Below are 72,089 nucleotides of genomic sequence, written 5' to 3'. Positions count from 1 at the left end.
TTGAAGCGTTGAAAAACCTTTTAATATTAATTCAAAAAGGTAACTTAATGTATATTTTTGCACAATTGATCATTTTTGACTGTTTACCGTGACAGATTTTACGTCAGTAGGTGACATTTACTAGCAACTCGACGGTAAGTAATCCAACTCGACGGTAAATACTCCAACTCGACGGTAAGTAATTCACTTACCGTCGAGTTAAAAAATCTCTTAATTCTAATTTATTTTTTGAAAGAATAAAGAAAACTAACGAATTATTTATTAATATTGAAACTTATGGTACAATTTGTTAAATTATTTAATGAAATCCCACTTGTTTGGGCTGTGGTTTCACTTCTAACAGAAACTCCTGCAGAATCGCATACATTAGTAGTATCCAACATTTTTTCTCTTCAAATACGCGATCAAAGTTGAAAACTTGGAAATATCAATGCCATCATAAAGAAAAACGGTGGATTTAATCATTTAATATTCTGCCCAGAGGCTTCCAGGAGCTTTCAACTGCATATGTCTTTGAACGAAATATGCCAATAGAGTCTTTTCTTCGATTCTTAAATTCTTGCCTTCGCACCATTTTTTAAAACTTTGGTAGGTATTTTGATAACGGATTTTGGATTTTTCGGGAATAATTGCGGAACAGTCTTCTTCCCAAGCCCGTTCAATTTCTTCAAATTCACTTTCGCTCATATTTTAATTTATAATAATCAAAATTGTACTTAAAGTTATTGACAACTAAATAAAAACTCAATTCTCCATTGTTGTTATGCACCCTAGTTACTACCTAACAACTAAAGTATCTATCTTGATAAAATGAATGAAACTAGTCAATATGACGAAAATGTTTAATTTTATAATTTATAATGGTATCAATCGTGCAAAAAACGTTATAAGCATGTCGAACATTAAGGGTAACTGATCTCAGACAATAATTGGAGGCGTCGCTCCGCTTCTCCTCCAAACAATTGTCTTCGATCGGTATAAAACCCCGACCGTTCTCCATACTTAATATACTATTTTTTTTTTCGGCGAGTACTCAAATCTAAGTATTCAACTTTAAATAACGGGAAAATTTTATTTTTCTCTGATTCTGGCCTTGCTTTAGAACTAGAACCTTTAGCCACGTAATTGTATAACTTATCACTAACTCAGGTGTAATGTGTAGTGTGTGTGTTGAGTAAGTGTCTTGTTACTTTGCAAAGTCGACGTCATTGTCTCTGAGGAGACGCTAATTGTATCCGAACGTCTGTGGTCCCTCCGGTGAGTACCGATCCCATTCACATACATAACGGGAAAACTATGCATTTTATAAAATATACTTGACATACACTTATCAAAACACTCAGGAATACCTATCAAATGAGCTACGAAAGAAGTTGATACCATCAAAATTAAGCAAGTTACAATGAAAGTAAGAGGACCTTTTTAAATTTTTTAGGAAATAGTGAAAAATAAAACATACGCCATTTCCACAAAAATTAAAAGTTTTAGTAATCCCTATGAGACTTTCTTTATTTTGGCATCTAATCACCTCAAACATTTTGACCAATTTAGAATGCATATTTTTGAAAAAATATATGATTTAAAAAAACAAAATTTTTCAAATTTTCGTAAGTTGCATTTTTTATAACTCCAAAAATACTCGATACACGAAAAAAATATTACAGAACGAAGTTCGAGTTATTTTGTTAGCAAAAATTTTCCAAAGATAAAATTATTTCCTATATATAGTGCGAAAGGAAGAGGGTGTTCAAAGAAAAAAATCTGTGCTATATGTAATAATGTACCTCTCGCTATTTAAAGAACATCCACGTAGACACCAAATCCTTACTTATTCTCAAGGAAATTCGATCCCAAAACATTACAGCGCCTCCAATAAACAATCTCGTCTCCATTATGTTGCGCTGTGCATATCGCTTATCAAGTCGACAAATAACTCTTATAGGTGTAGATTAGAATTATCTACGTTATATGCCTTTCTGTTTTTAAAGATTTGTTAACCGTTATTTTTGAAGTTATACTTCTTTAGGCACGATTGAGATTGAGGGTGAATTTATATTGATCTGCGCGCATGCGCACACCGACAGTATGGTATTAGTCTTTATACGGGCTCTGATTGGGTGTTGAAATGATCTGTCAATAATTGTTCAATATGGAGGTTATCAGTAAACAAAAATGTTGTATAATATATTAGTTTTTATTGTTGTGAGGACAGAAATAAAATCAAATTTATAATTATAGTGACTTTTTAAATAGTTTTGAAAAGCCACAAGTACGTAATTCTAAATGTTTCAGTTGTATTCCAAAAAAAAATTATCTTCATACCTATTTGGAAAATGTAAAAAAATAATGTACTTACCTAGTACTTGCTATGCTATACCCCTAGTAGGCAATGCTTTAATTTACATAATCTGATTACGAACAAACTTTCTACAAATTTTCATCTAATGTATGGTTTTCTTACTCTATATATTGTTGTATTTTAATTCGACAAAAATCAAACTAATAAAAATTCATATAAACAAAATGTCAAAAAGTTGTTTAGTTTCTGTATATTACCACATGACGTATACGCGAAGGTGGTGCAGTTTGAAATCCCTTCGACTCTCGTACGGCTGGATACACGGGAAGTAGGTTCAAGCCCAATGCAAGTTATATCATTTTTTTGAAGTTATACTTCTTTACCGGCGATAGAGGGTGATTTTTTTATATGTTAAAACCTATCAGCCCGGCGCATGCGCATTATAACTTTGTTCTGATTGGATGTTCAAATGACATGTCAAAAATTATCCGATATGGCAGCTGTGGTTTGGAGGTAAAGGTAAAGGTAAACAAATGTAAAATATATTAGTTTTATTGTTGTGAGGACACAAACAAAAAAGTTTATAATATTGTAGTGACTTTTAAATAGTTTTTAAAAGCAACAGGTACGTAATAATTGTTAATGTATCATGGGTATAAACCTACCTATTTGATCTGCCAAAATACATAGTATGTAATACTTTTATTTATATAATTTGATTGCCATCAAAATTTCTATCAATATTCACCTAATATATTGTTTTTTACTCTATGTTTTGTTGTATTTTTTCAATTCTAAATCATTTCAATTCAAAATTAAAATAATTTGATCAATTTTTGAAATATCAAAATATCACAAGTTTAATCCGTTTAGTTAGTCGATCTTCGTAAATAATGACACATAGTGTCCGTGGCTAAGGGGATAAGGCGAATGAATTCCAATACCAACCGCTCTTATCAGCGCTGGTTCGAGTCCCAATAGAAACTTTCTTTTTTGTTTTTTTTAATACATTTTATGATTGTAAGTATATTTATTATATAATTGTATTTTCAGAAAATACGTATTTGGTTAAAAAAATTTTCGACAATTAATGTTCAGACATCATTTGTGGCTTGTTTAATGTGTTTGTGTGTGTTTTATTCTTTTATTATTTTAATTTTTGGCACTGTTCTAATAAAAATGTTTGAGAAGTAGTAAGTATAAATTAGTTTAATATTTAAACAAAATATAAATAAAAAGTATATTAATTTCGTTTAAATCATATAATAGAAGTATAACTTCTTACGTGCGTACAAAGTACACACACATTCTTTTTTATTTATTTTTATAGATTTTATGATTTTAAGTATATTATTATATAATTTTTCCAGAAAATACGTATTTAATTAAAATGTTTGGCAACAATTATTGTTCAGATATCATTTGTGGCATTTTTCAATGTGTTTGTGTGTGTTTTATTCTTTTATTTTTTTAATTTTTGGTATTGTTTTAATAAAAATGTTTGGAAAGTAGTAGAGAAACTGTTTAAAGTATATTGATTTCGTGAAATCATATAATAGAAGTATAACTTCTTACGTGCGTACAAAGTACACACATTCTTTTTTTTATTATTAATTTAGTTTTGCTTCAGTTAAAATACATGTTAGAGAGTAAAACCACCAATTTCCTTTGTTACTAAAGATATCAGGGACATTCAAAAAACAAAATGTTCACAAAACATAAGAACACAATACGATTCCGATGTATACTCACATTTGTACCTCAGTACCTCGTCCTACCTACGTTTTTTTTTTGGAAAAATAAACTCAATATCTTAAACTCAACATAAGAAAAACATTAATTTTCTTCCACCCGGTATAAGTACAAAAAAGAAGTTTGATTAAACCTTCGCACAACTGTGTAGATACTAAAGAAAAATCTAAAATATTAAAAAAATATATCGAAATAGGTTAATCTGTTCACGAAAAGGTCAACTATAAAATGAGCATAATTTTCTACATCCTTAACACGTTGGCGGACAGTACGTCAAATGTATAAGCAAGTGTTGTGACATTATATTAATTATGAATTTTGCAAAGTAGAATAGGGAAAATGCAAGGTCTATAGACGTTGTGTCACAGTACATCAATCGAAATTAGACGTCTATAGACGTTCTGTCCGTCAACGTGTTAACTTATGCCTCGCAGTATATCTCCTAAAAGGCAGCCTACGACTCAGAGTAGAGCAACTATGTAAGCAGAGTAGCCTAGAGCAATGAGGAATTTTCCAATGAATTGCGTTAAATTTATCTTGGGTTAATGCAGCCATGCGTATATCAGACAAAGAAAAAATTTACTCCTCTTATAATAATATGTGTATAAACGAAAAATTGTTCAACTCGTTAAAAACTATCTATTTTGTTTCTTATTCGCACCTGCTAGAACTCGTTATGAGGTAGTTTTATAAATATTCATAGTCAATATTATTTCTGTAACGTATAATAGAAACATTTGATTTCATATTTGTATTTTGGCTATGATCAACCAAATGTCTCTTGAAATAAGCAACCAGTAGGTTTGTTTAATTTAATAATTTACTAGATTTTTGAAGTTATACTTCTTTAGGCGCTATTGAGATTGAGGGTGAATTTATATTGATCTGCGCGCATGCTCACACCGACAGTATGGTATTAGTCGTTATACGGGCTCTGATTGGGTGTTGAAATGAAAGTAAATAAATGTATAATATATTAGTTTTATTGTTGTGAGGACAGAAACAAAAAAGTTTATAATTGTAGTGACATTTAAATAGTTTTTAAAAGCAACAGGTACGTAATAATTGTAAATGTATCATAGGTACCTACCTATTTGAACCTACCAAAACACATAGTATGTAATATTTTTATTTACATAATTTGATTACCATCAAAATTTCTATCAATGTTCACCTAATATATTGTTTTCTTATTCTATGTTTTGTTGTATTTTTTCAATTCTAAATCAAAATAATTTAATTTAATTTAAAAATGTCAAAAGCTTAATCCGTTTAGTTAAATCGCACATAATGACACATTGCCTCCGTGGCGAAGCGTTTAAGGCGAATGAACCCCAATATACCAACCGCGCTGATAGCTGGTTCGAATCCCAATAAAAATTTTTATTTTTTTATTTTTTTTATACATTTTATGATTGTAGGTAAGTATATTTATTATATAATTTTATTTTTAGAAAATACGTATTTAGCTAAAAAATTTTCCGACAATTAATGTTCAGAAATCATTTGTGGCATTTTTAATGTGTTTGTGTGTGTTTTATTCTTTTATTAGTTTAATTTTTGGCACTGTTTTAATAAAAACGTTTGAGAAGTAGTAAGTATAAATTAGTTTAATATTTAAATAAAATATAAATAAAAAGTATATTAATTTCGTTTAAATCATATAACAGAAGTATAACTTCTTACGTGCGTAAAAAGTACACACACATTCTTCTTTTGGCATACATATCATACTGGTGACGTCATCCGACAATTAATGTTCATAAATCATTTGTGGCATTTTTAATGTGTTTGTGTGTATTTTATTCTTTTACTATTTTAATTTTTGGCACTGTTTTAATAAAAATGTTTGAGAAATAGTAAGTATAAATTAGTTTAATATTTAAATAAAATATAAATAAAAAGTATATTAATCTCGTTTAAATCATATAATAGAAGTATAAGTTTTTACGTGCGTACAAAGTACACACAAATTCTTTTTTTTTTTCAAAAGTCTCTCTTTTAATTGTCTCTTATACAGGGTGTAACAAAAATACAGGTCATAAATTTATTCACATATTCTGGGACCAAAAATAATTCGATAGAACCTAACTTACCTTAGTACAAATGTGCACATAAAAAAAGTTACAGCCCTTTTAAATTACAAAATGAAAATAGATTTTTTCGAATGTATCGAAAACTATTGGATATTTTTTTATTGAAAATGGACATGTGGCATTCTTATGCCAGTATTATCTTAAGAAAAAATTATAGTGAAATTTGGACACCCCATAAAAACTAAAAACTTTATGGAGTTTTGTTCTTTAACCCCCCCCCCCCCAAATTTTGTGTACGTTCCAATTAAATTATTATTGTAGTACCATTAGTTAAACACAATGTTTTTAAAACTTTTTTGTCTCTTAGTACTTTTTCGAAAAGTCAGTTTTTATCGAGATATTTCGAATATTTGTCAAATCCACCACATATTTGTATATGGTTTACGATTATGGAGACTTGGTAATAATATGAACATTTATTTATGATTTGCATTTTTAGGGATATTTTTAACCATATTAAAAAAGAAGTCACATCTCGATAAAACGTGCCTTTTCGAAAAAATACAAAGAGGCAAAAAAGTTTTAAAAACACTGTGTTTAACTACACAAACATTTGGGGGGTTTAAAAGAACAAAACCCCCATAAATTTTTTATGTAAACATATTGAAAAATAAGCCTCAACTCGATAAAAACTGCCTTATCGAAAAAATAATAAGAGGCAAAAAAGTTTTAATAATATCGAGTTTAACTAATGGTACCACAATAATAATTTAATTGAAACGTACACAAAAGTTTGGGTGGGTTTAAGGGAACAAAATCCCCATCAAATTTTTATGGGGTGCACAAATTTCACTATAATTTTTCTTTAAGATGCTTCTGCCATAATAATGCCACATGTCCATTTTCAATAAAAAATCTCCAACAGTTTTCGATATATTCGAAAAAGTCGATTTTCATTTTGTAAATTCAAAGGGCTGTAACTTTTTTTATGTGCATATTTGTACTAAGGTAAGTTAGGTTCATTCGAACTATTATTGGTCCCAGAATATGTGATTTAATTTATGACCTATATTTTTGTTACACCCTGTATACATTGTTACTTAATTATTATAATACTAATATTGTATAGATACATTTGTAGTAAGATATAATGTTAGACATAATCTACGTTTGTAAAACTTTAATATTATTTTCATCTAACAAATTACTTCAAAGCCAAACAAAGAGCCTAAGTGGTCAATTAGCTTTATTTTGCTACAAATTCAGTGAAATACCGTTGTATATACCAACAGTAGATAAAAAGAAGGCCAATTTCCCGTCTAAAGCGTACCAAGTAATAATTCTTAAGTGTGCCTCTTTTCAGCGTCAGCATCGTTGTTGAAGGAACGATGGCAATGATGGCAAAATGTTGAGTCGAGAAAAGCCTGAAAATTGAAGCTAAAAGCTATGTTAGCCGACATCGAACATCAAAGGATCCGGAATATTGAATAACTTGTTTCCTAATAATAAATTTTGCTTGTGAGTTTCGAAATCAAACTGAGAACCGAACAGAGTAGGAACAGAACAGATCAGAACAGAAGCGCGTGAAGCAGTAATAGCAATCGTATAGGGTGAACAACATAAATTTTTTGTAATAATTATTTTCGTTTGATTTATATGCGACAAATAATCTTTTATTTACTTTAAATATTCTTTACCCCAGTAAGTTTCCATTGCTGGTTCCATTATATAACACAAAGCACAAGCACTATACACGAAAACACCGACGAAACTACCGAATATTGCGATACAAAATATATACCTACTTCACTTGCACGTAAATCACTACTAATCAATTATTGTCTAAATGCGCCATAATCGTTCGTAGCTGATGATTAAGTCTAAAAGTAGTGGATGTTTTTACTTAAACTTTTTAAAAGAAAACATATTTTATAGATAAGGGTATGAATAACCAAATTGACCAGGACATTTAGCACTAAAAACACCGGAATAAATCGATATTTGAATACAGCATCTAGAAACTTACAACTTTTTGCATTATGTTCAAGATTGTGTCAGAAGAAAAGTCTACAATAGAAAAATGCGTGGAAACAAATAATTCCATTTTAAAGTTCATAAAATGATCTCAAAAGTCCATATACATGTCAAAATAAGTATATTAAGGGCCAGATTTTGATACTCGGAGGTTTTTGGGGTCGTTAGACACAATCACGACGTTAGACCGACCCCCGGAGAACCTGGTGACGTGTCAGTGATAAGACACGTCATCTTCTGGGGGTTTAGAGGGTTTTTGGCATTAAATGGATGCAAACATAATATTCGGGGGGTTTTTGGGTTGCTAAAAACAAATATGCCATCAATACCGACCACCGTAGTATCTGGTGTCAGGTGTCACTGCTGAGACACGTCATCTTCTAGAGTTTCGAGAGTTTCCGGCACAAAATGGATGCAAACGGATTACTCGGGAGGTATTTGGGTCTGCTGAAAACGAATTCGCCATCAAAACCGACACCCGGAATACCTGGTGCCTACCGTCATGTCATTTCCTGGAGTTTTGAGAGTTTTAGGTACTCAATTGATACAAACAGATTACGCTGGGGGTTTTGGGGTTACTGAATACTAGTGTTGCCCAAAATCGGTCTTGGTCTTGTTCTTGCGTTTTCGCAAGACCAAGACCAAGACCGCCTAATTTTAGCAATACCAAGACCAAGACTTACCGTGCAATACTTGAGCAAGAACAATACTAAGTCTGCGAGACTCTTGAGTCTTGCAGTTAGAACTGAGGGTCGTTTTAGGGAGTATATAATAAGTTCGGCTATATTCTTAGATACTTTATGAGAAACAAAAAAATTGTAACAGCAATTTTTAAAATTGGACTTTACGAACAATACCATAAACATACATAGCGAATCAAAATATCTATTAAAAGAACACTCGACACAATTGACATGTACTCAGAGGCCATTAGTATAACGTAAAAATTAATTTTTTTAGTACATTCTTTCTCAGCAGCCGACTTTTTGCTCTGAAATTAATTGTCCTGGTTTTGAGAATAGTCGTCTTCTAATCATATTGATATAACACAACATTCCTGCGTTGAGACGCCTACAGTAACATCGAATATCGTATCCAAACTTTTTAAAAATATGTTACCTTAGCACTTATATAAATTAAGATAATAGTTATTTTCCTAACTAGTGCGGAAAGTGATACTTACACGCACGAGACTGCCGTTGAACCCAACGACGCGATAGCGGAGTTCGGGTAAGCAGTCGAGTGCGGGGAAGACACTTTCCGCATGAGTTAGGAACAATATTTTTTCTAGGGCCGTACGTTTGGAAAAAAGCCACAAAAAATAGAGTTATATCAATTTTTATTTAGAAGTGAAAATACACAAATTAATTCTTTGACAACGTTGTCAAAACCAAACTTTCAATATAATGGGTTAGCACGACGACGATATCTATTGGTTTCCATGACGACAATTTAAAACCATTGTAATTGTCCTCTGATCTGACTTTTAAATATTATGTCAAAATAATTTTATTTCATCGAATTATCGCGAATTGCATGTATTATAATGCCATATTACAAGGTATTTTACTTTCCCGCGCACCGTGCGGGAAATTTACTTTCACGCACGCCGTGCTGGAAAGTGCAACATTCGGAAACGAAATGCGTGCGTGAAAGTGGCTCTTTTAGCACGGCCGTAGAAAAATAATTTTTTTCATTATTAGTTTTCTAGGAATCTAACCAGAAATCTTATCAGTATACATTATTATAGTAAGACTATTATGTATTGTTTCTGCTGCACAGCTACTGATGTGTTATGAGGTCACTCGGCTAAACAAAATTTGCCGGAACAGCGCGGCTATTATTTGTAAGTATCATAACCAGACAAAGGTATAGAGATAATGCCGGATATCGTGTAAACATAATACCGAAATATTATTTTAACGATATACACTTCCTCCAAGAAATTAACACACCACCTTAAAAACGGGCCATTTTTAATGTCTCAAATTTCCTAAACGTGTTGTCCAATTTAAGTGATTTTTTTATATTTTGTCTTATTCTTTATAAATATCGCAGTAATAAAAGATATTGTTGTTAGACAGGTCAATTATTGTCAGTGTATACCAGGTGTACCAATCAAACTGTGTTTTTTCTCACTCTGTGAAATATTGTAGCATTATGCTAACTTATTATTCTAGCATGCAATACCATACTGAAATTAAAGCCCAACTATAGCCTCATATTTTCTTAACATTACGTTTTTTTATTCATTCACTTATATTGGATAATACAAAAGTTAGGTACTTCTTTAACTAGCCATGTTTTTCATCAATACAGAAGGTTTTTAAATAAGTATGGTAAACTTTAATGAGTAATTCTGCACGAAAAAGTAATGAGAGTTTGCTTCATAAACGTTTACTTTATAAAAAACGTTTACCAATGTTAGTTAGAACATAGGCAGGGGTATCTTATATCGTTGGTTCAAACCCCACCCGGTGTCAGTTGTTTCGATATTTATTAATTTGGCCTGTCTTAACTATGGCTATGATTTCCAAGCTTAAAATGGACCTCTTTGTTATGTTGTTCTAAGATATGCAATAGGCTAATGGGCAACTGCGAGACTTGCAAGACGCTTGCTGCAAGACCAAGACCAAGACCGGGAGCGCAATACCAAGACCAAGACCAAGACCAGGTGTACTGGCGCAAGACCAAGATCAAGAATGTGTAAGTCTCGTCTTGGTCTTGCATTTGGGCAACACTACTGAATACGAATACGCTATCAGTAGCAACCCCGGAGCACCTGGTGCCCATGCTCACTACTAAGATACGCCATCTTCTGGAGTTTCGAAGGTTTTTGGCGCTGAATGCATGCAAATAGACTACTAGGCAGAGGCAGTTTTTGGGGTCCCTGGATACGAATACGTCATCAACTGACCCTTAACTGTTGAGAGGGTTTCTTTCACCTATTTCACTAAATATATTGAGATATTAGATTCTACCATGGTTTGGTATAGTGCGTTTCTGTCTACACTGTAATAGGGTGGATCTAAAATCCACAAACAAGTAGTGAGTATCAATTCCATACTCATATCTTTTTCCAAAATTTTCTTAGAAGGAATATTTTATGGAGATATGACGTTTCTTTGCGAAACCGATATTAATATTTTTCTATCATGCTTTCACAATATTCTCATAGTCAATCGTAAATAATGTAGGTCAATATTTTATAGGTCACGTTTATAAAAATAGTGTCTCTGTAGTTATCACAAACTGTTTGGTCTCCTTTCTTATGAATAGGTACAATTATTCCTACGGTTCAATCTTCTTGGTACTTTTACCTGCTTTCCAATCAGTTCTACTAGACACTATATTCCTACTTATAGTACAGGTCAGATTTTTTGCGCCATGTTTTAAAAGCTAAGAAGGCATGCTTTCGATCTGAATTTTTACTTATTTCAACGTTATCTCACTTATTATATAATATAGTCTACTCTTAAAATTTTCTGCCCACTTTTCTAGTATACGGTCATATATTTGAATTATTTCTGGTCTGTTTAATCTTCTTGTAGAATTCTCGCATTTCCATTTGTGCGTTATACTTCTCTAGTTATTTCAGTTCGTTTGCTCTATGCTCCTTCTTCTTTATTTTCAGTATAAGTTTTTCTTCTCTAAGCTGCATATACTCTTCTTCTGCTTGTCTCGTTTTTCGTGCTTGGAGTCTTGCATGTACTTGATTTTTTCTTTGTGTTGTTTGTGCACATTCCTCATCGTAACACTCCGACCCTATTTTTTCATGCTCTTGCCTTCCAATCACCTCAGCTTCTACCCATTCCAGTATGGTTCTACACTGCCTCCAATAGTTATCAACCTATTCAACTATATTATTATCTCCCGCACAGTCTCTCCTGATCTTCTCATTGGAGATTCTAGGTTTTACTTTCATTTGGACTAGATAGTGGTTCGGGTCTATGTATGCCACGCCTCTTGCACGCAAGTCTATTATATAGCTGAAACTATTATGTCTATTATGTCGTGCGTCGACCACTACGTGATCGATTTGTTTACTGTATTCCATTTTCCCTTATGGATATCTTTGTGCATAAAGCATGTGCTGGTAACTACCTTATTCATTGAGGAAGCTAGGTTTATCAGGCGAGTTCTGTTGTTGTTGGATTCTTTATGTAAACTGTGACTTCCAATAGTTGGCGCGTATTCCCTCCCATTATCGATCTTTGCATTAACGTCTTATATTAATAACTTTACGCCATTTCTAGGACAGCCTTGTATAATGGCTTCTAGTTGTTCGTAAAATTCTTCCTTTTCTTCGTCCGACTTCTCCTCAGTTGGCGTATTGCATATACATTGATGGCTTCAAAGTGGAAAAAGGCTTAGGATGCGGAATATACTCCAGATCACTCAAGCCAAGTATCAAATGGGTTATGGGCAAAAATGTCAGCGTAGTCCAGGCTGAACTGGGAAAAGGACTTGAGAATGACCAGGAAAATCCTATGCTTGACAGTTGGTTTTTTAACCATTGGTCATTATCAACTAAGCAAACACCTCCACACACTGGGGCTAGTAGACATACCTCTATGCAGGAAGTGTGAATTGGACGACAAACCTGCCGAGTATGTCCTATATATTGCTGGTGTGGGACTGTCAAATCTTTCGAATGATGTATGGCCCTTGCAGAGACAGCGTGACAAACGAATGGAGGCGCAGCTACAATAAAGAGTTAGAGTCTCTATTCGAAAAGGAAAATCTAGTCAGATATAAAATAAAGGCCAATTGACTCAGATGGTCAAGACATGTGATACGCAGTAACGACAATCGCCTTATAAACAATGTGTTCTGGGAAAGGCCAGATGGAAGAAGGTCTGTAGGATGGCCTAGAAAAAGGAGGAAAAATGCAGTCAAAGAAGATCTGGAGAAAATATTAGTGAGACAGTGGGAATTAGTGGTACAGGACCGACAAACATGGAAGACAATAATAAACGTGGCAATGACTCACGAAGAGTTGTAACGCCATTGATGATGATGATCATGTCCTATGTCAATGTCCGGAGTGATCCTCAATACGAGCGTTCGGCGAGCCCTAGCTTACACCTGCCGACATAAGAGAGGTGATCCCTGGTGATTTGTCCACCTTCCTGCAAATGACAGGATGGACAACAGCTCCATGGGAGGATGCACAATGAATCAATTGAAGAACAAAGTGGAAGAAGGAGATATGGGCAATTAAAGTTTTTATTCCTCTACTTTTATCATGATTATTTGGTTTTATTTATATTGCTATAAGCATTCCTTTACATATAATGTTGATAATTTGTTTTTATTTTTAGTATTTTTTCTAAAAATAAATAAAAACTGTACATACCGCCTTCTTCCATTAATTTTAGTTTGTATAAGTATCTTTTACCTGAATGGATGAAGGGGGTATGTGGCATGAAATAATACTCTATAATCAGTTTTACAGAAATTTATGTAATTGAACAAAAATAATCTTCTCTTCTCCTTCATATGCCGTGCTCGATTATTGAGCGTTGGCTATCAAATTGGCTATAGTAATTTTGTAAATGGCAGCTCGGTAAAGGGATGCACAGGATCTGTTAAACCATTCTCACAGGTGTCTAAGCCACGACGGTCTTCTTCGACCTGGCCTTTCTTCTTCGACCTGGCCTTTTTTCTTGGACCTGACCTTTCTTCTTTCGTCTGCCTTGCCTTGTATTATTAAATGGAGTATATTATACAGAGTGAGTTTTATGTATGGAAAGCCTCAATTATATCGGAAACGACTTGCAGAATTTTTTATAGATTTTGGTGACAAAGGGTTTTCTAATGCGACCAATATAATAGTGACAATTACATTGTTGACAGAACTTCCGTTTTTCTGTAAATCTAATGAATTTTCTTATTTAAAATAGAACACCCTGTATATTTTTGCGATTTGAAGTTCTTAAGAAACACTGATTATTTTTGGTGTTATATTCCCTATCTCCAAATGACATAATTTCGTGGTTATTTAGCTAAATTTACTTTAGAAAAAAAAGACAAATTAAAAAATAATTTTTTTGAACCCGGGTACATTATTTTAGGTTCTTCTAATCATTGGAAACAAAAAAGATATTTTGTAATGTTTCCCCAACGTTAACAGTTTCCGCGTTATAAACAATTTAAACCTGAAAAGGACGAAACATGTTTCATACCTCCTTTTTCCATTCAAGAATTATATTTTACATGTTACATACCTCCTTCATCCACCAGAATATCTCTAATTAAGATTTTGAAAGGTACAGTATAAGTGTCATAAACATGACAGTAAAGTTATATACACCTTCATTCACTAAGAAACTCAAAATTTTAGAAAATGTTACATACCTCCTTCTTCCACTTAGGTCTTCAATTATTGTGGCTTAAGTGCTGTGAGTCTTGACTAGTCCTCCCTACTCTACAGATACAGTATTATTCTTTAGGATATCACATACATCTTCAACAAAATTTAATAAATTAGTGTTAGCATATTCAGTACATCTACAATGAGGCATATACTCACTTATTATCATACTTGGTTGAAACTTTATTAAAAAGTCGAAATTGGTTTATGCTTAATGAAAAAAGAGTGTGTACTTTGTACGCACGTAAGAAGTTTTACTTTTACTTCTATTTTTATGATTTCAACGAAAAAATATATTTTAAACATTTTAATTGTATTTTTATTTAAATATTAAACTAATTTTAATACTTGAAATAATACCAACAATTAAAAACAACGTTAATACGACATTTTTTATGAACTGACGCGTCGTCCCCACAATTGCTTTTCTCGTGAGGAATCGTATAAACTCTAAAAAACGAATTTTTTTCACAAAGAATGATACTATATTTTTTTCATGGGCTATAGCCCTTCAACTTTCTGCTGTATTTTCGTCAAATTTTAAAAATCATTAAAAACGGTATGTGCAGGACGCTTCATCATTGGTAAAAGGACCTGGTTAATATCTCTTGTCCTTCACACAAGAGGGGAACCAGCTTCTATAGTGGTTGATATAATTCTGTGGCTTGGTTCTAAAAGGGCCAATGTCAAATTTTTGTTTTTTTGTACAGCTTTCTTTTGAATTTAATATTGACAAAGCAAAAAATTGAAATTGGCCACTTTAACAACAAGTCACATAATGTGGCTTAATGCTAAAAGGACCAGTGTCAATTTCTTGCATTTTGTTAGGTCAATATTAAATTCAAAAGAAAGCTGTACAAAAAAAAACAAAAATTTGACATTGGCCCTTTTAGAACCAAGCCACAGAATTAGACTCTGATATTCTTTGTCGTGTCGAAGCAAGGTGTAAATCGGTGTTGAAATGATTCAAATACGTGTGGGATAATTATTTTATTTAACACAATCACTATTATTTACAAGTACTATACAATATAATTATTATTGGGTTTATTACAACAAACAACAAACAACATACATACATTTGTTATGTACATATAATTGATAGTAAAGTAAACAGCGATTTAAGAGTCGAGTATGTGAATAATAAAGAGTGAGAGAATTAATTCGCGTGAAAAACCGAGAAATGGTAATGAGAAAATGCGAGCTGTAAAGTGAGTATGTAATCATTTGAAAGAAATTCTGAGTAGAGTTAAAAACGCGAGCGTCTAACCATCAGGGTTGCTAACAAGTTACTGAGAGACTAAAACCGACTAAACATAAGGATTCCTCTTTCCTTCGGGTTCAAAAGGCAAAAAGAAGGGGAACTCATTTATCAAAGTCCTATGCGTGTCTAATTTAGGTTTCAGAAATAAACAGAAGCTCTAATTCTCTCCTGTAGCGACAAAAGGCCTTTATTAATTTTAAGAAACATAAATCCGAACAGCGAGACAGTTTAAATCACACATGGTTAAGTTAAAGGTACCTATAGAGATTGTTCTTAATTTCTACCGAGCCCCTGGGAAACAAGATGTATCTTAAAATCGAATGTTTTCATAGTATAAGGCTCCTTGTATCGCTGACTCAAAAAGGGAGGCCACCCAGACGCAGTGTTTTTTCGGAATTAGTTAAATAGCATAGTATAACTAGACCCAAACCCAGACATCCAAAGTGAAAGTTATCCACCAACAAAAAATTGTTCTATATGGTCCACATAATGTTCAGAAAAAAGTCACACCATTTTGAGCGTCGGGTTTGGGGGGAGAGGGGGAAGAAATCGGTAAATTCGTAGTTTTTAAGTTTTTCGTCAATATTTCTAAAACTATGCAGTTTAGCATGAACAACCTTCTATACAAAAATATTCTATATTAAATTTTAAATAAAAAAGGCTCGATGCATAATCCTAAAATGAACGGTTCCAAAGTTACGGAGATAGTATATTATAATTGGTCCAAAAAAGCCTAACCCAGACATTAAAAGTAAAAGTTTTCCTCTAACACACAATTGTTCTATATGGTCCACATATTGCTCAGTCAAAAGTTACACCAATTTGAGCGTCCTGTTTGGGGGGAGGGGAGATGGGGGAGAAATCGGTAAATTAGTAGTTGTTTTAAGTTTTTTGTCAATATTTCTAAAACTATGCTTTAGCGCAAATTATATTCTATACTCAAAATTTCTACATAACATTTAAAAAAAAAGGTCTAATACATAATTGTTATAAAATCGACGGTTCCAGAGTTACGGAGGGTGAAAAGTGGAGGTTTTACATACTTTTTATATTTTTTGGGCAATTTATAATATTATTACTGATAAAAGAAATTCTTTTGTAAATAAAATTTGCTATTTCAGTGGCCGATGGTATGTTAGTGAAAAGCCCTTGAAGAAACGCCAACCTCACCACCCAAAATCATCATCAATTGTCCAAATAATATAAAAAGTATCGAAAACCTCCACTTTTCACCCTCCGTAACTCTGGAACCGTTAATTTTATAACAATTATGTATAGGACCTTTTTTGTTTTAAATTTTATGTAGAACATTCTTGTATAGAACCTTGTTTACGCTAAAGCACAGTTTCAGAACTATTGACGAAAAACGTAAAAAAACTACTATGTAATTTACCGACTTCTCCCCCATCTCCTCTCCAAACCGGATGCTAAAAATGATAAAACTTTTTACTGAACAATATGTGGATCATATAGAACAATTTGGTGTTGGACGAAAACTTTTACTTTGGATGTCTGAGTTAGGCGTTTTTTTGGACCAATTACACAATACTACCTCCGTAACTTTGGAACCGTTCATTTTAGTTAGAAGGATTATGCATTGGAACTTTTTTATTTCATATTTAATGTAGAACATTTTTTTATAGAAGGTGGTTCATGCTAAACCGCATAGTTTTAGAAATATTGACGAAAAACCTAAAAAACTACAAATTTACCGATTTCTCCCCCCTCTACCCTCCCCCAAACCGGACGCTCAAAATGGTGTGACTTTTTTCTGAACATTATGTGGACCATATAGAATAATTTGGTGTTGGAGGATAACTTTCACTTTGGATGTCTGAGTTGTGCCATTATTTGGATCAATTTTATCATAAAATTGGAAACTACATAAGGCAGATGTGTTTGTTTTGAAATAATCAAGGAAGCGACGAATTTTATTAAGATTCTTATATAAGTAGAAATGATAATTATTGTTATGTTAGAACATTTTCTAACAGGTTAAGTCTCGGTAAATAATGTTAGTTTGTCATTTTTGGACGAACTGGAGCGTCTCAGCAATTGCTTTTCCCTTGAGGAGTCGTAGAAAATCTAAAAAACGTCAGATTTTCCACAGAATTTTAATAGAAGTATAACTTCTAACGTGCGTACAAAGTACACACACATTCTTTTTTTCTATATTAATTAAGTCCAAAAATAATATAAAATAATGTAAAAAGTCAGTACAACTATAAACTCACTTTTATCTCAGTTCTCACAACTTGTAAAAGACAACTTAAGAACCATAACCATAATAATAAAAATTACAACAACACATTCTTTAACAACAGCCGCCATATTGGATAATTTTTGACATGTCATTGGAATTGGGTTAGCTCGTTAGTACGTTAGCTCTGATTGGGTATCAGAGCTAACGTATAATGTATCTGCGCGTGGCACCAACAATTTTGTCGAATTCGCGCACATTTACATACACTCCGAATTGCGCCTAAATAAGTATAACTTTTAAAAAGCAATAAACACAACTTTCCTACGACTCACCCTGTAGTCTTGGAAGGAATGCTATCGCGAGCATTACTTCGTTTGAATTGGAAATTCCCTCTTACATACTTGCATCTAATAAACTCGAGAGTTTCCATGTAATTAACTTTCAGCTTCTGTTTGGATCGAAATCATCTACAAGCTTTGCCTATATTGTCTTCTTATTCACTGTGCTTCAAACTTCAAACGTTATTCTTTTGTTCGACGCACTCAAATATTCCATAACATTTACGGCAGGATCATAGGCAGGAATAATTTGTTATAGTTTCGTAAGGAATTTCTATATTATGTACATATATTACATAGACGTTAATATCATTGTTTCGTTTTTAGTAATAAGGAATGTTGAATAAACTTTATTAATACACATTTTTTTAATGTTTATTCAGCAATCTGTTAGTTATAAAAATTCTAACAATAAGCGTCTTTGGGGTTTGAAGGTAAAAAAAAATTGACGTTAGAGAGGTCAGTCCAATGACTGGACCTCTAGTATGGAACAAACATGACATTCCGATAATATGCTACATACAAACATACATTTTACATTTACAGACAAATCATATATCTAAAATAGATACACAATTACGGTGAGGTATAAAACTTATTTATAAATAAGATCCAATGGATTTTTACGTTTTAGTCTGTGAGTTTGTTGACTATTATCAAGCAAGTTTATTGCCAGGGTATTTGGATGGCTTTCTAGGCGTTTTATGTACTGAACACTGCACTGAACTATCACTTCACTGATCATAGGTACTAGATCACAATAAATGTCTTTGTTTGACACGAACCATGGGGCGTCTCTTATAGAGCGTAACACTTTGGATTGTAATCTTTCCATTATGGATATGTTGGATTTTGCTGCTGTATCCCATAGCTGGATCCCATAGGTCCAGGCCGGTTTGAGTATTGTATTGTATACCAACAGTTTGTTACGTATAGACAACTTCGATGTTCTGCCCAGTATCCAATAATGTTTACGAAATTTTAAATTTAACTCTTGGCGCTTTTTCCATATATGTGGTCTCCATGTCAAAGTTTTGTCCAGGTGCATACCAAGGTATTTAACGCTTTCGGCTTGTGGAGTTGCTTTGTTATTTATTTCTATATTAGACGATATTTTACGACATTTTGTATTTTGATTTTGTGATTTTGATTCATTGATCTTTATTCGCCATTTACTTGTCCACTTTTCCATGTTCCTAATATGCCTTTGAAGAGATTCGGTAGCTGTTGCGGGATTTTCATCTGTGACTAACATAGCTGTGTCATCTGTGAATGTTCTAGTCGTTACATTTTCGTTTGTTGGTATGTTGTGTGTAAATATTAGATATAATATAGGACCCAGAACACTATCTTGAGGGACTCCAGATCGTATAGGGTAGATTTTCAATGTATCTGCTTCATGCTTGACACGGTAGTACCTTTCTTCTAAATATAATTTTAGTATAGTAAACATTGAATTAGGAACGTTCATTTTTGTTTTGAAGAGCAACCCTTCATGCCAGACTTTATCAAAAGCCTGACTGACGTCAAGAAAAAGTGCAGAACAGTACTTTTTTCTTCAAAAGTTTTATTTACTATATCAACGACTCTATGAACTTGTTCTATTGTTTAATGCTTCTCTCTGAAACCAAACTGGTGATCCGGAAAAAGATTATTATCAGTTATTATCTTCATTAGCCTGGTCGCTAATAGCTTCACAAATAGTTTAGCTAATACCGGTAAGAGATCAATAGGACGATAAGAGGTATGTTCGTGAGGTGGTTTACCATGTTTATGGATCATTATTATATCAGCAATTTTCCATTGCTTTGGTACAATTTTGAGTCTTATTGCGGCGTTGAATAGTTGTGTTATCATAACTACACCTTTATCTGGTAACTCTTTTAAGACAGTTCCTGTTATAAGGTCGTAGCCTGGAGCTTTTTTGGTTTCTAATCTATATTGAATAGTATTTTTTACCTCTCTTTTTGTTACTGGTTTAATTTGCTCACTTGGCTGTTGGATTGTTGCTAGACTTCATAGATAGTTTCATCTTCTTCAGCACTGACAGAGGGTAGAGGCTGAAAAACTTCTTCAAGATATTTTCCAAATGCCTCTTCTTTTTCTTGATCTGTTCTCGACCATGAGCTATCTGAATTTCTTAATGCTGGTATGTGTTTACTGGGTTGTTTTAATTTCCTGGTGGCCTTCCAAAGTGAATAATCGGTATCTGCTGTTGGTGTTAAATTTTGAAGATTAATTGGTTATAGTTTCGTAAGGCATTTCTATATTATGTACATATATTACATAGACGTTAATATCATTGTTTCGTTTTTAGTAATAAGGAATGTTGAATAAACTTTATTAATACACATAAATACAAATGTATTTAGCACATAATTCAAGCATATAAAAATTTTGTTACAACCATAGGAAAGTACAATATAAACTTCGTAATTTGTTATTGATAAAATTTAAAGCCTATATTTTATATCTATCTATTACAAAATATAATTTCTCTGCAAATTTTGAAAAAACAATGTACACAGAATTTGAAATATATCGCTAAGGGTCGTCACAGGCCTCACCCTACCGAACGTATAAATAGTTTTTAATAACTTTATGCTTCATCTACATAATCTCTTTCTCATAGGCACTTTTCAGTGCGTCACAGTTTTTTGATTCCTTTCTAACGCATTAAGTTGGAAGTGACAGAAAAAACGTACTTTTGTGATTACAGTCATTTCTAACATTTATTCTAGCTGTTGATAGATGGCGCTATAATCGAAAAAAGTGATTAACAAATTATATAATACGACTATAATCTGTACAGTTTATAAGACTATACAAATCAAAGAAAATACCATTTTATAAATGCAATAAACACAATTGATTTGTTTTTATACCAAATTGCAAATAAAAGGGTTATACGGCAATACCCTTTTCATATTTGGCTGATAACGATTCTGACAACTGTCACTGTCAGATTTAACTAAAATGTCATGTCATAAATGTGTATTATCACGGACTTACCTTTTTTGCTCTCACTTGTGACGCACTGAAAAATTCCTGTGAAAAGGACCATACCTACACTTGATATCAATGTGCCACTGTAGTTCCCCTAAATTTTTGTACAGCGTCTGTTCCAAACAAAAAAAGTTATTGCAAAAATTGCAAAAAAAAACAGTCTAGTCTTGACTGTGTATTGTATATACAATGTGGCAAAGCCAAATAGAATAAATTCATTATTTCGTGAATGAGTGATTTTTGAAACAAATTCCGAAATAGGTCAATTTTTATGTTTATATAATGATTTACGTCCAGACGTCATCCGACTGGGCGTGGTGACGCAATCGATGATTTTCTAAATGAAAAACGGAGTCGTGTGCTGGCTCATTTGAAAGGTAATTCAATTCTCTATTTAGTAATATAAACATTAACATAATTATTTATAAGGGGTGTCCAAAAAATTTTTTAATTAAATTAATGGACACAAAAAGCAGAGTGTGCGTAATTTATTTAATAGAAAATACATTTTACTGCATTTTACTATAAACAGAGAAATAAAATGTTTACTTGAAAAATAAACATTGCTTTTCGCTTAAATTAAATGTTTAAACTGCCAATAGGCAGGTAGATGGCAGGTTGAACATTTAATTTAAGCAAAAAGCAATGTTTGTTTGTCAAATAAACCTTTTTTCTGTTTTATGACAGCAATAAAATATGTTTTGAAAAATTACGTACATTTTTCATTTTGTGTCAATTAATTTAAGTAAAAAAATGTTTTTTTGGACACCCTGTATAAATAATTATATTAATGTTTATACTACTGAATAGAGAATTGAATTACCTTTCAAATAAGCTAGCACATTCTTATTAAAAAAATAATAATGTGTGTGTATTTGGTACGCACGTAGTAAGTTATACTTCTATTATGTGATTTCTACGAAATTGATATAATGTACTTTAAACAGTTTATTTATATTTTATTTAAATATTAAACTAATTTTAATACTACTACTTTCCAAAAATTTTTATAAAACAATACCAAAAATTTAAAAAATAAAATAATAAAACGCACACAAACACATTGAAAAATGCCTCAAACAAATGATTTCTGAACAATAATAATTGTTGGCCAAAATTTTAACCAAATACGCATTTTCTGAAAAAAAAAATTATATAACAAATATACTTACAATCATAAAATGTATAAAAAAAATTAACAAATTAAAACTTGCATTTGGATTAGAAACCCGCGCATTTTAGGGCACTTAGATTTGTAACCGAAGCCTCTACTCATTTACCCAATTACACATATCTGTCATGTGAGAAGATAGGGCAACTGAACGTTTTGACTTTTCACTGAATTTGACACTTCAAATTAGTTTGATTTTTGTGGAAGTAAAATATTAAAATACAACAAAACATAGAGTAAAAAAACAATATATTAGATGAAGATTGGTAGAAATTTTGTTGGTAATCAAATTATGTAAAAAAGTATTACCTACTAGGTAGGTACATTTTCAAAATAGGTAAGCACCTATGAAATTTTTTACTTATTTCAATACTGAAACATTTACCTGTTGCTTTTAAAAACTATTTAAAAAGTCACTACAATTATAAACTTGCTTTTGTCTGTGTCCTCACAACAATAAGAACTAATATAGGTACACAACATTTGTTTACCAATAACACTTGACGTATTAATAAAATAACCGACATATTGAACAATTGTTGACAGGTCATTGTAATTACCCAATCAGAGCACGTTTAACGTTTCAGCTGCGTCCAGGACCAAGACTTTTGATGAATTCGCGCACATATAAATTTACTCCCAACGCGCCTAAAGAAGTATAACTTCAAAAGTCATCGATTACGTCATCACGTTCAGAAGGATGACGTTACTAGTTTTTTCTTTAAAATAGAATATCTACTTCTGGGCTACCATTTTTTATTTCGTTGTAAACTAAAAATAAAAGCAAAATGCGAAAAATGTTGCGACTTTTTATAGCTTGTTTATTTCTACCAAATCTTGAATATTGAAATTATATTGAAACAGTAACCGCTTATATTAAATATATTATAGAGGTACGCAATAGATAAAAAGGTTAAAAAAATATTTCATTTCTATTTTTTTCTTCGAAATTGTTCATTTGCTCCTCACAGCAATTTATTGCTATTTTGCGACAAGAGTAATTAATTAAAACTTTTTTCAACACTTGTATCGCATAAGAAACTCATCTTCTATCGCTGTTTTATTTCATTACGACGTTGTTTTAAAATGAATCGTTTTAAAGTTATAGGCATGAAAAATAAAAAAAAAACGATGTTTTAATTTTGAGATATTTAGATTTTTTTCCTACCTATTTGAAAGGGAGGGGAGGTCAATTATTATACAGAAGTTATTACATAACTTTTTCTGCAAAAATCAGAATGCCACCTTCCATCCACCACAAAATAATTTCGCCCTGGTCTATTTGAACTTTTTTGAATGTTTTTTATTTTTGGCTTTTCAATCTCCTTAAAAATTTAAAAAATATTGTGACGTTTAACAGTACAAAGTCGTTTAGGATTTGGTCCCGTTTAAAAATGCCCAATATCAGTTTCCTGAAAGTTACTAATTTAAAAATCGATGGAAAAATCTTTCTTCTTGCTGATGATACCAGTATCACTTAGAGCAACTCAACTATTGCATCTCTTCATGCAACTATAACTTCTGATTAGCTTACGATAAAAACTGGTCTGACTCTAATTTACTCTCTTTTAACGTGGATAAGACAGTAGCATTATCGTATAAAAGTGCCCTTCAACCCCTGCTTGTTAATAACAGCCAGATCTCAACTGTGGATTCTGTAAAATTCCTTGGTATTTTTTAGACAGCAACCTTAAATGGTCCCTTCATATCGATTTGTTAACTAAGAAATTCGCCTCAGCCTGCTATGCTATAAGATCTGTTTCGAAAGAACTCAATTTAGCATCTTCTAAACTAACATATTTTTCCTTGTTCGAGTCTTATCTTCGATATTGTCTTCCTTTTTGGGGTTCTAGTACAGCTGCCCAATTAGATGTTATTTTTAAATTACAAAAAAGAGCAATAAGGTATCTATTTGGCCTCAGAAGAACAACACATTACAGAAGTTACTTCAAAGATCACGGAATTTTAACCCTTCCATCTTTGTATATTTTAGAAGCTGCTTGCTTAATTCGTAAACAAATGCATGTCTTTCCAGCAAGGCCTCATCATGACTACTCCACCAGAAACTCAACTTTTAATGTATATTTACCGATCCCGTCCAAAAAACTATACAACCATTTTCCTTAACAACTCAAATCTGCAACATCTTTCCCCAAGTTCCGTAAAATGACAAAAGCTCATCTATCTAAAAGACCATATTATTCAGTAGAAGAGTTTCTTAACGACTAACTAAGAAATTGCAGTAATGTAAAAGTAACCAATCTTATCTATATTTGGGTGTCACATGCAGCAGCTTAAACTTATTAGTCCCTATGTCTGTAGTTTACTTTGTTGTATGTTCACTTTGCAATTTCTATTAATTGTTGCAATACATCGATTTTGTTTTTTTTTTTTTTACTTTATTAACTTGTATTTTTTTATACTGATGATTTATCAAATTTTAGAAAATTGTATTTGTTATTGTTATTGTTAGTATTTATTTATTTTTTCTGACTTTATATTAAGCTTTGTCCATAAAATTTGTATAATGTTCGGTGATAATAAAGCATATTTCTATTGTATTCTATTCTATACTATTTTAAAGAGCAGGACCCTGATTTTTGACCCTTCGCTTCGTTCTCGATCATTTGCTATCTACAGATACAGATAACGAAGCGAAGGTTCCAAAATATTGATTCTGAGCGACCACTTCTGGTATAGTTTGCTAGTGTCTATTAAAATCAAAAAATCCCCTACATGATCTAATTCACAAGCCCCAGACTTATGAGACTAACAACAAATATTAGACATTAACTCAACTTCAAATTATACTTCACCTTACACGATCAATTGATATTTTAATAACAGATAGGTACTCATATATTTTTTATACTGTCATTATCTTTTTCTTTGACTAAATACGTTCCAAAAATTAACCTTTTGCTCAACAATTACCACAACAATAAAACCAACAGCCAAATCGAATGTAAAATAGAAATTTATGGCCTCAGTATAGAACAAGTAGTGGAAATAAAATACATTGGAATTACACTATCCAGCTACGGAGCCCTGGACAAAGAAGTGAGGAATCAAGTACAGAAAGCAAATAGACTGACAGGATGCCTTAGTAACACTACATGGCGAAACCGACATTATTAATATTGAGATGAAGTCAAGAACGTATAAAAATCCAATGTAAGACAAATAATGACATATGGATCAGAAATAAGGCACGACACATCCACAACACAAATGTTACTTCAAAGAGCAGAGATGAGAGTACTAATTGTAAGAAATACGCTGAGAGATCGAAAGAGGAATGAAGCCATTAGAAGAAAGTATAAGGTACAGTGTATATAGATAGGAATGGAGACAGAATATCTAGAAAAAAAATGGAATAACCACATTAGTCGAATGGGGGAGACTTACGTGGTCAAAATAAAGAGATAAATCACAAATCGGTAGAAGTATCGGTCGACCGCGCAAAAGATGGAGTGACAACCTTCCATAGAGGTCCGACTTAATCCACCAATGAACAAGCAGAATTGCCTATAAAGGGGAAGAAGAAGATTAAGTGATATTTATATATTAGATATTATTTCTGGTCTATTTGAATTTTGTAGTACTTTTGTAAATTATAATTTCATGGAAAAAACATAATAGTAACATTACCCCCTCCCCAGATTCACTTTAAATTTGATTTAAATGTCATCCGAATACAGCGCTTATTAGAGTTTCGTTCAAATAAAATACTAAATATAATTTCAATGACAATTTTGACCAAATTATTTTCCCTTTTTGTGCTGCGGTAAACCGCAAGCACAAACGTGCATAGATATATTACAGATACATATGTGCGAAACATCAAATATTAACAATGTCATCAGGGATATTCATTTCAGTATGTTTCAACATGTATTTCAATGGCTGATTACTTTGTTCGATGCGAATCAAACGGAAAAAAACAGCCAAACACGTAGCATTGTCATTTGTATCAAACACAGGTCCGGTTTGACATCAAAAAATCTGGTAGAATCTCGAAAAAGGTGTGAAATAAAATATATTTTTGTTATTAATGAAGGTTTTTATGTTATTCATACTTAATATATTATTTTTTAGTGCAGTATGAAAAATGAAAGAATACCCATGAACGAACATATAAAACACGCTGTATTTTCCTGTCACCGTGTCACACAAAAAATTGGCCGGCGCAAGTACATGTAATAATTATTGTTACATGTACTTGCACTGGACAATTTTCTTTGTGACACGGTGACAGGAAAATACAGCGTGTTTTATATGTTCGTTCATGGGTATTCTTTCCTTTTTCCGACTGTAGTTAATGTTTATTTAAGAGGATGGGTACGTAATTTCGGCTGCAATGCTATTCAAATGGGGATTCATTTTTTTCGAATCCTGAGAAAACTAATAAGTATTTTTGAAAAATTTAAACGCAGAATGAAAGATTACGTTATTGGCGAGGGCCGAAAGTCCCTGAGAACTTCCATAATGTTTATTTTAATAAGTTACAGGGGTAAAAACTAAGAGAAAATTTAGTGTGATATTTAATTTAAAATATCTCATTCAAAATAAACTTCTTATTTATTCTAAGGGACTTTCGGCCCTCGGTAATAATATAGTCTTTCATTCTGCGTTTAAATATTTCAAAAATATATATTGATTTCTTCAAGATTCGAAAAAAATTAACACAATGTCCGTGGAAATATTTCCAAATCTACCTTTGTCATACAACGCACTCAGTCGAATAGAATATTGTCAGCATACTGTCAGTCAGACGGTGAAAATCAGTGACAATTTTGAATAATTGACATGACATCGGGAATATTTTGAGTTGTTGATTAAATAATATTGATACATAGTGTATTTGATAAATAATTTATTTAAGACGTGAACTTAATAAAAAGTTATTTATTGTGTATTATTTGTGGAAGATACAAGCAGAGAATACATCAGGATAATATATTCTGTGATCCAAGTATTTTGTTGTTAAAGATGTTTAAAATTGTAGGCGTTCCATAATAACAATATATTATTAAAAAATCACTTTAACACTTTTCCTCTTTTCTCGATTGAGTATTAGTTTTTGTTGTACATATAAATTATTTTAATCACTGAATATATAGTTAGTGAAAAAATTATCACTTTTATTAACTGAATTAATAATTTGCAATTATAAAAATAACAGTTATCCAAGAACATTCAAAAGCCATCTCTTTAAATTAATAATGACATTTTCAAGTAGAATGACATTCTAGTAATGTTTACATATCCATACCAGTGTGAATTTTACTACACGTAATTTGCCGTGTAAAGACAGAAAAAGTAGGGATGCCCGTAAAATATTTGCGAATCATGTACCGATGGCCTTAATCGATTGCATGTTCAGCAATCAAGTAGTTGCTCAAATTTTAATTTTTGAATTCAATAAGAGGATTTCGTAATTATTTAAACAAGAAAAAGGATTTCTTCAGATCGTCGGGCTAGTACTTATTTGTTCCATATGCCAAATTCTCATTTTGAGATATTTACATTTAAATATTTTGGTAATATTTACTCGTTTATTTTAAAACTCATGAGAATGACGTTAATTCTAAAAAATATTTAAAATGGTGTGCTGGATTATGACTTAAATTTTTACTGACTCTTTTTAAATTTGAAAAAAAAAATAAAAACCTTTGCTTATGGAACAAAAAGTAAAATTAGTACAGGAATTTACACATTTGTTCCATATGCAATGAAGTAGAAAACTGAATTATTTTATAACGTTTTAAGTAAAATATTTTTCCACCTACCTCTACCGAAAGTATAGTTTTCCGAACCTGATTGTAAGGAGCAAAGTTGTACTTTTCCTCCCTAGGGAGGAAAAGTAAAAGTGACGTCATTCATGAAATATAACTTATTGACGCCCTGTACAATATCTATTTTCTATTACGTAAGTATCTATACATTTTAACGTTTATTTATAAAACACCCAGCATTTTGCAGAATGGTAAAAAACAGTAAATTGTTATTTTAATTTAACAATGTTTACATTAATAATTTGACTTATATTTGACAGTTGACAGTTATATTGTACCTACTTGTTAGTTTTAGTTTTAATAAATTTTGTTGGTTAGTTACATAAATAAATTAAGTAAACATGAAAAATGACTTGTTATTAATTTGAGGAAGGTGGAAAAACCATATGTATAACATGGGAGTAAAGTGCCTTTTCCTCCCTTGAATGATTACTGCCTTCCGCTACGCGTCGGGCAGTAAACTTCATTCTCGGGAGGAAAAGTAGCACTTTCCTCCCTTGTTATACAAATAGCTATTAGTTTGCGTTTCTATATATCTTATGTATCGTTCTACAGTTAGATCACAGTTTATTACATTATTTCTAATCTTATATTACTGCACCTTTAAAAAAATACAAGGGTACATCAAAAAGAAAACTGCTTTTTTTTTCAAAATTTATTAAGAATTAAAACATGTTTATGTGAAACAAAAAGTAAAAGTTTTACATTCTTCGCGGTAGCTGCAGGTCATGTAACTGAAATAAATGAATAGTTATTGTAATGAAAAGAATGAACCTTATATTATTATTACTGCACCTTTTTTTTTCATACAAGGGTACATCAAAAAGGAAACTCCTTTTTGCTTTTAAAATTTATTAATTATCAAAACATGTGTATGTGAAACAAACAGTAAATAAAAGTTTAATATTCTTCGCAGTAGGTACCTACTCATAACGTAATTGAAACAAATAATTGCAGTTGGAAGAAATAAAATTATTTATTTAGTGAAGAAAATATTGTTCTGTACAATATTTTGTCAACCTCAGGTATGTAGGCAAACATAGACTCGATATGATTTATTTTTTTAGCATCGACTGTAGGTTTTTCGGTAATAACCTTTACCATAAAAAAGTTAATAATAATAATATTATGATCGTGTTTGCCCTGTTTTTTTAGCAGAGCCGCGTGTCTAATGTTTATTAAGTCTAATACAAGTAACATTGTCATTATTTTTATTAAAATCACATTTAAAACTAATATGCAAGGGGTCATCTTTTTTATAGTTAATTTGTTTAACTTTAGTAAAAGGCAGGTCTTTAAAACTTAGAGTTTGCCTTACTCTTTGAAAATTTAAAAAACCTTCTTTTTTAGTTGCAGCTTCTTGAGAGGTGCTTTACCGGGGGTATATTTACGAGGTGTCTTAAGAGTGCAACAGGGCTGTATATTTCCCTATGTTTCAAATACTTTTCTATTTTACTGTGAACAGAGTCGATTTCTTGAACTAAACTATGTCCGGGCTCTGAAAATTTTTGTTCAACTGTATTAACGCGAATATTGATATGTACGAAATACTTTATAGCTAACGCCATGTGTGAATTGCGGTTTTAGGGGACACAAAAATCCGACCATAATATAAACTTATTTACATTAGGATTTGTTTCTGAAATTTTGTTTAATAGTTTTATAAGAGCACTGGCAATGTGATTACCATTACGGCCTGAAATGGCTTCATGCCATAGGGGAGCGTTCAAGTATTACGTAACGCAGTTTGGGGGGAGGGGGGTCTTGTAAAAACGTTACGGCGCGTTTCATGGGGGGAGGGGGGTTCGAGCACAAACTAGTTCTAAAACTGATTGCGATTATGGTCTAGGTCTATATAGTATTTGGAAATTGACAAACGTTCAGGGTAGTGGAAGATACCAGTTGCATTAAGAAAAAATGTAACAACTCGTTCTGAAAATGTAGGTAATCATTCATTTGCTAATAATTCGAAGAGAATCCATGCAGAGAGAGGAAAAGCTCATTGGACTATCAGTAAGTGTTTGTAATAGACGAATATATGCTACAAAAAACCTTGCTGACTAACGAAAAATTCAGTTAAAAGCATCATCGTATTAAGAAGAAATATAACCATAAAATATAAATGATAAAACGTACTGAGGAACTTTGTGCTTTATTTGGCTGGATTATATCGTGCAGGAGAGCAAAATTTAGATGTTTAAAAGATGAATAAAACTTAGGAACACTTCTTCCTAAATCTAGAATGCGTGATCATTTAAAACACTTCTCTTCAGTGGCGTCTGGTTAAATTCAATGGAATTGTTAAAACCCATCGTATATATTCATTTTCTTTTCTATCTGATGTCACCAAAAATTGTTTTTAATAAAATGGGATTTAATAAAATGGGATTTAATAAAATCGGATTTGAGATTTTTTGTATCATGTGACAACAGTACATTTACTTCTATATACATAGTTTTATATTGTTGTTTTAGTTTTAATCTTGTTTTTTACTATAGCTTGTTTTGTATTTTTCTATGAGTACTTCGACTTTTAAAGTGATTTTTATGCAGACTGTAGTTGGCATTTCATTAATTAAAACACAGGTATTGTCAGAACGGCACAGCGATGTCAACAATTGTAGCTTGTTTACTCCTTGCGTCAAACACAATTTACTGAATTTAGTCTGCAGGCTGTTTTGTACGATTCCAGAAGTAATATTAAAATGAGATTTTGTGTGTGTGTGTATTCTGCATTTTATGTGGATTAGATTATTAGATGTGTAAAAAACATTTAAAAAATTTACCTAATTCGGGAATAATTTTTTCTTTAAAATTACATTGTATTTAAAATTTGTTTAACAATATTTTCAACAATAAATGAAATTGCTTGATTACAATTTGACCATGTAAGAAGATCACATTAATTTGACCATGTAGGTTTATTTGGGTTAGTATTATTTAAGGATTTGGTATATTTCATGTAAAAGTTTTTTAACCCTTAACCACTGACATGCGGGGACGTAAGTACCATTGGGGCAACCGGGGCAGTGCCCCGGGGCCCCGGCCAAGGGGGGCTGGCAGATATCCCTTTTTGACCGTGCATAGATTTTAACAAGGAAAATAAAAATATGTATTTTAAAAGCCTATCCCAACAAAATATTTTCAAATGACAAAGTTTTAAAAAGATCTTACAGGGACACCCTATACCTCAACATAAAATTTTATTTTTTCACTGGGGAAATTAGTATTTTCAACTAAAATGCAATTGGAACAGAACCCTCAGAAGGGGCCCCTGAGGCCTGAACTAAGCCGGGGCTCCCGAGACCTTAACATAAAAATTTAAATTATTACTTAGGAAATTAGTTATTTCGGAATAAATCCTAAAATGCCATTGGAAGAGCCGGCCCGGGCTAAGCTGGGGCCCCCGAAACCTATCGTAAAGATATAAATCGTTACTTAGGAAATTAGTTATTTTGGCGAAATAAAAACTAAAATGCAACCGGAATACCGATCGCCGGTCCCAGCTACTTTGTCTTAACCAATTTACCCCAGACCACATCTTGGTACGTAAACGGAACCACATGGTACCACATATTGAAAAGAAAGGTAAGGGTAAGATGGAATGAGCACATTGGAATCAGCGCCACCAGCACCACAGCATAATAAATCTAACAGTAGTGACGGTACACGCCTTCGAGAGTGTCAATGCTGAAGATAGCGGATACCGTTTTCTAATATTCTCGTCAAATAGGATTCTGCTCTTATTAGAGCTGTATACAATTACTTCCTGACGGTCTCCTCCTTTTTGACATTTTCCTATCTCCTTCAATTTTTCTTCCAATTTTTCCATATCGAATTTTACCGCATTCTTGAACTTTCTTCCACCTTTTCAATTTTCTGTATTTCCTCAGCAATCTGGTTTACCTCTTCCTACATTTTCTCTAAATAAACCTTCATATCTTCATATTTTTCTATTTGGTTTTGAAGTTTCAAGAAATTTCTTTTTATTGATTCATTATATTAAGTATCTCGTTTTGTTTTACTATCTGTTTACTTTGTTGTTTTTCTTTTAAATTTTTTAAAGCGAATAAAAAATAAGGTGATTTCAAAATTTTTTTTGTTGGTCAACTAAAATAGCAATATGTAGATCGTAGGTACAAGAAAGAATATTATTCAGTCATAGAATGCATTAAAATGCGTTTTCAAGGGGTTAAATATCAAAAAAATTTCCGGACCCCGCCTTCCGCTGGGTGGTAAACCCCCCGGCATGGGTCTTCCAGATGACCTTTGCCCCGGGGCCCCTAACATCGTTGTTACGGGCCTGCTGACTTGCAGTATGCCACGTCGCCGCACCGAAAATATATTTTGTTGTAAAACTTGTTCTGTAAAATATTAATAGAAGACCATCTGTGAGTGTATCTATAGTCCGTTCCACCTTGACTTTACAGTATAGGGAACATAGGCAATGCAGTCCTTATGAGAGTTTTTAGAGCGGTGATGCCGATTTTATCAAAAAGAATTTAAAATCGAACATTAGAGAGATTAAATTAAAACTGTTTTAGAAAGACAATCTACAATTTTAGGATTCTTATGCATTTAATTTTATTTGATATACTATAGTTATTACGCATATGAATCCTAAAATTGTAGATTGCCTTTCTAAAACAGTTTTAATTTAATCTCTCTACTGTTCGATTACAAATTATTTTTGATAAAATCGGCATCACCGCGCTAAAAACTCTCATAAGGACTGTATTGCCTATGTTCCCTATACTGTAAAGTCAAGGTGGGACGGACTATAGGTGTGTATGTTGTGACATGATCACCCGACTGTTTTCAGCTCCTTGCCTATTTATTATAATTTAACAAAAATGGTCTTGTTTACCGAATTTGATTTATCAATTGGGGGGGGGGGGACTTTTTTAACATTTATATTAACCTGCTGCCTAAAATGCTTATTTAGCGGAATTCTTCCGGAATTTTTACGGAATTCTTCCGTAACAATCTTTCTTATTCTGGATCATTGTAATAATGTATAAATAGGGGTTTGGAATTAGTAAGTTAGTTGTAAATTTGAATACGTCGGTGTACTATGATATGTAACGAGCGCGATATATTATTGTAATTGTAATTATGTAGATAAATATTATTGGATTTGGTGTAATAAATCAATTAGATATCGTAGTTTGTAAAATAAAAGATATAAATTCAGTGCCTTTCATTTGTGTTTAGAAGTAGGTTATTAAAAATAAATAAAGTCAACTAAAATTAAACTTAGTGCCTATAAACCTAAACAATAAAATAGTAAAGTCAGTTTTGTAACAATGGTTTAGTCTTTGAGCTACGTTGACGTGAATTTTTCTTGCGGCATAACCTAACGCATGTCAGTGTTTAGGTTTTTATAGCTAAAAGCAGTCCAGTGTATTTTTTCGCTATTAGTATGGCATCAAGTTCATTCAGTTGTTCTATCTAACTACTATCAGCGCTACTTTACTATTTTTTAGTTACCAATACTCAAGTTTTTTTGTAATTCAGTTTAGAAAGAATTTTAAAAGAACCTCCTTCATTTTTTTTAATTATGCACGCGTTCATAATTTTTTTGAAAAAAAAAAAGTTTATTTTACTTGGAGCAGCATTTTATTCTACAGCAGTGTGAAGAATCATTTCGTAAATACATTTTGATGTAAAAAACAAAATACAGTTGATATAAGACAAATTCATATGGAAAACAAAGGAGAATAGGCAACGCTATGACATACCGCATGTCAGAGTCTACGTCCTGAAACATCCACGTCAGTAGTTAAAATAATTTCAGTTAACCGATCTCAGTTGGAGGTGTCCTGAAATAAGAAGTTTAGATCAACCTATGAAGCATTGCGGTCAGTAGACCGCAATGTTTTTTAAAGTCCAGGAGAACAGTGGGAAGAGAGATGGTACTAAAAATACATGGTATTTAGTCACTTACCTCATCAAAATACATAATTAAAAAACAGATGGGCAGCCAAAGAACATCCAATCTTAAATTGATCTAGGTTGATCTATTTACCGAACAACCATCCAGATACAGAAATCTAGTTAAGAATTGAGATGGCTTGTGCAAGTTTTTAAAAATGAGGTTACTCTTCTTTAACGATAGTTTGAAATGTATACTTCGGAAACACATACACATATGTCCCAAAAGTTTGGAATATTGGAATATTTCGTTTTTTTTTATTGATTTTTATATATAAACTTTTATGAATAGTTAAACATAATTTTGTTTCAATTCTTAACAATGCTAAATAAATCTCATAACTAGATAAACGATATGCGAAAAAAAACTATTTATTCTCTTGGAGTGAAAAACTTATTAAGTACAACTTACATTTAAAAATAAATTAGTAAAGAAAAAAATAATTTTTAATAAAACTAATAATTAGTATTTTCTCCATTGGCCTGTATGCATGCCTGTTTGTAGGCGATTTGGCATGCTGCCGATTAACTGGTCGAGCTGGGCTTGCAGAATTCTCTCCCATTCTTCACGAGCAGCATCTTTTAGTTCGCGAAGTGTAATAGGGGGATTGTTTCGCTTTTTGATGCGTGTCCTGAGAATATCCCAAGCATATTCAATAACGTTCATATCGGGGGAATTCGAGAGCCACTGTAATGTAGATATTCCTTCTTCTTCCAGAAAATTTTGTACTGCTGCTGTTCGATGAGGAGTTGCGTTGTCGTGCATAAATACAAATTCATCACCTACTGCCCCTCGGAATAGACGTACGACAGGATTCAAAACTTCCTCGATGTACACAGCACCAGTGACACTTCTCTCCAGAACCAGCAGTGGCGTCCGTGTACCACTCATAATACCACCCCAAACCAAAATACTGCCACCTTCAAACGGGACACGCGGTTGGACTGTTTCTAGTCGGGCTTGTCATCATGGGGCCCTCCAAACCAGTGTTGTTCGCAAATCAGATACCAAGCCAATTTGTGACTCATCAGAAAACATCACGTTATTCCAGTTAATACCATGTTGCACCATTTCTCTGGCCCATTGCAACCTTACTATTTTGTGTTGGTAGGTTAGTTTAGGAACATGTAAGGGCCTTCTACAATACAAATTTACCGCATTTAGTCGGCGTGTTATTGTTTGCCGTGAAATATTCAGTCCTTGTAGCCTATAAATTTCTCTGGATATACCCGTGGATTCCAGCCGATTTCTTCGAGCTATCAATGTTATCTTCCGATCTTGTGCTGCTGTTGTACATCGACTTCTACCACTTCTGGGACGATCCTTAACGTCATTAGTCTCTTGTAATTTTTTTTTTAATTTTAGATACAGCATTCTGAGTAGCATCAACAATATTCGCTATATCACTTTGACTAAAGCCCTGTTGCCACAAAACAATTCCTCTAGAGTTGTCAAAGTGAGATATCACGTTTCTAGGCATTTTTAAACGGCTCAATTCAAAAATTTAAACACAGACTGAAATAATGTGTAAATACGCTAATCAGTTGAATGTGACCAAAATGGGCAAAATGATAGAAAAACGATTCAAATTTTTTATCATTTTCATGTAAAAACGCTCTAAAATGAATACCAACAACAGTTTTGAAACCACCATAGGCGTAGATATATTATTTGTACGTATTCCAAATTCCAAACTTTTGGACATGTGTGTATGTGATTAAATATTATATACGGTCAGTTGTCTTATGTGGTGTTGAAGCATGCACCGTAGAGACTTTTGAAATCGCATATCGGTTGTTATGTATGGTCGAACACTAACAGTACCATTTATGCCTTTGGACAAATGAAGCAGTTCTCAACAGAGAATAAGCAACTTATCAGCTGATTGATAGCGTCAAATCCTAAAAGCTATCTTATCTTGGACATATAATGCGGGAAAAATGGTATAGTATTCTTTTACTAATTCTTCTTTCTTCTTCTAGTGCTTTGTACGACATCATGCCACATTGAATTTTCAATGATTTATCTTAAACTGTCTCCAGCTTTCTTCATCTTTCTGTCTCTCTCACTAAATCTATCCTTTGCAACTCTGAAGAAACAGTATAGTGGAGCTCAAATCTTCTTTGTAATGTGGTCGAAATACCTTTTTGGTGATCTTTCCCAGGCTCTCGATCCTTCCATCATCCCCTGCAATGTCAATATCTCCAGACCATCTCTACAGACCATATGACCAAAGTAAGAGGTGATATTTTGGGTTACAATATTTAGAAGTCTACTTATAACGTGCAGCTGCCTAAGCATAGACTCGTTGGTTCTTCTTGAGGTCCAGCGTATTCGCAACATTCTTGGCCAGCAAAACGTTTCAAAAACATCTATGGTGAAGGGTAATTTGATGGGTAAAATTGACTAATTATAATAAGCAATATCATAGGACATCGATGAGTTGGTAGAAAATACGCCTTGTGGTTTGAGTCGAAGAACTGTTCAGAATAGACCAAGACGGGGAAAGTAATGCCGTGTTAATCATCTACGTCAAGATGACTTGATAAGACAGTTAAGAAAAAGAAGAAGATGAGTAAGTTGGCTTTAATATTAAACAATACCTGTGAGTTTTTTCCATCTTGGCCACATATATAATTCAAAAAGTAATTTGTTGCTAAATTCTGTCGAAATCAAACAGAAAATATTAATTAATTTACTAGGTGATATTTTTAAGATTAAGCCAAACCTGTTTTAATACTTCTAATAATTTAAATTTTGAATTCATACCACGAGTTTTGTTGTATTTTCGAAACTGCATTTCGAGTACATGGAGTTCATTATTATGAAATATTGCTTATTTGACATCAATTTTATTAAACTACGCACGAATCGCGCCAACATCATCGCCCCTCTCGCGTTACACATCATGCATCAAAATTATTGCCTTATTTGTATGATGACTGGCTGGCGACAGTGAAAAATTCTGCGAAATATGTTTGTGAAATACCGAACTGGCCAATTAGGAAGCTCGTTTAATTCTGTGTTTGTTTTGTTTTAGTAAAGAGACGGTTTTATTTGCAAGAACTTTTAATTATATGACATTTATTTAATATAATATAATATCGTCGCCACAATACTATAACTTGATAACTCGAAATTAGTAGTTCTGAGATAAACGGGTTTAAAGATTTTAAAGATATTTGTACTGTTATTGTACCCTCGGAGATCCGTGGAAAAAATTTACACCAAAAAAAAAACAAAATTCAGTTTGGCAACACTGTGTGAATGTTTATAGTAACATATCCTTTTTAAGATAAACACAACTGTAATTTAGTCCAAACAAATTAATATATTTTTATATATATATATACAGGGTGGTGAATCGGAAAACGGGCCATAGGATACTCAATGTAAAATTCTAAACTGTTGAATTTCTGCTTCCCTAATTATGTTACATCAAAAGTCATGAGAAGTTATTTGTAGAGGATTGAAATCTGTATTAGAAACAAAAGTTACAATTGTTCTACGATTTAAACACATTCCAAAATTTTGAAAAATATAATGTATTTACCGCAGTAGGTATGTGTGGGCATGTTAGGCCACACGTTATTATTTAACTGACAGTGAGCACATTATTGACTGAAGAAGATATCTTTATTATTAATACTTCTCCTTAACTAAAGGTATCTTATCAACTTTATTGTGTTTTAAACAGTAATTGATAAAATAAATAAAAAAATTGACAGTTCAAATTGTTAATATAATAAATTTATTGTCAACAAATGCAACCTTATACACATTATGGTATTGCGTGTGGCCTAACTTTGGCGTATTACTCTGAAAAATGTATTATATTTTTACAAAATTTTGAATAATTATTGTTCGTAGATCAATATTAACAGTTGTTTTCAATACAGATTTCAATTCTCTACAAATAGTTTCTTATGACTTTTGATGTAAAATAATTAGGGAAGCAGGAATTCAACAGTTTAGAATTTTACATTGAGTTTCCTATGGCCCGCTTTCCAATTCACCACCCGGTATATATATATATATATATATATATATATATATATATATATATATATATATATATATATATATATATATATATATATATATATCTATATATATATATATATATATATATATATATATATATATATATATATATATATATATATAAAGTAGTTTGGTATTATTGACTGACAATATGTAGATACAAGTTTTTATTGAGGTTGCAGTCAGTGTAAGGGGCAGGATGAGAGAAACTCTTTGTTACAATCGAGCTTTCGCAAAATTTATTTGCTTCGTCAAGATTAGCTAAAATGAGTATATAATTATAAATACAATGAAATTAAAGATAAAAGAACATTGTATAAAAAAGCACAAAAACTTACAACGTGAGGTTAGTTCATTTTTTTAATAATATCTTCATATTTTTATATAATTATGTTTTATGGAAATGTTAAATTAATGAACTAACCTCACGTTGTAAGTTTTTGTGCTTTTTTATACAATGTTCTTTTATCTTTAATTTCATTGTATTTATAATTATATACTCATTTTAGCTAATCTTGACGAAGCAAATAAATTTTGCGAAAGCTCGATTGTAACAAAGAGTTTCTCTCATCCTGCCCCTTACACTGACTGCAACCTCAATAAAAACTTGTATCTATATATATATATATATATATATATATATATATATATATATATATATATATAATAAGCGAGTCTTCTACAGCTGTCGCCGCTTCTCGCATCCTAATTTCCAGCGATTTCTGTCGAAGCAATCTTCAGTTTTTAAGTCTCTGGCGGTCATTGCATCTTCGACATCTTCTCTCCAGGATCGTCTTGGTCTACCTCGTTTTCTTCTTGTGGGTGGAGTCCATTTTTCTATTTTTTTCGGCCATCTATTTTCAGGCATTCTCTGAAGGTGTCCATACCAGTTAAGTCTTTTGGCTTCGATTGTGTCTATTATATCTAGATCGATTTCCATTTGTCTCCTAATATCTTCGTTTCTCACCCTATCAAGTCTAGTGAGTCGGCAACATCGTCTCCAATAGCTCATTTCCATCGCCTTGATTTTTGACTTGTTTCTTACTTGTTTCTTATAATATATTTTTTTACCAACAAAAATGAGATTTTTCAACCAAATAATGTTTCAAATATGATGTGCAAAATAATTTTTAATTGGGTTCTGCTAATGGGCTTGCTCTTTTTGTCGTTAAAGTAAAAAAAAACTTCAAATTTCACTCATTAAATCATTATTGTCCGGTTATCGTCTTAATTATTTTAACAGTGCTAATATCCGTCGAGTAATTCTGAATGATTAATAGGTTGTTAAAACATTTTATCTGTAGCGGCTTCTGGAATATCTTAAAAATATACAATTTCATTGATAAAATGCGCATATCCCACCGATCTTCGCTTCGACCATACCATGATGTTGGTAAATAAGGAATTCACTCTACAGCTCTGAATACTGTTCCTTAACTTTTTGGCTACTGATCTATTTAGGAATACGATGAAAATTTGTTTTCCAATATGGAAAATAACGTGAAAAAGTAAAGTTATCAACTTTTAGCACTACCATAATGTTAACATTTGGTAATGTCGCATGTCGTGCCAAGTTGCATCTAAGTGAACTTTTTAACAAAACTAACATGTTAAGCATTATTTTGGTGAAAACTAGCTCTCCGCCATGGAGGTTCCCAGATCTTCTAACAATTCCCGATTTTTTGCATTAGCATGAACCGAATTAACAGATAGCAATTACGTGGTAGGCTCAATGGTTTCAGATAACTAGAGTTAGCTAGTTGTGGCATTCTGTGTATGTCGTATTCACGATTATTTCTATTAAACAATAACTTGATAACTGATCTTGTCAAGTTTTAGCAGTGCATATTAGGGGTAAAAACATTCCTTCAAAGAGAAATCCCACAAGAGCAAACTGGATTTACCAAAGGTAGAGGTACTAGAGAACACCTGTTAAATATAAGACAGATAATCGAAAAATCTAGGGAATTCAATATTCCACTGTACATATGCTTTATAGATTATCGTAAGGCGTTCGACAGGGTCAAGTGGAGACACTTATGGCAAATACTAAAAGAAGTGGGCGTACCGCAACACCTTATTTCGCTTATAACTGAACTATACGAACACACTACTGGATCGGTTAAAGTGCTTGACACATTTTCAAACGAATTTCATCTAGAACGGGGTGTCAGACAGGGATGTATACTATCTCCACAATTATTCAACATATATGGAGAGCATATTATGAGAAGAGCACTTGAAGGATGGGAAAAAGCATCTCAATAAATGGTCATAAAATAAACAACCTACGTTTCGCAGATGACACAGCCCTTCTTGCAAATAGTCAAGCAGAGCTGATTGATCTCATACGACTGGTTGAAAACGAAAGTCAAATATTTGGTCTGCAATTAAACATACTTACTTAAGCCGTCCTCTTGTACCTTACGGTGTCGAGGTAACAATTAAACATATCAAAGACAAAGATCATGATAGTGGATAGACTACATAACAATCATCCACATATAACCACAATTGATCGGTTTGAGGTTATGAGCTCATACTTATATCTGGGATCATTAATCACAAACACAGGGTCACTACAGGAAGAAATAAAACGTAGATGTGATCTAGCAAAAGTCGCCACAGCAAAAATAACCACGATAGAGTCCGGTCCTGATGGCAAGCAAATATTACAGCTTTATATCGGTCCTGACAAATTTATAAATTCAAGTATTTAAAAGTTGAAATATAATTTAATTTTTACATTGTTTGCAAGATAAAGTTTAAATGTGACAGTGTGTTAAAAAAACCAACGATTCTGTGAGTACAAAATTGCATTATTTATATCTAACCATAAAATCAGAAGTTAAAAGGCAATATTTTATCGATTTCAATCCAAATTATCGATTATCGACAACAACTTTTTGCTGATTCAAGTAATTAGGCTGCCGTCTAATTTTGTTAAGAGGCCAGGTCCGGCTTCAGATCCGCTGTTCCAATGCATGTAAATTTTCAACGGGACGATGGCTGAACCGGAATTAGCTACTACTTCACGAAATACACCGACTACGTCACATATCTCTTACTCTCATGCATTAAACAGTTTTAAACATCCTTCAAAAGACCAAGGTATCATACTTTCAACCATACAAGGAATACAAGTTTTCGAATATGTAAAAGCTGTTGGATCAATAGTACAGCCCAAAAACGTTATTTGGGCATCCAGAATCGCAAACAACCGCATCTGCATCTACCTCTCGTCTAAATATATAGTTGACCAATTTCTTAGCTCCCACAAACATGTAATTATTGACGGCAACCAAATTGAAGTAAGAAGATTAATAACTCCTGCCCAGAGATTAATCATATCAAGTGTATGTCCTACTATACCTAATAGCATAATTGAAGACCATCTAAAAACTATGGGTATAAAATCCGTCTCCAACATGACGTTTCTACGAGTAGGCATGCAAGACCCGGAATACAGCCACGTGCTTAGCTTTAGAAGGCAAATCTTCATAAGTCCTTTAGAAAATGCATCGATTCCTGACTCATTCCTAATTTCATTCGACAATACATCATATAGAATATACATTTCCATAGACGGTTTAAACTGCTCCAGATGCAAGACGGTCGGACATCAAGATTCTGACTGTCCTTCTTTATCATCATTAAGTAGTCCAATTAATCAAACGGAAACTGACCATCAAGTGAACGTACTCAACTCTGCCAATAAAGAATATAGCCAGCCAGAAAAACAACCACGGAAAGAACACGAAGAAGGTACCCAGACATTAAAGGAACCGAAACTTAACATCACAAAAAATCACGAATTAACATCAGCCACAAACGACCAAACCACTTCCTTACAAACAAACAAAGAACTACAGATTTCGTCACAACCACAAATATCCCAAGATTCAGTAATTGAAAGCGATAGAAAAATCTCTGAAGCTATTCATGTTACTAAAAGACAAATTTCCACTTCTCCCGAAATCCTTGAAAATGACCTACCTCCTCCCACTACTGAAAAACAAAAAAATAAAAAGCCTAAAACTCAAGATTCTATTCCAGATATTCTCAATGAAATTAAAGAAAAAATTGAAAATAAAATCCCTTCCTTCACACTTTCTTTTCATGAAATATGTGATTTTCTGTCAAATTCCCTTCACTCAAAACATCCTGAACTTATTGCTAAAAATTATTCAAATGAAAGCGATGAAATCAAAGAAATTCTAAACTTTATATATTCTCAAACACAAAATAAAAGTTTAAAAAACAATATTACCAGATTGAAGAAGAAACTACTTCTAAGCAGTCTTTCTTCTACTGACGAAACTGACTACGAATCAAGTTCTCAAGTAAATAGTTAAAATGGCCAATAATACATTCATATTACAGTGGAACCTCAATGGTTATTTTACCCATATAGAATCCATCAAGCTTCTTATAAACGATTATCTTCCTTTAGTCATATGCATAGAAGAAACCCATTTCAAACATCAAAATGTAACATTAAAAAATTATGTTCCTTTTCTAAGAAACCGAGTTACAAATCATTCAAGCGGCGGAACAGCAATTTTCGTAAGGGATGACATAGAGTCAACCGAAATACAACTGCAAACAAACCTGGAAATAGTTGCAGTGTCAGTCACCCACAAAATGAAAATCAATATTTGCAACGTATACTTACCTCATCCTACTGATTTAGATATAACTGAACTAAGCAATGTTTTAAACCAAATTCCACACCCAAAAATAATATTAGGCGATTTTAACTGTCACAACAGTACCTGGGGAAGTAACAAAACCGACAAATGTGGTAATCTCTTAAACAATCTCATCGACAATTTAAATTTAGTGTTACTGAACACTGGCAAATCTACTAGGTTCAATTCATACAATGGTACATTTTCAGCTATAGATCTCTCTTTATGCAGTCCGTCGCTAGCTACTTTATTATACTGGGACACATTGGGGTATTTATATGATAGTGATCATTTCCCTATCACAATAAACATAGATACTAATGATATATTGACTTTTCCAATTCACCAAACATGGAAAATAAAGTCAGCTGACTGGGATTTGTATCGAACACTTATAGAAGGACAAACAAACAACTTTAATTTAACCAATACCGCAAACGAAAATTTGGAACTATTTAATAATATTATTATTTCTGCAGCAACAATCGCAGTGGGAAAAACAAAATCTAGTAAAAGGCAGCCAGTTCCTTGGTGGAATAACGAAATTGCGCAAGCACTTACTTTGTCTAAACACGCTTTCAACGTTTATAAGAAACATAAAACTAACGATAACCTTATAATTTTTAAAAATCTCAGAGCAAAAAGCAGACAATTGATCAAGAAAGGAAAACGAGACAGTTGGAAAAAGTATGTGGCTTCAATAAATCCTTCCACTCCCATAGGCGACATATGGAACAAAGTACACAGAATAAAAGGAACAAAATACTTCCGAGGCATAGATACGCTATCATACAATAACCAAATGCATTCAAACAAGGTAGCTATTCCAGAAATACTAGCAGATATATATGAACTTAATTCTAGTGATTCCAACTATAGCATATCTTTTTTAGAATATAAAAATCTAATGGAATCGTCAAATATACAAATCACCGAGAGCGACAATCCAATAAACAAACCCATAAGTCTTCAAGAATTAGAATTTTGTTTAAGCGCAAAAAATTCGACGCCAGGACCTGATGATATCCACCCTCTTTTCTTACGAAATCTTCCTCTAAATGCAAAACTAATATTAGTTGATATTTTTAATAATATTTTCATTCAGCACGACTTTCCTGATCTATGGTCGCAAGCAACTATAATTCCAATCCTTAAATATAATAAACCAAAAGACGATCCAAATTCCTATCGTCCAATCTCACTTACTTGCTGTACCTGCAAACTTTTAGAAAAAATCCTTAATTATCGTCTTAAATGGTATCTCGAAAACAATAACCTAATAAGTATCAGACAAAGTGGATTTCGTACGGGTAGATCCACAACAGACAATCTAATAACCCTTGAATCAGCTGTACATGAATCTTTTCTGCACAATCAAAAACTTATTGCCGTATTTTTTGACATAAGAAAAGCTTTTGACACAACATGGAGACATCTTATACTAAAAACACTTCAAGAATGGAATGTCCAAGGGCATATGTTGTCGTTTATTAAAAATTTTCTAGAAACACGAACTTTTCGAGTTAGAGCCAATGGATTCACATCTTCCAGACGAGTACTGCAAAATGGCACTCCACAAGGATCTACTCTAAGTCCTACACTCTTTCTGATTGCAATAAATAGTATTATACATCAAATAAAGCTGCCTGTATTTACTAGCCTATATGCAGACGACTTAGTCATTTATCTAAAAACAAATAATGTAACTCTGGGATCACATATATTGCAAACGGCCTTACATACAATTGAAAACTGGTCGCAAAACACGGGTTTTATATTTTCTGGCGAAAAGACACGTTATTTAATTTTTAGCAAAAGGAAAGACTATCCTAATATTCAATTAACACTTAACGGAGTTATGCTGAAGCAGTCAGAAGAAATAAATTTCTTAGGACTTTCTTTTGAACGTGACTTAAAATGGAAAAACCACGTAACGAATCTGCAACGTTCTTGCCAATCCAGAATTAACCTACTAAAAATGCTGTCAAATACCTCTTGGGGGGCTGATACAACAACTTTACTTAATCTATATAGATCATTAATAAGAAGTAAATTAGATTACGGCTGTTTATGCTACGATACTGCTAACAAAACATCTTTAAAAAAACTTGACTACATTCAAAATACGTGCTTGAGATTGGTTTTAGGTGCCACAAGAACTAGTCCAGTAAGTAGTTTACAAGTTCTGGCTAATGAACTCCCTTTAAGCCAACGAAGGCAACTTCTATCACTGAATTACGTTGCCAGAATTTCAGCAAACAAAAGCAACGTAACCTACTCAACAATATTCTACAGAACAAATATATCTTCTGATCATTACGAAAACATTGCAAGAAATATGCTACCATTTCCTGAGCGAACAAAACGTATTGGTTTTAATTTAGAACAGTTCAGTCTCACTATACCCATTCATGTAAATTTTCCTCCCTGGATGATCAAACCTCCAAAAATAGATATGTCTCTAAAAGATCTCCCTAAACATTCCACACATCCTTTCCTTATCCAGCAAGCTTTTAAAAATTTAATTTCCAAATACCCAACAACTCATCGAATCTTCACTGATGCTTCCAAATGTGATGAAGGACATGCTGCAGCTTATATCTGCGGAAACATCAAGTCTACCGTACGAATCCCAACAAATTGTTGTATATATACCGGAGAACTTACAGCAATTCACCAGGCAATGAAAAAATGTGGTTCTATCCATGAAAGCAAATTTGTGATTATCACCGATTCAATGAGCGCATTACTTGGGATAAAACAGCTATATACAACTCACGCTATTCTTCTCAAAATCAAAGAACAATTATCTTATCTACAGAATCAACAGAAAGATATTCTCTTCATCTGGGTACCTTCCCATATGGGAATAATTGGCAACGAGGAAGTGGACTCTCTAGCAAGCAATGCAACTACCGACCAAAGTATTTCTATCACAGATCAAATACCTTGGACTGATCACAAAGTAAATATCAAAGGTCATGTCCACAGAACGTGGCAAACTACTTGGGATCAGACTAACAACAAACTAAAAGAATGCCTAAGTCAAGTAGGAACTAAGCTCATGTTACCAAGAAATAGAAAAGACCAAGTCATCATCAACCGACTCCGAATAGGACATACGTTACTAACACACAAGCATATCTTCAACAAGGAGGCCGCTCCGATGTGTACCAATTGCAACACGCAACTGACAGTGAAACATATAATTATCGAGTGTCCAGTGTACCAGAAAGAAAGGATCGCGTGTGCTCTTAGTGACAATATTAAAAGTGTACTGACTTCAAACCTAAACTCATTATTAAATTATCTCAAAATGACTAAACAATACACCAGATTGTAAAGCATTTATATATAATAATATGTATCTTACTGTTTATGTATGTCCCCCCGCTAATAACCCTTAGTGGTTGATGCGGGTTTATTTGTGTAAATAAAAAAAAAAAAAAAAAAAACCACAATATGGAAGGACTGTCAAATTTCAAGAGCGTTAAAGATGAGGTTGATCAACTGCTTAATATTCCCAATACTGATTTACGGATGTGAATCTTGGACCCTGAGAAATTCGGAAAGAAGAAAGATAGACGCCACTGAAATGTTGTGTTGAAGACGAATGCTACGAATTCCTTGGACCGACCATAGAACAAATAATTCGATTTTAAGAGAGCTAAAAGTTAGCCAACATCTCTCCAGTAAAGTCCATCTCCAACAATTAAAATACTTTGGACTTGTTATGAGAGCCAACACAGAAAACATGGAAAGACTCATTATACAAGGAAAGGTGGAAGACCGAAGATCACGAGGAAGATCCCCAACAAGATGGATCGATCAGATTACAGGAATATGCAAAAGACCTATGCATGAGTTAAAAGAAATGACCAGAGACAGAGATCTTTGGAGACGGACAATACACGACATCACGTCGTCCACTACACTCCCTCCGGGGGGTCAGGATTGAAGAGAGATTAGGGGTATTTGAGTTTTATCAACTTTCGTCAATCATAAATAAATACTTAACCAGTTTGGAGCGAGTTATCAAATTTTTACACAATATGGAGGCAAACAAAATACATCTTGTTAACTAGTTATCTCAAAAACGTCAAATTTGCAGTTATCAAGTTATAGTACTAAGGCGACGGTATAAAACAATATTATTCTAACCAAATCTCACTATTTTGTGAAATAATGCTCTTTTCAAAACGACTTCCAGAGTGAAAATCGGAACGTCAAATAGCATTTAAAAATGCAATTTTCAGTAGCATCAATTACAAAGTTCAGAACCTTTTTAAACGATAAGTGTCACTATTACAGTGGAACCCCGTTAAGTCTGCCTCCGATAACACGGAAGTCCGGCTAACCCGGACCGATTTTCATGAGACAAACATTTCAACAATAAAAACGTAAAATTGACAACCGAAACTGACTGAAATTTTTACCAAGGAATGAACAATACTGAATATAAATGTACGTAGGTAATTCACATGTAGGTACTGTGCATAACCTATTTCATGTTTTTGCAATCATAATGGAAGGATACCGTATTTTATTAATTTTTGCTATATTCTACGGATAACCCGGATTTTCGATAACCCGGATCGGCCGCGGTCCCGATTAATCCGACTTATCGAGGTTAAACTGTATTATTAATACTAGGGTAGCTATATTTACCTCGCATCTAAGCATACTCAAATATAAATAATCTACAAAATAAAATAGTGCATTCAATGAGGGTATTTGGCTCCGAATTCAATTTTATTTTGGCACCCTTCTCGGGGTGGAAAATTTTTTGGTCAAAATAACCAAAGAAGTGGCTAGGGAACCTATAAGTCTAAGCAAAAACTGTTCTATATTTTTTTTAAACTCAACACTTGTCTTTTTGAGTTATTTGTGGTTTAAAATTTGCCAGTTTCATTGAAAAATGTCACCTTTTCGCGCGGTTGTGTGCGAATAACTCAAAAATTGTGCATCTAACGAAAAAACTATGTTTAACATTTTTGTAGCTTATGAAAAATCAAAGAGATTCGTTTGTTTATAAATCGTCTAGTTATAATACAAACAGAGATACAGTTGAGTCCCTGAATCTTTATCCGTGCGTCATCATTTAAAGCATACGAAATAAGTCGATGATAAGTCGAAAATTTAAATTTACTAAACGCAACAGCAAGTGACAATAAGTAACTCAAGTAACAAATCCTCAAAATTTGAGTCCGATCCATTAATTATTTTAAAAGATATTCTATTTGTTTATCGTAGGGACCTTTTCTTTGCAATAACATAAGACAGAAAATAATTCTACGGATGTCAAATGAAAGTAAAAGGCTTATACTATTAACATGTATTAAACAAAGATAAAAAAATAATTTATTATAGTCAAAAATCCTAATGCCAAATTTTTGAAATTTTGGAGTTTAGAAACATTTAGAATAACTTTAAAAATATTATCCCCAGAAAAATATTTTTATACATTCGAAAAGCAAGTATTTTAACACGAATTTACAAATAAAAATAATTGACCTAGGTCAATTTGGGCCAAAGTTAGCCCTGTGTGTTTTTTTAATTCGCGGCTAATTTGTTTATAATAATTAAGGAACCTCATTGATATCATTTTAAAAAATGGGATTTGTAGTTTTTATAAAAAAATTGTACAAACATTGTACCTTCACGGACCCTCTACGAATTTTCAAAAATGTAGTTCAAATGGTTACTAGGGGGAACCTACAAATCCACAGAGTTCAAATACCGAAAAAGTAGTTTCAAACTAATAAAATTTTCTATTTCTCCGGATCTACTCAATGGATTTTGATCTTTCCTTTTTAATTTATATGTAATTTCTACGTACATTACAAATATGCAATTTAATTAATAAACAGTAATTTGTTTAAGCAATTCTTGAAAAAATAATTTTCTTTAAAAATCTATTTTTTTAACAATAGTATCATTAATTATTACAGAAAAAGGCAAAGTACACTTTAATAAATAACTTATTTTTAATAAATAATTATTTAATGAATTAATATTATATTTATTAAAGTATACCTTAACTTTTCCTATTATTAATAATGATATCTCTCTCTCTCTCTCTCTCTCTCTCTCTCTCTCTCTCTCTCTCTCTCTCTCTCTCTCTCTCTCTCTCTCTCTCTCTCTCTCTCTCTCTCTCTCTTGCCGTTTCCCCATTACTGAGGATCGTGATTTCTTTCAATATTCCTAACAATGTTTCTCCATGGGTCTCTATCTTCAGCTGCTCTAAGAGCTTCGCAGAATGAGTTTCCAGCTGAATGCTTTATTTGGTCAGACCATCTAGTTGGTGATCGTCCTCTTGATCTTCTCCCCGGAACGTTTCCAGAAACAATTATTAATCTCTCCAAACTGTCGTCACCTCTGCGAACCACGTGACCAAAGAATTGCATAATTCGTTGCAGACATATTGTGGACAGCCTTTTTTTTAATATTGAGTTGATTTAGAAAGGAAACGTTTGTCCTATGAGCTGTCCAAGATATGCGCAGAATTCTTCTCCAGCCCCACATCTCAAAGGCATCAATTTTTTGGCGCTCGCATGCGCGAAGTGTCCAAGTCTGCTCCGTATAGAAATATTGAGAATACAAGGGCATTCACCAGTCTCATCTTGATATATTGAGAGATAGATATTAATTATGTCTGTCCAAACTTTAGTTAGGCGACTCATCGCATTTTTGGCCATACCAATACGTCTCCGAACTTCTGCTTTACAGCTACCATCGTTAGTTATACTAGACACGAGATAGCTAAAGGTGTTTAATATCTGGTGTCCATGTAACATGCTAGTCAGTTGAATAGTGTCGAATCTGTCGACCACCATTATTTTTGTCTTAGCTTTATTGATTTTCAGACCAACTTTATTGCTTTCGTACTCAACTCTTCGCAGAAGATCAAACATTTCTTGCTCATTTGCTGCTATAAGTGTAGTGTCATCAGCAAATCTTAAATTGGAGATTTTCCTACCAGCTACTGTTACCCCACCGGCCCATCCTTCTAAAACCATACTCATGACATGTTCACCGTAAATGTTAAATAAGTCAGGTGACAACACGCATCCTTGTCTAACACCTCTCTAGGTCTTGAATTGGTTTGAGAACTTCTGATCTAGTCGTACTCTCGCTATATTAGATTGGTACAGATTTGTAATTAGTGTCACCAGGTGCATTGGTGCGCCCATTTCTATTAAAATTGACCACAGATTTATCCAGCTTACACAATCAAATGCCTTTTGATTGTCAACGAAGCATACAATCATAGGTACTTGAAATTCTCTAGACTTTTCAATGAGTTGTCTCAGGTTTAGGATTTGTTCCCTTGTACCTTTACCCTTTACAAACCCAGCTTGTTCCTGAGGTATTTGGTAATGTAGATAGGTTTTTAATATGTTTTTGATAATCAAAAACAGATTAATAATGATAGTATAATTAAAAAAAGATATATTTTTGGGAAAAAACTAGTTTTTAAAAAATAGTTTAAACAAATTCGACTGTTCTAATCAATAAATATCTACACAAATTTAATATTTGTAATATACAAAAAAAGTTCATACAAATTAAAAAATAAATATCAAAATTCGTGCATTTCTCGTGCATTTGTCGGCTCCCAGCTCCCAGTTCACTTACTACGACCAGTCACCATTTAAACTGCCATTTTTAGAAATTCGAGTAAAATACCAGTTATCGAATAGGTATGTAAAAAGATTTTTTCTACGGACAATATTTTTAAAGTTATTCTAAATTTTTTTAAACTACAAAATTTCAAAAATTTGGCATTAGGATTTGTGATATTATATAATTTTTTTATGTTTTTTTAATACATTTTGATAGTATCACTCTTGTACTTTCATTTGGCATAAAATTGCCTTATCTTCATTATTTTCTGTATTATGTTATTTCAAATAAAGGTCTCCGGGATAAACAAATAGAATAACTTTTAAACTACATAATTAATGGATCGGTCTCAAATTTCGAGGGTTTGTTAAGTACCCTAATATCCAATTTTGGGTAAAACATTAAACTTCTAAGTCAGTTTTAGTAAAATTTGTTAACAAATAACGATTTTCACTTATTTTGCAGTTTGCGAAGCAAACAAATTCACTTTTTAACTTTCAAAAACAGATATTTTCAAAGTTTTCAATGTTATAAAAAATTTAATTTTTTAATTTAATATCAACTATGCTTCGTCTAATTTGCTTACCGTTGCACGTCATCCACGTCATAGCCCGTGACGTCACATGATACCAACATAAAATATTTAGGCGGTAGGTGTGTTCTTTTTTAGAATCATTTTGCCGAGTACACTGGCATTACAGCCACTAGACATATTTTATTATGTACGCGTAAAAATAATATTTAAAAATTTCTTGTAATGTTAACTTAAAGAAATACACAATAATATTTTTCATTTAATTTGTATAAATGGATTATAAAGCGTTTTTACACAGCACAATTGTTCGGAAGACACTGTAACTACTGTAATCGAACGAAGGTGATATTTTGGCATAAATTGGTAACATTTATTTGACAGTTGCAGTGATGCAACCTCATAATTGTTTTTATACTTTACTATACTATACTAAGTATTTGTTTCTTGATATTTATTGTTTTTATTATGTACTTTAACGTAAGATTATAACTTAATTCTTGTTTTCTATTTATAAAGTTTTTATTTATTTATATTGAATATTAACTTGTTTTGCTGCATAATCCACTTCCGCAAAAATTATGTGATGCATTTGATTTAAAATGAATTCAAGAATTTTTTGTAATTGGGCAACAATGTCAACTTAGAATCTCTAACGTAAGTAATGACGTGCAACGGTAAGTAAATTAAACGGACTGTATTTACCTTTTTAATAGACTGCAAAAAATCGAAAAAATCGCGTTTTTGCACTAAATTTTTAATATGTAAAAAACGGTTCCGAACTCAGGCAGAAAACAGGTATGTTTTCATCCCATAGCATGTAATATTCTGATAGCATTATTGTCATACTAAAAACAGATAAAACACTTTGTATCTTTAAGGCCGCATATAAATTGAGCATTGTTCCATCTTAGAAAAATATTTAAGTACAAAATCTGGCAATAACTTTCATGAGCTGCACTTACTCTTTCTCCATTGAATAAACTAGTTTTGAAGTAGTCAGCAGTATTAAGCAGACAGGAAAAGTTTGCGGTCATTGAAAACTACTTTTTGCAAGAGATTTTATGTCACTTTTAGTAGACTTCGGACAGATCTGGAGTGCTTTTATCATAAAACTTCGAAGATAGTGAACGAACGAGAGTTGACTAGATAATTGCAATTTAAAGCAAAGTGCGAGCATAAAAATTGGGCCATTAAAAAATTTGGATGAAAATCAGTAGATCAGAAATTTATGCTTTATAATAATCGTTACCTTATAATAGGAAATCTGAGAAACTCTTTAAACAATAGGTATTTCTTAGTAATAAGAGAGACATTGTTAAAAAAAGTGTTATATTTGATTTTATTACTATACCTTTACAAGAATCGTTGAGTTTCCCAAGTAGCACAATAAAAACATTTTAGTTTTATTTATGGTTTAGAAAGGTTTAATTGTGGTAAACAAGAAGATAATGGTTTCAAAGTTACGTTGTAGATATACTGACAGAACTTTAAAACTGTTAAGCATTTGCCACTAGTTTTAAAGTATCTAATAAGAGTATCAAAAAAGACTAATTAATCTCAATAGATAATTTGTCTTATTGTAGTTTTAAAATGGTTTATTCTCAGTTCACTTTAAAACTAATTAGTTTTATGAAGAACTTCAGTACTGTTTGGTTTTATTAGAATCTAGTTTGTTACCTTTTAGTTTTATTGCAGTTTTAAAGATTCTCCTAATGTGACTAATAATACCTATTATTAAAACTACTTGATCTCAAGACTGTTATGTCAGTAAGACATATGCCCTAAAACTATTTTTTTTTAGTTTTCTTATAGTTGCTTTCTTAAAAACAATTATTAGGCTATATTAAAACCAAACGCTCTTAACTGAGTCAATTTGCTTATCGTAACGACTAAACTATGCTTCTTGTTAGAAACAATAAAACTAAACTCATCCGCTCTTCTTGCATGTCCAAAATGGTCAGCCATTTGTTTTAGAGCGAATCAGTGGTGTAGTGTGTTGTAAAAAGTGGAAGTACAGTTAGTATGGAAGAAATAAATCGCAAGTACTTAAAATATAAACGAATTGGTCATTTTAAAAGAAAAATACAACACACACAGCACTACGACGCCTCGATTTTAAGTTAGATTCACATTAAAACCGAGTGGCATTATTGACAGCAGCATTAAAACTAAACGGTTTTAATTCCTAGGCAACCTTACTTTTATGTAGGATATATGCTCTTGGAAAGGTATAAAATAAAACCAGTTGATCTTAGCAATTCTCTGTCGATAGAACAATTAGTTTTATTTGGATTTCAGCCATATTGCGTTCTGGAGATGTTGAAAGCGATGATAGATTACAATATAAGGCTTACATAAAAATTATAAATAAGCGACTTAAAGACATAAATTCGATTTATTTTAACATTAAAACATTAAAATTGTAGATTTTTCTTTCAAATTAATATTTTCGGCTGAAATTTTTTTATTATTTTTATTTTTTAATCGCCAAAAGTCAGAAATTTTAGGGCGTGTGAGTTATTTAGACCTATTTTTGTTAACATTATCAATAAAGTTGAGTGCGCAAGTGTTTCTCTACCTTGACAGTCCGAAATAACCAAGTTATTTCGGACACTTAACTTTTTATTATTTTATGGTTACAAATACGTATCTCTATCATAACACATGTACAAATTTGTTGGCCTCTATGGAGTATATGGGTTTAAAGAATCATTTAATGTGGTAAATTGTCTTTAAAAGTCTCCATTTAAGAAACCTTTTTAAGTTTGCTATAAAACTGCCTGCACTTAAAGTGTATTTTAACATGGTTAAAAGCACTTTCACAGCGGCTTTAAAACCAGTTGCTTAAGAAAACACAGTTTTAAGCAGGTTTTTATTTTTGGTTTTATTGACCTCTTTCAGAGTGGGTCCTTTAATGCTGAAAACGGTTTTATTGCAACCTTAAGGTTTACTTAAAAACCAAATGGTTTTAATTTTAGTTTTATTCTACAGTTTTAAAGCATCCTTAAAAGACTTAATAAACCCGTCCCGTGCTACTTGGGTTACCCTTGCGCGAAGATTTCTGTGATGATGGTGCTCTCATTTCTTCTTTGTTTTCCTTTTTAAAATAATTTTATATTTCTGTGAAAGCTGCAAATACCTTTTACTCATCAATCAGCCTATATTTGTCCACTGCTGAACGTAGGTCTACCGTGAAATTTTCCACCTCCTTCTATTTTAAGCTTCTTGTATCCAATTTGTGGTGATGCGCCATCATCCCTCCATCTAGTCAGTGGTCGTCCTCTGCTTCGATATGCCTCTTCTCTTGGTCGCCATTCCAGAATCTTTCCATCTATTATTCGTGAATCTGGCAACATATCCAACTCAAGTTCATTAAGGATTTAGCCATGGCTATTCTTTCATCTGCATCCATGACTCGTGTTCTTCTTTTTATTTCTAGATTTGATACGTCTGATGGTAATACCTAACATTGATCTTTCCGTAACGTGTTGTGTAACTCTTATTTTATTTATTGTTTCTTTTGTCTGAGTTAGTGTTTCTGCACCTTATATTAGAACTGGTGAAACACATTCGTATATCTGTGCGTTAGAATTGAAAGGGCGGAAGTCACTTTTACTTTGTTTTGCAGTAGATCAAAATTAGTGCTCTTACACCATACTTTTAAATGCCTTTAAAATCATCAAATTAATGATGTTGCAGCTTTATGATTTTAAAGGAAGTGGTAAAGCGTGCTTTGTATTTTATTTTACAGTAACGTAATCGGCGTTGTTTTGTATTGAAATAATAAATAATTTAGGACTACATCCTTTTTTGTTCTGTGGTACCATTTTAATAAAAAACAGAACAGCCGCCCTTTTTATATGATTTTGTTAGGAAAAGACGAAAAGAACCTTATAATCAGAATTTAACATTATAAAAATAATATAAAACTTAAATTAAAAAGCAGTTAATAATCTTCGGAACAAGAAGAATTGTCTTCGTTAACGGCAACTTTATTTTTTGTTGTTTTTAAAGATTTATAGTAGGAATGGTAAATAGAAGGTACCCATTCTAGCCATTCCATTAGGCGTTTATATTTTGAACTAGGTATCAATTGGAATTGATTTTTCATTATTTATTTGGTCCAATGGCTTTGGTAGGAGACGATCGAGAGAACTTCTCATTTTCCTTTTAAAATTGACAGATTTAAAATTTTCCTGTTATTGTGCTTTCATGTTGTTTTATATATAAAACACAATGCCAGGGTGGTCTCGTTCGACTTTCAAATGCACAATTTTAGAGCACAGAAAGGGTTCATTGTGTGTCATCAGTTTCCAATTCACAAATAAACTTGTCGATTCTTTGCCCATTTTTCCAAAGTTAACAAAGTCACTTGTTTTCAGCTCATAAACAAAAACGCTTTTAAAGAACTGGGCAGGTCCTTATAAACTGGGCCCATTCATGAGGTACAGAAATACTCATAGTACCTAGGCAGTATTTTCTTCTTACTCTCAATTAGTGCATGTATTTTGTGTGTGCCTCGTTGTGTGTATGTCCCAGAACCTGGTTTAACACAATATATTTGCAGCTTTTTCTAGAAGATTGCCACGATAATCGAAAACATTCTTCATGGATTGGCAAATAAGTGCATCAAGGCAAAAATAAGAGCAATACACAATAAGGACATAAAAATCAATAAGTATGAATGAGCTGTTGGTAGGTGAGTACAATAATTGGAACTTGATAATTTCTATTTAGAATTCTATGAAATATAGCTTACTATGAATCAACCAGCTTGTACTCAATAAAAGAAAAAAAAAATAGTTGAAATTTTTATTTTTTTATTATAAATATTCAGATGTTATTCACCTCAACCCCATTTAAACCAAACAAGTGTTAAAATAAATAAAAGAAATTCGTTGTTTTCCTTTAAAATTTATCTTCTCGAGTCCTACGGCCAGGAGATTTAATCTGATGTTTTAATATACCGAAACACTTTTTCGAGATCATCTCCTTCTATCGCAGGCTATGCTCCGGCAAAAGTACCCACAAAAATTCAATTAAATTCATCTTAACATAAAATAAAGCCAGTAACACAAATACAAAATAGAAGCGCAAAAGTAATTAAAATTCCCAAGGAAGAGGTTGAACACTCTTGAATAAAATTAAACGGGAGGATAAATACCGGATTCGAATTAAGTGGGGGGAAGAGGTGAAGGAAGGTAGTACAGGAACGCGTACAGGTTATTGCGGAGGGGCAGGGACGGGAGAGTCAGGTGAAAGTGTGCGTTTGCAAGAGGATCCAAACGAATGAAATATGAGTGTATTTTTTTACAGGGATGAATTAGGCCTAATTTTTGAGTAAACATAAACCAACAGTGTTTTGTATAACAGAAGTAACGTCAGTTAAAAGAAAATAATTCCATTTATTATAATTTTTATATAATTTGTGCCAAGTAAGTTCCTTGATTCAATATCTCACTGCGTAATACGCCTCACTTGTAATTCCGAGAGTACATATTTCCACTCCGTATAGTAATATGGAATAAATGAATGTTTTTGCAAATTGGTATCGGATATCTAACGATAAGGTAGAGTTTATTAGGATTTTTTTCATTTTTTGAAAAGACCTATAAAAATTAATTTTAATAAGTATGTGGGCTATTAGTATTAAATTGAAAGAGACTGTGTGACTTGTACATACTTCTAAGTATTTCTAAGGTTTGATCTATTACTACTAAAACAATGTAAATATGATAATTTTAGTTATGTCTTCTTCAGACCCAGCTTGTGCAGATTATGTTACACACATTGCCACAATGCGTTTAATGTACTCCCAGCGATCAACAAGATAGTTGAAAGAATTATTATCAGCAGACTGCAAGCGGAAACAAACAGATTAGAGATAATCCCAGAAGCTCAATTCGGATTCAGAGCAGAGCACTCGAGCGAGCTACAAGTACTCCGATTAACTGAGTACATAGCAGCTGGATTCAATAACAAACATTACACTGGAGCAGCATTCCTGGACGTAAGCAAAGCTTTCGACAGAGTATGGCATAAGGGCCTCATATACAAAATACGAGGTTTCAGGTACAGCGGGGCGATGACGAGGTTGATCTCTTCATACTTGGGTGGCCGGAGTTTCAGGGTTCGGATATGACAAGTCCTCTCCGAGCTCGAAAACCCGGAGGCTGGAGTGCCACAGGGAGCAGTCCTGTCACCACTGCTGCACACAGTATACACCGCAGACGTACCAAGAACACCAGGTACCCTGATGAGTCTCTATGCCGATGACACAGCGATAGCGGCCAAACACAGAAACGTAGATGTAGCAGTGACCAACCTGCAAACAGCGTTAGAAGACATCGAGGAATGGAGTATAAAGTGGAAGATAGCCATCAACTCCGAAAAGACGCAAGCGGTGCTGTATAAGAAAGGAAGACAACAGCCAGAAGACGGTGCAGAACAACCCCATCGAGTGGAAAGATGAAGCTAAATACCTGGGAGTCATCATGGACAAAGGATTAACCTTCCAAAACATGTAGAAACCACAGTCCAGAAGGCCAACATGGCAAGAACAACACTAAGAGGACTCACAGGCAGGAAAAGTAAATTACGATTAAAAACGGGGATAAAGTTAGTAAACAACATCATATTACCGGTACTAACATACGGATCTCTCGCATGGGGACAATTATGCAAGACACAAAAAGAGGATACAAGCGGTTCACAACAACAGCCTAAGAGAAGTAGCCAAAGTCCCGAAGTACGTCGCAGAAAGATGCCTGTTCAGAGAGCTACAACAGGTGAGAGTTACAGAAATGATGACAGACAAGGCTAGGGTTAAATTCGCGGAGCTGGAGCACCACCCAAGCCCCATACTGCGAGAGATGCTAGGGTATGACGCTTTCCTCCGATGGAAGCACAAACGTCCTAAACAGCAAATAGTGGAATAAAGTAAAGAAAATTAAGTAAATAAAGAGAGACACATAGAATAAAATGAAAGTGAAAGTAAAGTGATAAAGAAGTAAAAATAAAAATAGTAGATAGTTCGTAGCTGAAAACACCAAGTGCCGAAGAAACACGTAACCCAAGCGTAGGTCCAATAACACGATCATAATAAATTCAGCCCACAAAAAAAAATATAAAAAAGGCGCAAGCCACCAAAAAAATATAAAAAACAAAAAAAAACAAAAAATACTTGAGCACCAAGCCATTGGACCGAGCCCGGTTGGGCTTGGTACAATGACTTGGGGCCCAAGCAAGCAATTTTTAGTTAGCGGATAAGTAATTAGAAGATAAAGGCATAGAGCGCTTTAAGCTGTGCTAGTTTTGAATTCGATTAGGGCACCACATTTGAAATTTATTACCCAGGATTCCATTGTGAAGAACATTTGGTTACGATAGTTGTGCCCCTATCGCGCATCAGCGTGCTATACCCTATTCCAACAAAGGAATAGAAGTTTCTTTCTGTGAAGCAATTCCGATACCCAGCGCCGGATAAGCGGACGGGCTAGCCGGGCGACTGGCCGAGGCACCAAATTTTGGGTGATGCCGATATAAAAATAAAATATTTTTTACATTCATTAGGTCTGTTCCAACCAGCAGTCAAACTAGTCAAAAATCGTCAGCAAACAGTTGGCCAGTGCGAGAACATAATTCAGTCATCAGTGCTATCCTCTCTACTCGCGCTGGTCGACTATTCGCTGATAGTTTCTGACTGGTTTTACCGCTACTGGGAACAAACCCATTATTTTTCTATAATTTTGAGCATTATTCCTAAGACGTGATTGAATAATAATGTTAATAATAAGAAAACGAGTTTGAGTCCACTTTGGTTCTGCCTAGCGATGAACCCACTATCTCAGCTGCTGAACTCTAGTAACTCAGGTTTTAGCATCAAAAATAACAACAATGTGGTGGCGAAGCTTAATCATCTATTGTACATATATGGATGATTTGAAACTAATGGCTTTCAGTCTATAGATCCGATGCTGAAAACTGTAGAAACTTTTTCCAATAACATCAGTATGCAATTTAGATTAGACAAGTGCCGTATTCTAAATATAGTCAGGGGAAAGGTTCAGCCCGGAGGTTTCGATATGCAAGATTGCCAAAACATCGAGGCCATGGGTGAAAATGACATGTATAAATATTTCGGGGTAAACAAGCACGGAAAATTGATCATAAACAAATGAAAACCGAACTAACTTCTGACTTCCTACGAAGAGTGAGACAGCTATCGGTCATATCTTAATAGTAAAAATTTGTTTAAGGCATTGAATATTTACGCATTTTCCGCGATTAGCTACTCATTTGGTATTATAATGTGATCAAAAACGGATATTGAGAGACTTCAGAGGAAAGCATGAACACTTCTATCAAAGACACAAAAACATCATCCACGCAGTGCAGTAGAGAGAACAACATTACCGAGATACCTAAGAGGAAGAGGACTCATGGACATAGGTGAGCAACTGGATAAACAAGTTACTAATCTAAGAACTTATTTTCAGGCGCAGGCTGAAACATCTACTTTACACCGCGCAATATGCGCAGTAGATGACACAACGCCGCTTACACTGAGGGAACAAGAAATGCGCATAGACCACCAATCAGGAAATCATCTTCAGGAAAGATGTTTCCCGAGACGGAAGGTTTCATACTTGCCATTCAGGATCAAGTGGTTCCAACTAGAAATTACCTGAAATATATTGTCAAAGATCCTCAAGTCCAAAACGACAAATGCCGATATGGATGTCAAGCCCAAGAATCCATCCAACATCTTACCGGAGGCTGCCAGGCGTTTGTCGGAACTGAGTATAAAGAACGACATGACTCAGTAGGAAAGCTTCTACACCAGGAACTTGCTAGAAAACTTGGACTTCTGCAGACCGACCATCTTCCTTATTATTAATACGTTCCTGATAAAGTGCTTGAAAACGACAACTACAAGCTATACTGGGATCGGACTGTGCTCATAGACCAACGAGTGGTATAATGGACCGGATCTCATACTAGTTAGTAAACTTACTAGGCAAACAACATTAATAGATGAGGCGATACCTAACAATAATAATCTGCTTGGTAAGCGCAACGAAAAAATCGCTACGTATAGAGATCTAGAAATACAAATAAGGAGACAATGGAGAATGGAAAGTACCCAGACAATACCTATTGTTCTTTCTACTACTGGAGTCATTCCTAAGAACCTCATAGAAAACATCAAAAAGCTGGGTCTAAATGAACATCTTTACAAGACCCTCCAGAAAGCTGTACTACTCGCGAAGGCCAGAAATGTACGGAAATTTTTGGGAGACACACCTGCATTCCAAGTCGCCTAGGGCTCAATAACATGGAAAGAGTCCCACCAGAGCTCAATCCTTTTGATACCCTAGGTATCTGGGATGAGTCAATTTTCCCCTTAGATGGAGTTTGAGCCGAATGGCTAAATCTGGAGAAAACGAGTCCTTTTCACACGAACAGTGTATAGAACATTTTTTATTTCGCTAAAGTTACAGATATTTACAAGATAAAACGAGTTTTAAAATAATTCACAAATTTTTAAAAAGACTTTCACATTTTACATTTTAGCTTGGATTCTTGGATTATACATTTACTGAAATAAAACAATGATTAAAAAAGAGGTGAAAAATTTACTATATTTTCCCCAAAGACCCAAGATAACAAATTTTCTTTCTGAGTGTTATTGCCAAAGTATAAAAGATTCCTTTTTAAATGATTTAGACGGGTAGATCCATCTCTGAAACAGATGACTTATGAGTATATCCCCAAGCCTACTGTGGTAATTAAAATTGAATTTGGCAACGCTAGCCGTCAGACAAAAAGATGGATTTTGGTTATTTATAAGTTTTTTTACTTTAGCTGTTATTTGATTTGTTGCCTCCAAGGGTGCTCGAGAGTACGGATAGTCGGTAAAATAAGAAACAGGCGGAGAGAGAATTAAATTTTTTAAATTTGGGGTCAGAAATTAGCAATAAAAATCATGCACTTTCGACGGTGTGCGAAATTTTGTTGTTCCTGAAATTTTGTTGAAACCTTTGTTTCATTATACAGTTATGAGCGCGCTAATAACCAAGGAAATAACGCAACAGATGAAAAACATAATAAGTTGTGAAATAAAAAGAGATGAATCAAGTAGAGGTGAAAATTATCGATAAGACGTATAAATTTACATTCTCTCAAAAAAATTTAGTTCGTAATATTGATTAACAGTGATTATTGAATAGTATTTCGTTGTAACAACAATTTAATTTTTTGTTTCAACGAACTTTTAGACATTGATCGATGTATTTGGTTATTGTCACAATGATTGAATAATCATTGTGAAAATAACTAGAGTACATTAATCAATAGCACTTAATTTATTCAGATATTATTTTAGCCTTTTTGGATCATTCTAAACAAAAAAGGTCTTTTGTAATTTTTTTCTAAAGTTGATCGTTTTCGAGTTATAAACAATTTAAAACTGAAAAAAAAAACGAAAGATGACAATTTTCCAGGCTCAAAAACACAAGTAAAAAATATCATTTTTGTAATCATTAAGTACATAAACTTAAGATAAAATCTTTTTCTATCAGGTCTCGATAAGAATTTTAGCCATGTTTTATTCTAAAACATATTTTTTAATTGTTAACGAGGAAGGTTTCTTATGGGGAGAGGGACATTAGCAACTAAAAAACAATGTTTCAGAATGAAATAAGTCCAAAATACTTATTATGAACTGATAGAATAAGGTTTAAACTTGAATTTAGGTACTTCCTAATTTCAAAAATGATATGTTTATGTTTTTGAGCCTTGAAAATCGTCATCTTTCGTTATTTTTTCAGTTTTAAATTGTTTATAACTAGAAAACGATCAACTTTAGAGAAAATTTACAAAATACCATTTTTGTTTAGAATGACCTAAAAAATCTGAAACAATATCTGCCCGGGTCGAAATTTGTTTTTTTTTAATTTATAAAAAAAATGCATTTTTTAATTATTAATTAATTGTAGTTAGAACAAGATTAGATCGTGCAACCCTTGATTTTTTTATTGTTGACATGCTAAATTACATATCCAATAATTTTTATCCATTAAACAGATCGGTGCAAATCGACCTTTTATCGTATCTTAGACTATAAATAATAGCATGCTTGTATCAACACGATACCAATCTTCTTCTTCTTCTTCTCCTTCTTTTTGTATAGACATGACTGTGTTTGTTTTTTCAATGTGCCTCTAGTAAGTTGTCGTTCCATCGTTTTCGTGGTCTTCCCACTGATCGTCTTCCTATTGGGGAGCCGTCTCTCGCTGTCCTGACTACCCTATTTGTTGTCATTCGGCTTATGTGGCCATTCCATTCTATTCTTCTGTTTCTTACCCAGTTATTAATGTTGCCCACCTTGCATCTCCGTCGTATATCTGTACTTCGAGCGCTGTCCCATAAGAGTCTTAAGGCGGGTTGACACGATCCAAGTTGCATCCAAGTGTACTTAGTCCAAGTCAACTTGGACGCTGCGCGCGCTACTTGGCAGCTACTTTGATCGTGTAAATTACTTGGATGTCAAATAAAATAACAAATAACCATTGCAAAGATGGCGAAAGTGATTATGGAGGGTATTCAAGTGGTTGCTGACTGCTGATATGTTAATACATTAGCTTGAGATCCAGAAAAAAGAAATTAAAAAGAAAAAAAGGAAAATTTGGATTCTTAATTGGATACGTGAGGCGTTTGGAGCTTCGTCTAATTTTCTAAGTGAAGTAGTAATAAAAATGAAGATTAAAATACATTTAAAAACTATTTAAAAATAACTACGGAATAATTTGAACAACTATTGCAAATGGTCAATCAAAAAATTTAAAAAGTTGATACAAATATGAGAGAAAAAAATTGTATGAACATGTGCATAAATCATTCAACTATCATGTAGTATAACTGTGTAACTCATGTAATGTAACGGATATTTGTACATACATAACAATACCCAATGTATAAATAGACCAGGCCATTTAGCACAAAAACACCGGAATAAATAGATTTTTAAATACAGCACAGAGACTTGCAGATTTTTGAATCATGTTCAGGATGATGACTGAAAAAGTCTGCTATTCAAAAATAGGTGGAACTGCATAATTGCACTATAAAGTGCATAAAATGCATCCAAAATTGCATAAATATAAAAATAACGTCAAAATCAGTATACTAAGGAACACAATTTATGAATTGTGGGTTTTTGGGGTCACTGAATACGATTACGCCATCAAAATTGACCACCGGAGTACCTGGTGCCCAGGGTCGCGTCAAAGGCACGTCATCGTATGGAGTTTCGATGGATTTCAGCACTAAATTGATGTAACTGGACTATTCGGGGGGTTTTTGACGTGGTTAAACACGAATATGCCATCAGAACACACATTTGGATCACTTGGTGCTCAAGGTTACTGCAAGGGACGTCATCTTCTGGAGTTTCGAAGGCTTTCGATATCAAATTGATGCAAACGGATTACTTACGGATTTTTAAGGTCGCGAAACACGAATATGCCATCAGAATTGGCCTCAGGGTACCTAGTGCCCAGGGTCGCTACAAAGGCACGTCATCGTCTGGAGTTTTGATGGATTTCGGCACTAAATTGATGTAACGGGATTACTCGGGGGTTTTGAGGTGGTTAAATACGAAGATGCCATCAGGACAGGCCTTAGGATCACCTGGTGCCGAAGGTCACTGTAAGGGATGTCATCTTCTGGAGTTTCGAGGGCTTTCGGTATCAAAATGAATAGGCCATCAAACCCGACTCTCTGTGCACCTGGAGCCCAAAAGTCACTTCAAGGGGGTCCTCTTCTGGAGTTTGGGAGATTTCGGCATCAAACTGATAAAAATGGATTATTCGGGGGGTTTTTAAGTCGCTAAACACGAATATACCATCAGGACAAACCACCGGATTACCTGGTGCCCAAGTCATCTTCTGGAGTTTCGAGGGCTTTCGGTATTAAATTGATACAAACGGATTACTTGGGTTTTTGGGCTCGCTAATCACGAATATGTCATCAGAATTTAATTTCGGAGCATCTGTTGTCCAGGATCGCTAGTAAGGTACGTCATGTTCTGGATTTTCGGCATAAAATGGATGCAATTTGATTACTCGGGGGGTTTTTGAGGTCGCCAAACACGAATATGCAATTAGAACAGACCCACGGAGCACCTGGTGACAATGGTCACTGTAAGGGATGTCATCTTTGGGAGTTTCGAGGGAATAAGCCATCAGATCTGACCCACAGAGCACCTGGCACCTAAGGCAGCTCATCTTCTGGAGTTTCGGAGGGTTTCGGCATTAAATTGATGCAAACGGATTACTCATGGGTTCTTAGGGTTGTTGTACACGAATGCACCACCAGAACAGACACCAGTGCACCTGGCGCCTAGAGCAGGTCATCTTCTGGAGTTTCGAGAGTTTTCGGTACTAAGTTGATGCAAACGGGTTACTAATTCGTTCTCGTGATTGCTGAATATAAGTACGCCATCAGAAGAGACATCGAAGTACCTTTAAGCCTAAGGCACGTTATCGCCTAGATTTTCGAGAGTTTTCGATCGAACACACATTTCGAATACGAATACACCATCAGAACAGACACCAGAGCACCTGGTGGCTAAGGTATATCATCTTATAGAATTTCGAGAAATTTCGGTGCTAAATTGATGCAAACGAATTGCTCATAGGTTTTTGGGCTCGCTGAACACGAATATCAAATCAGAACCGACCCTCGCGTTCCTAGTGGCCAGAGTGGCTGCTATGCACATCATGTTTTAGAATTTTGAGGTATTCCGACACTAAATTGGTAAATACACACCGAGTACTCGGAAGTTTTTTGAGTTGCTGTTCAAAGAAAAGTTCAAATTGGTAACATTTTTGCTATTTTACATGGACTGTTTATTAAAATAACTATGTTGTGCTATACAATTTTTTAATTCTTTATAAAAATATAAACTCACTTTATATCTGACAGCGTTTTTCCTTCATTTATTTCAAAATCGATTTATTATATTTTATTTTGATAGCGTGATCCTTCGTGGTCATTAGATACTCCAAAGGCTTTCATCTAAGTCATATTCGTATTTACTCCAAAAACATAAGAGTAATCTGTTTGCATCAATTTAGTACCGAAAACGCTAGAAACTCCAGAAGATGACGTGCCTTAGGCACCAGGTACACCGGTGTCTGTTCTGATGGCGTATTCGTATTCAGCAACCCCAAAAACGTATGAGTAATCCATTTGCATCAATGTAGTACCAAAGGCACTCGCAACTCCAGAAGATGATGCCCCTTGTTGTGATCCTTGGCACCAGGGGTCGGTTCTGATAGCATATTCGTCTTTAGCAACCTTAAAAACCTTTCAGTAATCCATTTGTATCAATTAAGTGCCGAATACCTTTGAAACTCCAGAAAATGACTTCCCTTGCTATGATCTTATACACTAGGTGCTCTGAGGTATACTCTGACTGCGTATTCAGGTTTATCGACGTCAAACCCCTTAAGTAATCCATTTGCATCAATTTAATGCCGACGCCACTCAAAAATCCAGAAAATGACGTGCCTTAGTGGCGATCCTGGGCACCAGGTACCCCGGAATTCAATTCTGATGGCATATTTGTGTTTAGCGACCCCAAAAACCCGTAAGAAATCCGTTTGCGTCAATTTGTGGACTGCCCTAGAAGCTCCAAAAGATGATGTCCCTTGCACTGACCTTGGGCACCAGGTGATCTGGTGCTCTGTTCTGATGGCATATTCGTGTTTACCGACCTCAAAAATCCCCGAGTAATTCATTTTTATCAATTTAATGTCGAAAACTCTCAAAACTCCAGAAAACGACGTGCCTTAGTAGCGACCCTGGGTACCAGGTACTCGGGAAATCAATTCTGATCGCATATTCGTGTCTAGCGACCTCAAAAAGCCATGAGTAATCCGTTCACATCAATTTAGTGCCAAAAACCCTCGACATTTCAGAAGACGACGCCCTTGCAGTTACCTTGGGCACCAGATGATCCGTGGGTCGGTTTTGAGGCGTACCCGTGTTCAGTGGCCCACAAAACCCCCGAATAACAAAACTTTGTCCTTAGTATACTGATTTTGACATGTTGATGCACTTTTGGATTCATTTTATGCACTTTAAAGTGCAATTATGCATTTCCATCCATTTTTATTAGTAGACTTTTTTTCTGACGTCATCCTGAATATAAAGCAAAAAACTGCAAGTCTCTAGGTGCTGTATTTAAAAATTGATTTATTTTGTGCTAAATGCCCTCGTCTATTATGTATATATCTAATTTATATAAACTTTATTTATATCTGACAATGTATTTCGCGACCCCTAAAACCCGTTAGTAATCCGTTTGTATCGATTTAATGCCGAAAACCATCGAAACTCCAGAAGATGACGTCTCTTGCCGTGATCTTGGGCACCAGGTTATCCGGGGTTCAGTTCTGATGGCGTAATCGTATTCAGTGACCCCAAAAACCCCCAAATAATAAAGTTTGTTCCTTATTATACTGATTTTGACTTTATTTTTATATTTATGCAATTTTGGATGCATTTTATGCACTTTACAGTGCAATTATGCATTTCTATTTATTTTTGAATAGTAGACTTTTTTCCTGACGTGATCCTGAACATATTGCAAAAAACTGCAAGTCTCTAGGGGCTGTATTTAACTATATATATATTCTTCTATTTGTACTTATATCCCGTTTTATATTTTCCGATGCCACGCCATTGTAACTTTACTTTGATACTACTTTGAAGAAAGTTGGCCACCGTCCTACTAGACTAGGATGGTACTTGGATATAACCTGTTGATGGAAATATACTTGAACGAGGGTGGTGACACGATCAAAGGAGCTTCCAAGCGTTGCGCGCGCAGCGTCCAAGTAGACTAGGAGGGTGGACTTGGATGAAGATGAAAACACTTGAAACGTGTCAACCCCGTCATACGATCAAAGTACCATCCAAGTATTGCGCGCGCTGCATCCAAGTGGACTTGGACTAAGTACACTTGGATCGTGTCAACCCAGCTTTACCATCGATTTTTCGAAGGGTTTTCATCTCCGCTGTTTCGAGCAATCTTTTTGTCCTCTCGTGTCAGGTCGTGTTTCTGCCGCGTATGTCATTATTGGTCTAATGACTGTTTTGTAAATTCTGCTTTTCATTTCTTTTCCGATATTTTTATTTCTCCATATTGTGTCATTCAGGCAACCTGCGGCTCTGTTTGCTCTATTCACTTGATCTTCCACTTCTGTTTCGAGCCTTCCGTAGCTAGATAGTGTGATGACTAGATATTAAAACTCCATCACTTGTTCTATTATCTGACCTTCAAGCTCCAATTTATATCTTATTGGATCTGCTGTTATAACCATGCATTTTGTCTTTTTTGAGGAAATTAACATGTTAAATTTTCTGACGATTATGTTGAACTGGTGCAGCATACGTTGTAAATCATCTTCACTTTGAGAGATTAGTATTGCATCGTCCGCATAGCAGATTATTTTAAGTTGTTTTTCTCCCATTTGGTATCCTTTTTTAGTTCTTACTTTTTTTATTATTTCGCCCATGATCAGGTTGAACAATAAAGGAATCAAGGAATCCCTCTGTCTTATCATATTGCCGCCTTCAATTGGGTCAGTGCCAATACCAATCTCAACCATGAAACGAAGACTTCATGGTTGATTATTCAACCAAATCAAATTGAAGTATATTAATTTTGGAGGTGCTTATTAATTACATACTAATATGACTATCTAAAAAGCACAAAGATACAACAGTACCTAAAAACCCGTGTATTTGACCAGTGCATCCTTCCTGTTCTGACGTATGGCTCAGAAAAATGGACATTAACAAAGGCCAACATAAACAAAATTGAAATAACTCAGAGAAAAATGGAAAGATCCATATTGGGAATAAAACTACAAGACAGAAAATCAAACAAATCGGTAAGAGAGAAAACAAAAGTAAAAAATATAACTAAACATATAACAGGGTTAAAATGGAGATTTGCGGGCCACAATGCGAGACACTAAGATAAAAAATGGAATGCTGAAATACAAAACTGGAGACCGTGGACATGAAGAAGAGGAAGAGGAAGACCTCAGATGCGATGGTAGGACGATATTGTTTAAGCTGCAGGAACTTACTGGAAAAGCGCAGCCAAGGACAGACGTTAATGGAAAGATTTGGGGAAGGCATATGTCCAAGGTTGGCTAGAAATGGGCTAAAGAAGAAGAAGATGACAATCGTATTTTATGCGTCTTATTTATCTTACGATAAACAGGAATACATTATAGACTAAGTGGGCGCTCACAACGCGGCGCCGACCCTCGCTCCCTAGTATTGCTCGTACTCTCGTACCATATAGTATCGATCACTATAATGTTCGATTAAAGATGCATTAAAATAAATGCATTATTTTAAATGCTAGCGTTCACGAAAATGAAGAGTACGATACTAGGCTCTAGGCTAGGATACGATGGATGCGATGGTCTCCGTTATGAACGCACCTAAAAAGCCGCTATAGGTGAAATTTGCTAATCTTTTAGGCACGGTAAGACTCTATAACTTAAATAGTAGAACCTAAAAGAAAACATGAACACTGTGCCGTCACCTTTTAGTAGCACATGCGTCGACAGTGGCGCCTCTAACTTTCCACTTATGGACGGGATAAATTAAAAGATACCCTTTCTCACTCCCAGAATTCAATTTTTCTCATTTTTTAAGTTATATCCGATTAGAAAATAAGACTCAGCGTAATTTTAACCCACCATCCCCTTCTCCCTTTCCCCGCCATAAAAAATTTGATTTTTTTTCCTTTTTTTATAAATAGTGAAGCGTTTTTCATGTCTGCTCATATGGGGACAAGGAAAGAACTAACTATAAAAATATTGGGGGGTAAGAATGGGGCTAAAGAAGAAGAAGCAGACACATAAAGCCTCGTTGCGGGACGGCAGCTCATTTGTTGTGCGGGAGCTAGGTCGTAGATTCGTTAGGGAAGGGGAGGGGTGTTAAGATGACTAAACTACCATAACCAAATACTAAAGGGTACTTACTCTGACTAGAGGATCTTTCTACTATTTAAAAAAGGACGCCGTTCGAAACAAATCCTCTGGTTCATATTTGGGTACTTACTAAGACTTTTGGGCCATACTTTCGGGTACCAAATGGGGGGACAATCATCATTGATTCCTCTTTGGGGTTAGACTGGGCAACATCTTTTTTTTTACTGGCTTCTATGCCATATTCTTTCTTCTGTACTAAAACTTATACAGTTGCATTAGACATTTGGTTAATAATTTTCTCCAAAGGGTTATATAAGAGAAATAAAATAGGTACACTTTCACAAACATTTATTTAAAACCTCAAACTTATTGACTTTACTACAGGACAAAATGTCCACAAAGCTTTTACATTAATTCCGTACAAAAAATCTTCAATTTTACATTATTTTTCTTGAATACAACAAAATTTAACTTTGTTTAGCAGTGTATTTCAACGATTTCAAAACAAACACAAGATTTGACGTAGCTGTCAAATGTCAAAGTCACTGTCATTTTATTTTTATTACATGATATGCAAATTTATATTCAAACAAAACAATTTTAAACAACTATCATAGCAAAACAGGACTTTTAAATATTATATTACGGGATCTTTAGATATCAAACTAACAACAAACGTTATTACAAGAAACTTTTCCATTTTGAAAGCGACTATTATACTTTTAAACTCTTTACCAATAAACTTTAGTATATTATCCTCTTGAAATTTAACAAAATTAGCAAATGTATCATACCTTTATTTACTGTCACACGGGGTACACAAACAAAAACAAAACGGGGTCATCGACCTGGGGCAGGGGAGGACATGGCTTCAATCTTCAATTTCAGGACAATGGGGACTTGGAGACTTCATTTCTGGGAACTGGAAACAAAACATCACGGAACAGGAACGACATTTCTTCGATGAAATCGGGGCTTGACCATCATACATAAGACAGGAAACAAGGGGCAACAATGCCGGTTTGTAGAACTGCGTGTTTGACTCTCAAGAGGCTTCGATTTTCCATTAAATCCATCACTATGTGGAAAAAATCCTCTCAGAGCACTCACCACACATTCAGATCTTCACAGCGACCATTCTACATTTTACCGGCGGGGAACAAAGGGACTACGCCCTACTTCGAGCGAGTACCAGCCGAGGAGATGCTATATGCTATCACCTTGGGACGTAAAGCTGGACTAATTTGCGCTTCGCTCTGAAGCTACTACAGGGGAAAAGTATGACGGAAGTACCGAGCGATTTTGATCCTTAGGGATGCTTAGTTGACAAGAACTCAACTTTCAGTTCAACATTTCTTCTAGAAAGTTCTTCTACGCATCAGAACTGTACTTTTGTCAGCACTTCTTACAAATTGTAACACATTTGAAATGTTGTGCAATACTTCATGGCTGTATACAGGGACGGCTTGGGATCTTATAATGATATTGAACTTCACAAAATAAATTTAACAAAATGGACATTCTTTTTGGGAATTGGGATATTAAATTAATGTTGGAGTTTTTTCAAACGCTACAAAGCCTCCGCGCAAAAGAGAAACCTGGATAAGATTATCCAGTTTTCGATAACAAACAGAAAAAAATCCAACATGGACATCTTAAGTGTGACAGGACGACAATATCAAAATATTTAGATAATGGCTAGTGGGGATTAAACAAAACAAAAAGGTCGTTAGGGATTGGGCTAGCGTGCCATCAATCGCCAGACTCTTTAAAGTCGAGTAGACTTAAATGTTTATTGACTCTACAAAGAACTGTAGGTGACAAGAGTTTCTGTGCCTTGGGAAAGAAACTAAACTTGTGCCCTGTGTGGACCTCGCTGACATCCACAGCAGTAACACAAGTGACATACCAGGGCAGACACAGCCTTATCACCTCGTTGCCTAACCGCGAGCGGTTCTCAAAAACTAAAAAAAATATGACAGATATACATCTGCCCAAACTCAGCTAACACCTAGCGAGTTTCACGGGACAATTTGGCAACGGTTCTGCAAAATGAGGATTTAGACAATCCAGTCTAAATACCTCAGTGAGATAAAATCTCACCAACAACTTACCTCAACAACTCATTCAAACAAGACAGGGCTAGACAAAGGGGTATATGACAACAACAAGGACTAAAATCAAGACAATATTAACAAAGGGGGAGGGGGGATACGTGTGACAACGACAAAAGACCAAAAAGACTAGTATACTGAGTTCAAACAGGATATCAAACTTTTTAAACAAGACTAAAGGAAATGAACGCAACATATGATATAGAGAACACTACATCATTACGTTTTCACTCAACAGTCCAATCTAGGACATAAGAACCTTTCATGAAAGTTCACAAGGCAACTCTCTCATTTTCAAATCACAAGCTGGGGAAAGACTTCATTTTCAAAACAGGGCTACACTTCACTTTTCGAAACAGGGGATAGACTTCATTTTTCAAGACAGGGGGGTTGGGCTTTACTTTTCAAAACTGGGGATAGACTTACTTTTCAAAACTGGGGGCATTTCATTTCTCAAGACTGGGGGTGGACTTTATTTTTCAAAACGGGGGGGCTACTTTTTCAAAACAGGGGATGAAAGCAACACACAAGGGAAAGACCAAAGGGACATTGGAAAGTATGACAGTCCTGACGAACAACCGCTTCCATTTATCGACCGAAAGCAAGCTTCACCTGTACTCAACGCGGCCAGATCCTAACCTCACCAGCCTTGTCACAGCTTCTGCTCTTGGCCTACTTTCAATCAACAAACAGAAGAGAGGTCAACTAACTATTCGCCAAAAAAAATCAAACTCCAGCACGGACACGGGCTAACAGACAACACGGGCTAATAGACAACACGGGACAACGGGCTCTAAAACTTCCAGACAAAACAGGGATAGACAAACAAACAGACAACAAC

Source organism: Diabrotica virgifera, chromosome 4 (assembly GCF_917563875.1).
Source record: "Diabrotica virgifera virgifera chromosome 4, PGI_DIABVI_V3a".
In the NCBI taxonomy this organism is placed as follows: Eukaryota; Metazoa; Arthropoda; class Insecta; order Coleoptera; family Chrysomelidae; genus Diabrotica; species Diabrotica virgifera.
This window is presented reverse-complemented; position numbering follows the sequence as displayed.